This window comes from Silene latifolia, chromosome 2, assembly GCF_048544455.1.
Source record: "Silene latifolia isolate original U9 population chromosome 2, ASM4854445v1, whole genome shotgun sequence".
Classification (NCBI taxonomy): domain Eukaryota; kingdom Viridiplantae; phylum Streptophyta; class Magnoliopsida; order Caryophyllales; family Caryophyllaceae; genus Silene; species Silene latifolia.
In genome coordinates this window covers 195,859,093-195,929,783 of record NC_133527.1, presented here as the reverse complement: position 1 = coordinate 195,929,783, position 70,691 = coordinate 195,859,093, and the positions used below count along the sequence as shown (strand labels likewise).

At 37.1% G+C, this 70,691-nt stretch overlaps 6 protein-coding genes across 12 annotated transcripts in view; 2 read left to right on the top strand and 4 right to left on the bottom strand.

Moving 5' to 3' along the window:
- The window catches only part of LOC141644230 (putative galacturonosyltransferase-like 9), a 1,821-nt gene extending 855 nt beyond the window's left edge, over nucleotides 1-966 (top strand). The window contains exon 1 of the mRNA XM_074453703.1: nucleotides 1-966. This exon is cut by the window's left edge and continues 855 nt beyond it. Within this exon, the coding sequence (XP_074309804.1) occupies nucleotides 1-655 (655 nt within the window). The 3' untranslated portion in view covers nucleotides 656-966.
- Nucleotides 967-10,034: 9,068 nt separating this feature from the next.
- LOC141632508 (germin-like protein subfamily 1 member 1) lies at nucleotides 10,035-10,875 on the bottom strand. The gene has a single exon (XM_074445056.1). It carries the CDS (start codon nucleotides 10,830-10,832, stop codon nucleotides 10,167-10,169), a length of 666 nt encoding a protein of 221 aa, XP_074301157.1. The 5' UTR covers nucleotides 10,833-10,875; the 3' UTR covers nucleotides 10,035-10,166.
- Nucleotides 10,876-20,588: 9,713 nt separating this feature from the next.
- On the bottom strand, nucleotides 20,589-22,114 carry LOC141641923 (uncharacterized). Its single transcript, XM_074450565.1, has 2 exons — nucleotides 21,568-22,114; nucleotides 20,589-20,914 (listed from the first exon to the last, which is right to left on the bottom strand). Exons 1-2 carry the CDS (start codon nucleotides 22,112-22,114, stop codon nucleotides 20,589-20,591), a joined length of 873 nt encoding a protein of 290 aa, XP_074306666.1.
- A 2,764-nt stretch (nucleotides 22,115-24,878) lies between these two features.
- On the top strand, nucleotides 24,879-31,282 carry LOC141644227 (uncharacterized). Of its 6 annotated transcripts, none has more exons than XR_012543958.1 (10): nucleotides 24,879-25,077; nucleotides 25,943-25,994; nucleotides 26,521-27,513; nucleotides 27,680-28,117; nucleotides 28,271-28,335; nucleotides 28,462-28,556; nucleotides 29,206-29,302; nucleotides 29,443-29,514; nucleotides 30,298-30,399; nucleotides 30,960-31,282. XR_012543958.1 is itself a non-coding variant. In XM_074453698.1 (9 exons), the coding sequence occupies exons 2-9, from the start codon at nucleotides 25,953-25,955 to the stop codon at nucleotides 30,993-30,995; spliced, it is 1,845 nt and encodes a 614-aa protein (XP_074309799.1). In that variant the 5' UTR covers nucleotides 24,967-25,077; nucleotides 25,943-25,952; the 3' UTR covers nucleotides 30,996-31,282. The 6 variants fall into 6 exon arrangements, 3 of the variants coding, with proteins under 3 accessions (XP_074309799.1, XP_074309801.1, XP_074309800.1); XR_012543960.1 differs by having other exon boundaries at nucleotides 24,999-25,145; XR_012543959.1 differs by lacking the exon at nucleotides 24,879-25,077 and adding an exon at nucleotides 25,370-25,696.
- Nucleotides 31,283-31,910: 628 nt separating this feature from the next.
- LOC141644226 (formin-like protein 4) lies at nucleotides 31,911-35,206 on the bottom strand. The gene is made up of 2 exons (XM_074453697.1): nucleotides 34,367-35,206; nucleotides 31,911-34,009 (listed from the first exon to the last, which is right to left on the bottom strand). The coding sequence occupies exons 1-2, from the start codon at nucleotides 35,116-35,118 to the stop codon at nucleotides 32,272-32,274; spliced, it is 2,490 nt and encodes an 829-aa protein (XP_074309798.1). The 5' UTR covers nucleotides 35,119-35,206; the 3' UTR covers nucleotides 31,911-32,271.
- A 6,490-nt stretch (nucleotides 35,207-41,696) lies between these two features.
- Nucleotides 41,697-43,797, bottom strand: LOC141644225 (two-component response regulator ARR7-like). Of its 2 annotated transcripts, none has more exons than XM_074453696.1 (5): nucleotides 43,289-43,797; nucleotides 43,097-43,173; nucleotides 42,905-42,982; nucleotides 42,718-42,788; nucleotides 41,697-42,433 (listed from the first exon to the last, which is right to left on the bottom strand). In XM_074453696.1, exons 1-5 carry the CDS (start codon nucleotides 43,464-43,466, stop codon nucleotides 41,995-41,997), a joined length of 843 nt encoding a protein of 280 aa, XP_074309797.1. In that variant the 5' UTR covers nucleotides 43,467-43,797; the 3' UTR covers nucleotides 41,697-41,994. The 2 variants fall into 2 exon arrangements, with proteins under 2 accessions (XP_074309797.1, XP_074309796.1); XM_074453695.1 differs by having other exon boundaries at nucleotides 41,840-42,433; nucleotides 42,718-42,791; nucleotides 43,289-43,667.
- Nucleotides 43,798-70,691: the final 26,894 nt, after the last annotated feature.

Genomic DNA, 70,691 nt, shown 5'->3' with positions numbered 1-70,691 from the left:
GAATTACCTCGGCGATATTCTTGACACGTGCGTAGCGCGTGTCATTTATCTCGATTCCGACCTCATCCTCGTTGACGACATTTACAAGCTGTGGAACACGACATTATCCGGGTCCCACATAATCGGAGCACCCGAATATTGTCACGCGAATTTCACATCATATTTTACTCAATCATTCTGGTCCGACCCGGGACTAAACTCCATATTCGATTCACGGTTGCAAAAGCCGTGTTATTTCAACACAGGAGTAATGGTAATGGATTTACTGCGATGGAGGGAAGGTAATTACCGCAGTAAAATCGAGAATTGGATGGAAATACAAAAGAAAAGACGAATTTACGAGTTAGGTAGTTTACCACCGTTTTTACTAGAGTTTGCTGGAGATATTGAACCGATTAACCATAGGTGGAACCAACACGGGTTAGGTGGAGATAATGTAAGAGGTTCGTGTCGGTCGCTTCATCCCGGTCCGGTTAGTTTATTACATTGGTCTGGAAAAGGAAAACCGTGGGTTCGACTCGATACACAGACGACGTGTCCGTTGGACCGGTTGTGGGAGCCTTATGATCTTTTTAAAGGGAGAAGGGACCGGGATTATATTGGGAATAATCAAGGTTTGGGTTATGCTGCTGCTTCGCTAATTGGTTGGTTATAATAAGATAAAAGAACTTCGGTTTTCTTGATTTTATTTTATCGGTTTGTGAGAGGAGACGGTCTATTAGCGTTGTTCGGGGACGGAGTTGTACATTGTACAGGGGAAGGGGAAATGGGGAGATTGGAGATGGCATTTAATTCATTTTTATTGTTGTGAATTTAATTTGTTTAATTTTTACATTTATTGAATTTGTTTAGGTAGAGAAGAATTACATGGTTTCTCATCTTGAGAGCCAATTTTTTTGAGGATAATTTTTCTGTATCTATGAAAAAAAATGAATAATTAATTATATTGATATTGATTAATTAGAATTCGAATTGATTCTTGATTTCTTGTTATTGAGTACTCAAGTTTGATTGTAATAAGCTGTTGACTTACAGTTGTATGGTCAATGGTTCAGTTTAAAGAGGAAGTTATTGACAAGAAAATGGGAGAGGATTTGATGAATTTGAAATGTTGGTTTGGAATAGTGAAGATTGTTTGACCAATCTTTAATGGCACTCTTGAGCCCTGGCCCCCAGTAACCACCATCAAGACCGCCGTGGGGTCCTTGGCATCCGTTTGTCTCGGTACCATCCATTCCTTGAAGAGGACAGTTAATGTCGATGTTGCATTATGTCGCTTGACTCCTCACCCCATTAGTCGTTAAAAAGAAACACTTGGTCTTGTTTAAGACCGTTTTAACTTAAGACCTCTCACAACCTCGGGTATGAGAGCTGTCTTAAGTTAAGACTGTTTTAAATAAGAGTTAGTGAAAAAAGAAAAAAAAAAATTGGTGTACTGGCCGTCCCATCATGGCCAACATTATGGGCAAATGGTCATATAAGGAACATTGGGGACCTTTCTTGGGAAGGACGGATGCACGCAATAGTAAGGTTTGTCTAGGACGATAGAAGTAAATTCCTCAACCTCATTCGAGTAAATGAATCGCGATCTCTTACTCCCTATGTACGACCTTGATTATTGAGGAGATGATTGTTACTTGTTAGCTATGAGGTGAACAATGAGAATTCGAGATGGTTCAAATTACCGTAAACCGCCGGCTGAATGTGAAATTGGGTGGCATTTAGTCTTTCTTAATTCGCCAGGTCGTGAATGAATTAAAATAAGTGTATTATAATCCGAGATTGAGTTAGTAGATAGATAATACACCAAATAAGAAATGAAAATAGTGTGATTAAAATTGGAAAGGGGCATGTGTTGTATAGTCCATAGTTCGGCGATAATGGAGCAATCATACAAAGATGAATGACACCACATTAAAAAAAGGGTTATTCTACGCGTAGAACTCATGTTTTTTTTTAAGCAGAACCCTTCATTTCTCAACCACCCACATGGAACCCCCGAACTTATCAAAAAAAAGTTCTCCGTGACCCCCAACTTTTATTCCATTAAAAAACTCCGTTAGTTTGCATGTTTATTGGGACTTGAGCTTGTTTTTTAGAGTTCAAATGCTTAAATGGCTAACTAACTATGGTCTTCTCAACTCAATTAAATAAATATACCCCAAATTTTCCTAACAAATAATTATATTCTAGGAGTGGTAAGACTTAAGAGTATAATTCATAATCTTTTTATTATCATTATTATTATTAGCATCATTTTTATTGTTTTACAAAGAATATTAAAGTAGTAAAAATACCGATCCACATCTTACCTTTGTTTTTTTTTATAAAAATAATAATAATATAATATCAATTATAATCTAATATAATTTATAACAAAAACAAAAGTAAGATGTGTTTCAATATATTTACTACTTTAATATTTTTTGCTAAGCAATAAAAATGATGATAATAATAAGAATGATAATAAAAATGTTATGAATTATACTCTTAACACACCTATAATATAATTATTTGTTAGCAAAATTCGTGGTTTATTTATTTTAATTGAGTTGAGAAAACCATAGTTACTTGGTCATTTAAGCATTTGAAGTGTAAAAGACAAGCCCAAGTCTCGATAAACATTCAAACTAACGGAGTTTTTTAACGGAATAAAAGTTGAGGGTCATGGAGAACCTTTTTTCATAAGTTCAGGGTTACCATGTGGGTAGTTGAAAAACGAAGGGTTACCAGCTAGAATTCAGAAAAACACAGGGTTACTACGTAGAATAACCCTTAAAAAAAAGTTTTAAAGCCCGACCCGTATGGACAGTACGAGATGTTGGTGATTTTGATCACAAAGACATTTAAGTGTATTCGGGTTTTCATGTCAAAATCGGTTTGAGCTCGAAATCGATATAATGTGAGTCGGGGAGTACGGAGTGTACACTCATATAATCGGAATTATCGAGTTCATGGTTCAAGTGGATAAGGAAATGATAAATGATTTTATCATGTATAAAAGACGTGTTTTCTAAGTATGAACGAGTTATATTGCGTCCCCTATCGGGGTTATATACTCGGGGATAACACTTAGAAAATTGTGAATTGCCAGGAATTATTTCTCGTAAAAATGGCTACGTCCCCGATCGGGGATGGTAACCCCTACCGGGGTTGGGTTTGTCTTACGCGGAAGCTATATTCAGTGAATTGGTTTTTGGCGGTTGTTCTTTGTTTTCATTGGTTAATATGAAAAGGAACATCCTTATCCTTTTGTTAGATTATGTTGGTGTTTGTTTTCACACACATGGATATATATATATATACTAAGAATGTGTAAAACAACAAACATACACATTTGCAATTTCGTATTTTGACATCTTACAAAGCAAAAGAAAACTCCTATTGTTTATTTGTTCTTTGTTCTTGCCTTAGACAAAGGAATCGTCTTATCCTACAGAGATTTCGTGCAACCCAAAGGCTATAGGGTCGAAATACTCTAAGGAAAGTGCGTTTAGCATGATTCGATTGGGCGTTATAAGCCGTCTTTTGTATCGTTTCATTTCCGTTATTATTTGTGCCTTATTGGTTGTACAATTTGTATTTAAAAATACAACATTCTTAGAGTATTTACCTTTGTGAGAATGACGGTAATGATATGCGGGAGGACGGTAAGATCTGAATTGGTGTTATAGTTCAACTTTCAATGTGGAACGAAAGGCAAATAATGATGAAATTGGGTCATCCAATTTATTACTCACTGAATAATGCTTGTGGCATAATATCAAGACATATTGCGGGCTTTGTGAATTCGATTTGGGAATTTAATGTTCAAATGAAACGTACACAATTGTGGTTTCACGTACTTGTTTGGAAAGGGAGATGATTAGTATATACTGATTGACGAAACCGTTGGTGGAAACTCACGCAAGGTTTTGGTAATTGAATTTTCAAAGGATGATATTATCTTCCAAAGATAAGGGCATAAAAACAGAAAACTTGGCACTGTTATTCAGATAAGTATACGTACATTGGTTTATTGATTCTCGTCATGCATGTATAAATGATCATGTTAGACATGCATTATGATGTTTGGTTTATGGATTTGCAAATGATTGATTAACAACATATTATTAGTAGTTTAACTAATGATGGTTCTCATAAAATGTGGACTTTCTTGAATTAATTTGCTTTGGGAATTCTGATTCACATGGTTTTTTCATTTGGTTTAATGCCTGGCATAATGGGTAATGAATTTGTGGTTTAATCAGATCGTTGCTTAATAATAAGCTTTACAATCATGACATGTTTTTAATTCCATGTTTCTATGCACCAAATTACACTGTATTAATGTGTTGGCATGGATTCGTGCGTTATTTCTAGTAATGTATGTCTATTTGATCATTGTCTATGAAGGCATACATGATACACCATGGAGTTGTTGACATTGTAAAGTGGTTATACTATTGGGTTTGTATTTAATATTCATGTCCATGTCTTCTTAATTGACCTTTATTGATAAATGGATGATAATAATGATACCGGTTAAGGTATGATCTTGATAGTTGTTAATTTTAATTTATAACATGACTATGTAATCTTAATATGGTTTAATATTAAGTGATTTTCTACTTGTGTTTATTTGATTGTGCGACATGAGGAATTCTCTTTATAGTAGCAAAACTAGCAATTCATATTAAGTTAATAGTGGATGTTTTACTATTGATTGTATAAATTGTGTGTGTACTATAACAATAGTGGTGTATTATTGAATGTACAAGGTGGGTATGAATGTCTCTAATGAATCCTCCTTGATATGATACACGGTAATGCAAAATAGAGTGGTATAATACAGTTGCTCGTATGGCTCAATAGCATATATAGTGTATCGGTGTTTGTGTGGTGTATAGTCATGGCTTATTGTGACTTAAGACACACAAGGTCGTTTGAGGAAGGAGTTGAAATATCACCCATGAAATATGACATATTTACGTCAAGTTTTATTGAGAGTAGTTGTTCATTACTCTTGTTTGGTATATATAATTTGAACATGTTTGTTTGATCAATTATTTTATAAAAATGATCATGGTTAATTTTGTTGCGGTTAATATGCAATAATGTTATGCTCACATGAATATCAGAGTGATCAATGTTTATTTATGATGTTTGATCATCAAATGTTTTAATAATCATGTTAAATTTGATTATGAGTTATCATGTGTTTTGGCTATGTTTTAGCCGAGTAACATTTTGTATTTGATGATTGTTAATTTATTCATATGGTTTTTTGTAGTGTTTTCACTATGCTTGTTGCTTGTTTTCTAGTAATTATGCTAGTATTGATTTCATAAGTTTTTATTATATGGTGGTATATTATGTGTGAAAATGAGCTATTGAGTGAGAATGACTGTATTTTGTCTCTTGAATGTAATAAACGGAATTATGGATATTGAGCGGTAACATATGGGTACACATATGTAGCTTGATACAAATCAACTATTGGTGTATTGATTGTTTTAGAGCGGTATTGAGAGCCGGTATTTAATTTGGTTGCTCGATAGCTTGGTTTGTTCTAAGAGAAGTTAAAAACTCACTCTTGTAGTGTCATAAATATTCAAGTTGTCTCACATTGTATACTAATTTGAGAGGAACTTGTAATAGAATATTTATGGGTAATGTTGTTTTGATCAAATGATTTTGTTTGTTTATTTAATAAATGCAGTATTATGATATTTTGATCAATGGATATTTGATCAGTTATTAGTAATATTGTTAGTGTGCTAACTGTTTGGTAATGATTGTTCAACATGTTAATGTCTTGGGTAAAGCATTTAAAGGTTGCTGATGTAATTGATTTTATCATATAATAATCTCGAAAATGATAGTTTGTGATAACCATGGTGAGATTATGGAGTCATGGCGATTTAGCCATGTAAGAGGTAAATCAATAGCATTGAATGTGACAACTATTGACAAGTCTGGTTATGGAATTGTTATTTGTTGCATGGTAAATGACAAGTTGATCTTTGGTAAACCAAAGATGATTTTGCCTTGTAAAGGTGGTTTTGTTATCATGTTTTTCTATGAAGGACATGGGGAAGGAAATATGATCTTTGGTATTAGGATGAAGGGTGAGAGTATAATTAGTATTCTCCAGTTAATACTCTTATGGGTGGAGTATGATGCTTTTATTCAAAGGTAAAAGTGGTGGGTATTTCACAAGAGCTTGATTGTTTTTGTCGTTTAAAGTTGAGTAAGTATACTAGTTAAACTAGTACTCATCTTTGGCAAACTGTTAGGCGGATGAGAAAGTATATAAGAAAATCATGGACTATGGTTTGTCCTATGTCGTTTTTTCCTTTGGTTTAGAAGGACTAGTATATGTAAATTGAATTGCCAATGTAGATGGTTATTTTACATTGGTAATGTATTATTGCTTGGGGAGGTACCATTGGTTATGGACTTCTAAAGAGCGTAGTAATTTGCTATACATGTTTTATTTGACATTATAGTCAGATTTTGTAGGATCAATTACCTATAGCTGAAAAGAGGCTAAGTGGCTAGGTAAAGTGATCTATGAGTTTATTTTAAATTTGTAATCGATGTCACTTGTGTTGATGATAGTGATGGTAATTTGACTAAGTTTATAGTCATGTGTTTACGGTGATCGCGACACCAGGTTATTATAAGAACACGGTTTATTTACTATCTTGGATAAAGTGATTTTGGTTGTTTTATAAGATCTTATTATAACTAGTTGTTCACTTTGCATAAAGGATCAACTAGGGACTTGGTTGATGACAAGTCGGATATCGGGATGAGTTTAAAGTCCGTCTAGATCTTTGTGATGAGATACCCAACTTCCCTCTAACAAATTTTAGAGGCTAAGTTCAATGTGGAAGGCTCATTATGAAAGATTGAAGCACATGTATGATAATCCCGAAAGGTATGTGCATGACCTGCATGACAAGAGGTTGAAGTTTAATACTTCTTAATGAATCTTTGACAAAGTGCATTTTGCGGGTGCACGATGAAAGAATTCACCTATGTGAGTGTGAAGTGTAGCCGCTTCAAGAGGCTTGGACTTGGCCTCCTATACTCTCATGAAAGGATATGGACACAAGGCGGTCAATAGTGTCAAGTTTGTAACTTTAAGAGTTGTTTGAGTCTATGTGTATATTATCTTCATGTATTCAATATGGGTTGAAAGGTTCAATCCGTGGGACACCTTGATTCTCGAATATTTGGAATGTGTATGTACTAATGTGGAAGTTCAATCCTTGGGACACTTTCATTTACGCATAGGTTTGTTGCTTTGTTGTTTTATTTGGGAACAAGGGATACACTTAAATGGGGGAGGAATGTTGGTGATTTTGATCACAAAGACATTTAAGTGTATTCGGGTTTTCATGTCAAAATCGGTTTGAGCTCGAAATCGATATAATGTGAGTCGGGGAGTACGGAGTGTACACTCATATAATCGGAATTATCGAGTTCATGGTTCAAGTGGATAAGGAAATGATAAATGATTTTATCATGTATAAAAGACGTGTTTTCTAAGTATGAACGAGTTATATTGCGTCCCCTATCGGGGTTATATACTCGGGGATAACACTTAGAAAATTGTGAATTGCCAGGAATTATTTCTCGTAAAAATGGCTACGTCCCCGATCGGGGATGGTAACCCCTACCGGGGTTGGGTTTGTCTTACGCGGAAGCTATATTCAGTGAATTGGTTTTTGGCGGTTGTTCTTTGTTTTCATTGGTTAATATGAAAAGGAACATCCTTATCCTTTTGTTAGATTATGTTGGTGTTTGTTTTCACACACATGGATATATATATATATACTAAGAATGTGTAAAACAACAAACATACACATTTGCAATTTCGTATTTTGACATCTTACAAAGCAAAAGAAAACTCCTATTGTTTATTTGTTCTTTGTTCTTGCCTTAGACAAAGGAATCGTCTTATCCTACAGAGATTTCGTGCAACCCAAAGGCTATAGGGTCGAAATACTCTAAGGAAAGTGCGTTTAGCATGATTCGATTGGGCGTTATAAGCCGTCTTTTGTATCGTTTCATTTCCGTTATTATTTGTGCCTTATTGGTTGTACAATTTGTATTTAAAAATACAACACGAGATGTCCTCTTTTTGTTTGGAAGGAGTCACAAGAGCAAATATACAAAGAGAGGGGCATTCGAACTTGAACGTTATAGAATACCGAATAATACTAAGAGCCTAAGACACTTAGACACGTACATTTATCATAACCACTACGTTAAAGACATAGCCGATTAGCATGTACTCTGTATCAAATATAGGCTTACACGGGAGTAAAACTAGTAAAAGGTTTAAATGACTAGTATTTGACCCAATTAAAACGGCTCAAATACAATTCGAGTTAGCTGTATAGGACAAAGTTTTGTTATTACCAAGGTTGTCGGCTTTTGTCCTCTACTATCTAAATGACTAGTATTTGATCGATTGTAACTACTCCCTCCATACCACATCAATGGTAACATTGACTTTTTCACACTTGTCGAGACTCGTTTTGCAACGTGATTATCTTTACTTACACATTATTAAAAATTTGATATTTTTAAAGCATTCATGACGATAAATCAAACAAGATCTCACATGACTATATTTTGTTTTATAGATTAAGAATAATATTGAAAATTCCCTACGACGATAAATAGTGCCAAAAAGAAGTCAATATTACCATTGATCTGGTATGAAAGGAGTATAAAATATAAAAGAGATATTTTTGTCTTAAATAAGAATTTATGCTTTCTTAATAGACGTCACACCTTCAATTTTGTTTTCTCAAGGGATATAAGGAAATTTGATACTATAAACAACCAAATATTGGTGTTTGTTACTCTAAACAATCACAAAAACTGTACTGTACATTGTCATCATATACAAAAATGTTCCTAGAAATAGTGTTAGGAAAGCTTGCAATAATTCCAAATGGAAATTGGTTGGCAATTAACTGTGATTACACTGTCATAAGCTTTCAGCCACATGGCAGGCCACCTCAGTTCTTTTGTAATTTTCCTCCTTGTCTATATTTACACTGCTCAATGCTCATGATTTTCTTCTAAAATGACCCCCATTACACAATATTGCTGTAAATAGCCTGTTACTCTTGGAACAAGGGGGATGGCCGCAAGGCCACGGTTCAGGGATTATATTAGACCGTGAAAGACCATGTCGAGAACGCATATTCTTACTTGTGAGTTGTGACGGTCACGAACTTATAACATCTCACATTCATTTTAAATTAAGTTGAAAGGGAAAAGGATTGTGACACGTGCAAAGACCGTCACAATTCACAAGCAAAAATAGTTATGTTGAGAAAACGTTAACTCCTAACGCGCAGACCAAAACACAATTTATCTTATTATTATGACTTTTTAAATATGTCCAATTGGAGGCCTCATTTAACATGATTTTATTTTAACTACGTATTTAAGTTAGGTAAATTTTAAATGTGTATCTGTTCCGACGTAATACAATGAATATTAGACAATAGGGAGCCTCCATCTCTCTTCCTTTCCTCTCTAAAAAAACCTAGCCTTCATCCGGGGTACCCATTGATAATCATTCGATGGTAAGTCCCAAAACTGCTTCTTTTTTCAATCAATAGTATGCGTGCTTATCATCTACTGTAGTCAATAAAAGTCTCTCTTTTTGGGAGAATTGTTTTTCAGTTCTTTATTTCAGGGGTTTTCCAGTTAATCTTGGGTTCAGTTTCACTCGTAATATAGACAAGATTAATTCGTTGATAGTTCGTCGCACATTACTTCAATGCATACAAGTTATTTGTCAACAATCTTCGAAACCAGTAAGAGGTATTTTTCCTTTTACAATTTATCATACGAGGGATCTCCTCATCAAAAGCTGCATCAAGATAGCGATACGAGGCCGAGCCGAATTGTCAGATCATGGTTTGAGATCTCTAGTTTGCAAGAAAATTATTTTTCTTTGGTTTCTAATAGATTCGTTTTCGATTATAGATATACTTTGTAAGTGCCGTATGACATTCTATTAATGAATTATTTATTTCTCTATTTCAAAATAAAAAAATATTAGATAATAGGATCTAGATCGAGTAGACAAAAGTAAAAGTTTGGATTATTATATTTGAGACCGTCTCACACTATAATTGTAAACGTGGCTATCCTTTAAGGTGATTGCTAATCCGGTTTACCTCTTGGGCATCAATCTTAAAGGCCTTTTCCAACACAAAAGTTGGCATAGTTGGTGTACTAGCAAAGTTAGAAATTGAAGCAATTTGGGTACCAGGATTTTCACTACTTAGCCCAGAAATAGCAACTGCTGGGCTATTCTTATCCACATTATAAAGGAAGTGGATCAGCCCTTTTGGGAACACATACGACTCACCGGGCCTCAACTTTTGTGTATACATCTTGTTGGACGTGTCGATAAAGCCCAATAATATCTCCCCCTTAAGACAAGTGGTCACTTCCGAGGCCCGTGGGTGCGAGTGAGGTGGGACCAGCCCATTTGGAGCGATATCAATCCGAGCCATGCTTAGGCCCTGGGTACGGTGGCCCGGGAGGTTTAGGTTTGTGGTTAGGATGACACTAAATCCAAATTTATTCGCGGTAGTATTACCAGGTTTGGATAAAGCAGAAGTTGTGAAGTGGGATGAGCATGCGGAGTTTGGGCTCAAGCAAGTCGGACCATTTGAAATGTAGTGTGGGCTTGATGTATCGGCAATGCAATAATCTATAATTGAATTTGGATCCGCACTGACTAGGCCCAATAACAAGAAGAGAACCAAAACCAAAAAAATTTGTTTCTTGATTTTTGTTTTCATAGTTTAAGAATTAGGAAAATTAAGAAGGTTAAGTTGTTATAGAATAAGTTGAGAGCATATTTATAAGTGTATAAGAAATAAAGTGAAAATGTAGTGGGTAATTAAAGAAGGAAATTGAGTAGCTTTAAGGGCAATGAAGGATCACCAATAGAGAGCAAAACATAAAGGCAAGTTTTTTGATTAAGATAGCATAACTTGGTCCCAACAATGATGTGCATGAATGAATGCATGATATGATTATATCTTTTGCTAATGCGTCTAAAATCATTGATGTAAATATCTCATATATTTTGAAAACTATTGAAAATTAAAGTGGTTATTTGTAAAGTCGCAATATAAGTACAACGGGGGAGTTTATAACAAACTAGTTAAGATTCCGTCCTAAAGCACGACATTTGAGAGCTAAAGCAAAATATTTGTGAGCTTGGCTTTTATAGTGAGAGTTTAAGATATTTATATAAATGAGTTGTAATGTACTGATTATAATGTTAGTGATATTTTCAAAAAAAGTGTACTATTTAAAGGACTTTTAGATTAAATTATTTTTGTACAAACCTTTTTTTATTATTAAAAATAATGAAAGCCGACTATTATGAAAAAACATAATCTAATATAGGGTCATTACTTATAGGGGGATATGAGTTAAACCGACGATTCATAAACAATTAAGTTGCATATTAACTTTATAACGAAACATATATAAAAATAATATGGCACATGTAAACCGACGATTCATAAACAATTAAGTTGAATAAACTTGTGTAAAAGATATGTCAGTGTAGAAGATTGTATCAATTGAGATGAATAAACTTGTATAGAATATCATGGGACTCACTTTCTTTTATTAGTCAATCAATCGGGCCCACTTTATTTTGCATCCAATTAAGAATGTAGGGTAGAAGATTGTATCAATTGTGTTGAATAACCTTGTATAGAATAATATGGGTCCCACTTTTTTTTGTTAGTCATTCAATAGCAATAATTATAATTTTAGCATGGCCCACCACCATGTCAATTAATTGGGCAGGAACATTGAGAGTTTCAAATAAGTTTAGTGGGGATGATAAGTTATATTTCTGTTTTTTGCATTTAAATCCAAATAGTTTGATAATATCAATATTTTCAAATAATGTTTTCATGTCTATAACTAATAATAAATAGATGCATACTCTGTATTATTTAGAAGGAAATAGACTCATTTATAATAGTTGGACATTATTAAAAAAAATTAGGATGCGATAACTGACGGGTAATGATAAATACAACCCAGTGGGTTATATTTAAGAAATCAAAAGAGGAAATAAATTATTAATATATGCATTAATTGTATTGGTTAATGTGTAATCTATAAAATACTATTAAAAGACATCCTAAAAAATGCCAACTAGACAAAGCCACATAGGATGTGGAAAAGCCACATAGTCATTCACATTGTCACCTTGGAAAAGCCACATAGTCAATAAAATGTTAATTTTATAAGTTAATGTTATGTTGTCTCCACGCAGACATATATACCATTTAATTTTATTCCACATGTCATTTTTAGATTGGTTAATATTAATTAATTTTAATTTATATTGCTTACTTGACTAATGGTAATTGACAACATAACATTAACTTATAAAATTAACATTTTAATTGAATGTTTTGTAATAAACATGTTAATGAATTGATTAAAGTTTTTCATAGTTTTTTTTAATTTATTTTCATATGATGAAATATTGGTTGAAAATGTTGTATATTTTATTTTATTTTTTGGTAAAAAGTTAAACTTAACTTTCCTAAAATCGTACCACTTAAAATTTACACCTACATCTATTTATTTAAGTTCGTTATACAAACCCTTTTAAATAAAAATAAATAATTGTGAAGTTTAATAATATTCTTAAAAGTGAAGGTATGACATTTTATTTCAACCACTATTTAAGATCAATAATAATAATGGTAATTTTCATTAACATTTTTTCCTATTTGTTTTACCTTTTGAGCTCCTCACTAATGAATTATCTTATTTAATAATACTCATAACTCAGAAATAAATGGAAAGACAAATTAAAAGATAGGAATCAATAGTTTATAATGGCTATTAAACCTATAATAGTTTCCATTCACTAATCCTCTATCTAATAACTATTACTCATGAACTTCCAAATTACAAACTATATTTCATGGTTGAATTAAAAAATTCCAAAAAAAAAAAAGATGTAACACCAAAATTTCTTAATTTACAATTAAAATTCTCATTTTACAATAAAACAAATGTTAGTGAATTGATTAACATTTTTCATAGTAATATAGCTCATAAAATTTATACATTTACTTATTTATTTATTTAAAATTATACAAACTTGAAAAGAAAAACAAATGAGTAGCTTAATAATATTCTTAAACGTAAAACTATGGCATTTTATATTCAACCATTATTTAAATTCAACCCACGATAATTTTCACATAAGTTCAATGATTTTCTTAAAGGCATCGTCGAATTTTCTCACAAGTCTCTTCTAATTCTCTGCCCTAGCATAACCGTTACTCCATTTAACTCTCATACTAATTTTGCAATAATTCCTACCACCATAAAGATTATATAAAGCAACCCATTATATACAATCCTTTGAATGCTTTTGTTTTTCCCTAATTAATATTTATGTCATTTAAAGTTTGTGAACACTAATTTTAGTGTACATCATTTAACTTCCAAATTAGCATTATTTAGCCTGTCCTATTTAAGATCGTCTCATTTGTTTTCCTGCAAAACAATCATTTGGAGGTGGTAAAAACTTGCAGTATTTTCTTTAACTTGAATTTGGAATGACGAATTACTAATTTGTGTATTGTTTTTTGTTGTACTTTTGTTTCGTAGGCGGTACGAAAGGAACACCTTATGGTGAAATCGTATGGTTAGCGGTTAACTCTTGATGTCATGCACACTCCACAGGTAAATTCACTTTTTATACAACTAACAACTTCAATATTTCAATTTGGTTTTAAAGTTTTCTAATTCGTACATAATCAAATTCTAAAATTTATGAATTTTTATTAGATGATGATCAAAATTAAAGAATAGGAATATGTATCAATGATGAAATAAATTTCGATTTCATTTGATATTCACAAAAAAAATCAACTATCTAAATTTTTAATTTTCCTAGAGATAACCCGTGATTTTCATGGGTAACAAAACTAGTTTAGTTCTTAATTACTAAATTAATACCCAAATTAAAAGGTATTTAATGCTTAAATGCACCCCACTGGATTGTATTACCATTACTCATAACTGATACTTGATTGTTAATGAATAAGGAAAAACTTTGAAACATTATTACTCATACGTACCTTGTCTAAATGATGAATTCAAGAAAGTTAAAATTGAATTTTGGTAGAAGTCAAAAGGATAAATATTTTAAAAAATATTCCCCTTCTTCAATTATTTATTTATTTATCTTTAATTAGAATATTTCTCATAAAAAAATAAAAAAGTAAATAAATAATTGACATAACCGAAAGAAATGTATGATTAAAGTGTCCTTCGACTTGTAACTTGCTACGTACGGCTCGATGTGCTCTATTTCTTTAGCTAGTCTTACTATAAACGGCTATATTCGGCTTTAACTAAAGACGAGTCAAATAGCTTGAAAGTGGTGTCATTTTTTGGCCCAACCACCCTACTTGTCGTTTGTCCTATTAGGAATGTGATATCGTATTTGGATCGTCTTTAGTTATACACAGATATGTGTCGTCTATAATGAGATTTTGTGCTATTTTTTTTAGTTATACTCTTGGGCTTTGATGTCATAACGTTTGCTTCAGACATTAAGGGCATTAGCAATAGACAAACCCCAAATGAGGTTTATCTAATGTCACATTACTCAACACACAAATCTCTCTAACAACAAACCTCAATACAACAATAGACAAACCTCGTAAAAATAAACAGACCTCATAAAAGTATACTACATGAGGTCCACTATCATTCACAACCAAAAACACAAACCTGTAAACAAAATTGTAACCATTCTCATCTATGAACCTCAACCTTCATTCCCAACAATAGAGAGGTTTGTCAACAAACTTCTAAAAAGTACACAAACCTTTGTTGACAAACCTATATTGTTGATGGCTTAACATCATTAAACCGGCTCAGATTGGATTGAAGATCGAAAAATACACTTAGTGGATCGAAGATCGAACCTAAAAGTTCCAGTCCAGGACTAGGCCCAACCCGAATTTTTGACCGCAATGGACCGAAAATTACGATTTGTCGGTATTGAGTATAGGATTATTGAATTTTAAATTTATTAAATTAAATAAAATAGGTATTTGAACTATTGTTTAATTTAAATAATTGCTATAATTAAGTTTATAATGACATTTTAGCGTAAAAAAATTGATTCATTTACAAAGTTTCAATAAATACACTTGAAAGTCATATATTTCGGCCTATTCGGTCTGAACCTAAAATAACCTGCCTTTGACCGGACCGAACCCAAGACCAAAATTTCAAAAAACAATGACTGAGGACTGGAATTACAAGAATTTGGTCCGAGTTCAGTTCAAATCAAATGATCCGGTCCGGTCTTAAATTTGCTTTATATGTTCGGACCGGTCAACCTCACACGTCATGGCCTCATGGTTAAAAGTCACTCTAAAACAATTCCCCATTTTTGGAGGAAATTTGTGCTTTTTTTTTTAACCATCCCAATCGCAAAAACGACAACTATTGTCCAACACTGTCTTACGGTGTGAGATAGTCATTTAATATTGTACATAAAACACTTATCCCCTATTTACTAAATGAATAGGTGATCTCTATAATTTTCCGCCAAAATGCATATTCTCAAAAAAGGAAACTAATGATAATTATATCATTCACTAAATAAGGAAACTAACAATTACACTTTAATTCATCTATATATTTTATTAAAATTAATCTTTTTATCAAATTATATTATTTTCACTAAACTCTAAGCTATAATATTTTAATTAAAATAAAATAAAATTGATATCAATACTATATATTAAATCCAGAAACCAAGGGATTTCAATGTAATTAAAAAAAGTTATACAAATTAATTATACTATATGGTTTTAAATCACTAGTACCGTGTGATGGACCCGGTTAAGGGATCTCAATGCAAATATTATATAGTATGGGTTAAAATTAAATTATATAGAAGCTTGGTAATTTTCCTAAACATTTGTAAGAGACTAAAACATGGTCAATTTCCTTAAAATAAAATAATTAATAAGATGGTTAATTTCCTTAAAATAAAATAATTAATTAAGATGGTCAATTTCAAAGAGACTAAAAGAAAGAAGATGCTTGATAATTTTCCTAAATATTTATAGAAAACTAGAAGATGATCAATTTCCTTAAAATAAAATAATTTAGTATAAACACGCACACTTATGGTATTATTTATTATCATCATAAAATTATATATTAAACTTAAAATATATGCAATTTTTTTAAACTTTATACTTTATTTGATGTATAGAGATGTTAATTATTAAACATACAAAAATATAATATAAGTAGATTATAAATAATTCAAGTTAGATTCCATAATATATAATATTGCATAATTATTTCGATTTGATTTAATGCATATATGTAATATATTTATATATAATCCTCTTAAAATTGCATGCCTAAGTAGTAAAAAAAAAATTCTTCAGTAAAGAAATGAATTGAAGTAACATTGGATATAGTTATATGATAGTAATCACTCATTTGAACAGTAAAAGTAATAATATTATCAGCGAGATTAATGAAAGTGGTTAAAACAACAACGGGAGTAGTGAAATAATCAATATTAATGCGGCAATAGTGAAAGTAACAATAATTACGGCGGAAGTAGTGAAATTATCAAATATTAATGCGGAAGTAGTGACAGTAACAATAATTACGGCGGGAGTAGTGAAAGTAACAATGATTACGGGCAAGTAGTGAAATGTTATTACTATTGTTTCATTAATAAGAGTAAAATATTAATAGCGGGAGTAGTGAATTTGTCTCAAAATTAATTTCATCGTAATTTTAGGATATGTCATAGAAAAATATATTAATGATAAACTTATGGGTTATGCAACCTTAAGTAATTTTATTTAATGAAAATAAAAATTAATGGTAAGTAGAGGTAGCCCGGGCGAAGCCGGGCACCAACACTAGTAAAACTATAAATTGTTAAACCTTTTACTGATGTTATTATTAGACGATGAATTAACTCATATTCCGTATAAAATCAAAATTAGAAATCGTTATTATTACTTTTGTGACAAAAAAAAATGAAAAAAAAAATTTGAAACTCATTAGCTTTATACTATAAAATTATTTTCATTAAAATATATTTTAACTCATTACTCAAATCTCTTAACTAATTTTCATTTATAGCTTTTATTTATCAAAGAAAAATATAATGATGGGAAATGTAATCAATTATAAGGTATCAATATTATATAAGTAATTTATAAAAAAAATATTAAACTTTAAGTACCGTGCATATAATGCACGGGGTCTAAACTAGTTTACTAATAATATAATATATAATCTTTAATTAGTAAGATACAATTTAATTCATGTATAACTCAAATCCACCCCAAATCACTTATTTGACTTTTCATAGTCTATGAGACGATACTTTGACGACGTTTTTTTTTTTTTTCATTTTTTGTGTGTCGAAATTTCAATTTTCCGGAACCATTTTTTATAACAAATGTAAATATGTTAATTTCACCTAGATTTTTTTTATGTTGACTTATACAACCAAGGCCAGGTAGTCAATATGCACGGTACTTAAAATTTAATATTTTTTTTATAAATTACTTATATAATATTGGTACCTTATAATTGATTACATTTCCCATCATTTACATATGAATATGCTAATCTTGTGGTAGATTGATTTTTTTTTTTTTTTTTTTTTGAGATAATCTTGTGGTAGATTTGTGTCAACTTCATGTAGATCTAAAACCGTGGCTATCATATCACGTAACGAGTATTCATAATATCCTCATTAAAGTTGGGTCCGTTGTTGCCTCGTTGGTCATTATACTATATTTTGAGTTTTCTTGTTTGATCAATTTTTTACACGTTCATACACAAATTATTTTTTTTTTGGTACATATGAGGGGCTAGGCCCCGAAAAACAAGAGAAAACTAGGACAAAACTAGACGAGGAAAGGCGACTCCTAGCACATCTTCACGAAGAATTGTACGGAGTTCAGAGGGCGGTGAATCAAACACTGTAGAGGAGGTCGAAGAGTGAACCCCAGCGTTAGCGAGCCAATCAGCTGCGCGATTGGCTTCTCGAAACACATGCTCGACTTTGACAGTCCAACCCGACAAACTCACCAGCTCCTTGCACCTAAAAACCAGAGGGCGAAGGCTTCCACTGATAAGACCATCTTCATTAATAAGCTTGGTACATGGTAAATTATCCATGTTAACAATGACTTTGGTGAAGCCTAGATTTCGAGCCCTAGTAAGTCCTTCCACTACCGCACGCATTTCGGCCCGCATCGAAGTGCAAATTCCACAAGAAAAGGCAAAGGCAGTAATAAAGTTACCGGTATCGTCACGAATTATACCGCCACAACCAGCCGGGCCTGGATTGCCTTGTGAAGCTCCATCAGTACTAAGTAGAAACCAGCCAAAGGGAGGAGGAGACCACCTAATAAACCGTTCGATTCAAGACGTACCAGGCGATGGTAAGAAAAGTGAATGGGGGTCGAATGCTTTCAATGAAGTTTCGAATTGATGGAGTAGAAATCCCAGCGGGTCTATTGGATTTTCATTAGCTCTCCCAAAAACCAAATTGTTCCTCCAACGCCATAGCCACCAACAGGTAATAGCGAACTTCATTGACCAAGTCGAGGATGAAATTGAAGAGCCATTGCTGGCGTTTTTGGCAACCCATTGATGGAATTGGTCGGTATAAAACTCGCTAGAAGAGGCACCATCTCCGAGTAAATTCCAAATATCAGATGATACCGGACAGTTGCGGAGGAGGTGCTCAATCGTTTCATCTTCTTCATTACACCTTGGGCATATTGGGTCATCAGAAAGTCCTCGACGAACTCGATTATAATTTGTCATAACTCGGTCATGAGCTGATAGCCATATAAAGAATCGAATGCGTTGTTGTACCGGTAATTTCCAAATTAGGTGCCAAGCTGTAAAATTGGAACCCGGAATGTCATCGTGAGACCGTATAATTGCGAGAGCGGACTTTATCGAGAATCGCCCATGAGTGGTTCCATTCCAATGGAGGGTGTCTTCCATATAAGGCTCCGGAGATAGCGTGTATGCTGCAATTTTTTGTAATTCTTCCTGTGGTAAATAATTCGAGAAATCATCCCATTTCCAACCCGACCCTTCTTCCCACATCTCGGCCACAGTGGCCCCGAGGATGGAGTCGGGAATTGGAGCTATTGCCTTATCGGACAAGCAGCCCTTATCGACCCAAGAATGATCCCGAAATAGGGTTCTCCGACCGTTACCAATAGATACCAAGTCCCGCAATTAATAGTCTTCGCTTGAGACGAAATGCCTGCCCAAACATTCGACATGTTTGCTTTAGGGACGAACATATCCACGTCACACCGTCCATTACAGTATTTGCTTCTTAAGACCCGTGCCCATAACCGAGAAGGTTCAGCTAGAAGACGATATCCCAATTTTGTGAGAAAAGCTGCGTTGGATTGACGGGTAGACCGAATTCCAAGACCTCCAATGGATTTTGGTTTTTGAATATTCTCCCATGAAATAAGATGAATCTTTATTTGTTCGTCATTGCCACCCCAGATGAATTTACGCGTCTTTTTGTCTAGAGTATCACAAATAGACTTCGGGATTTTGGCCGTCTGCATACTATAGTTAGCCAAGGTTGAGAGTGTAGATTGAACTAAGGTGCTTCTTCCAGCCAATGATAAGTGCTTTGTTTGCCATCCCGATAGTCTTTTGTTGAATTTTTCCTCGAGATGGGCAAAGGTTTCTTTCGTGACTCGACCATTAATGGAAGGCATGCCCAAATATACACCCAAATCGTGTGTAGTTTCGAACCCCAGAATAGTCGTGATAGCCTCACGGTCGGTTTCTTGAGTATTATCCGAGAAGAAAATTTTTGACTTATTGATGCTTACTTTCTCCCCTGAGGCGAGGCAAAAATTGTCGAGGACATGTTTAATAACATGAGCTTGATCGGGCCTAGCTTCAAAGAAAAGGACCATATCATCAAAAAAAAAGATTAGAAATTTTTGGCCCACCTTTACAAATGGGAATAGGTAACCAGTCCAGATTTCGCACTTTCTCGTCTATAGCTTGTTGGAGCTTTTCTAAGCACATCACGAATAAATAAGAGGATATCGGATCACCTTGTCTTACTCCCCTTGAAGGAGTAAATATTTCGGTTGGCTCTCCATTCCAAAGGACTTGCATCCTTGTAGATGTTACGCAGTTCATGATGGTGTCGACTAAGAGTTGGGGGAAATACATGTCCTTTAATGTGTCTTCGATGAAACTCCACCTGAGTCGATCGTAGGCTTTCTCTAAATCAATTTTAATTGCCATATACGCCTTCTTCCCTTTCTTTCTCCTCATGGTGTGTATTGTTTCTTGGAAAACAATAATGTTGTCGGATATTTGACGGCCGGGGACGAAACCGCTCTGGTTTTCTGAGATGAGGCGTGGCAGCACCTTTTTAATTCTATTCGCTAAGACCTTGCTTACAATCTTGTATGCGACATTACAAAGACTTATGGGTCGAAATTGAGACACACATTCTGGGGCCTTACTTTGGGAATAAGAACAAGATTTGTATCATTCATTCCCTCTGGTAATCCTTTGCCTTCTAGAGCCGTTATTACCATTGCGCAAACATCGTCTTTGACAACGGGCCAATGTTTTTGATAAAATAAAGCTTGAAAGCCGTCCGGACCTGGTGCTTTTAGGGAGCCCATATCAAAGATTGCTCTCTCTATTTCCGCCTGTGAATAACTCTTATTAAGCCAGTCCCAATGCTCATTGCTGAATTCTTGGAAAATATTATAGGGGATATCAGCTAAACTATCATCGACACCCTCTTCAGTATAAAGTTTTTTGTAATATTCTATAATGAGATTCTTCACCTCATTACTTGTCCTCAACCCAATCCCCTTGTTCGTTCTTCAAGGCTGTAATGCGGTTCCTCCATCTTCGGACTAAAGTGCTAACATGGAAGTAAGAAGTGTTGCGGTCCCCGTCCCGAATAAAATCGACTCGAGATTTTTGATACCATAGAAGCTCTTCCCTTTCTAGCACTTCATCTAACTCCCTTCTTAACTTTGCTTCTAATTTGATAATATTGCTAGTTCTTGTAATGGAGAGATGCCTTTGACAACCTTCAATACGAGCGTAGAGTTCGCGCTTTTTTCGAAATATATTGCCGAATACCTCTTTATTCCACCTCTGTAAGTCAGAGGATAGATTGGATAGTTGCTTTACTAGGTCATCTCCTCTAGCCCATTTCTCATTCACGAATTCAGAAAAATTTTCGTGGGTTAACCAAGCAGCTTGGAATCGGAAAGGTTTTTGGACAGAATGTAGGGAGCAAACCCGTTTGGCGAAATCGGGAGGGGACAATGATCGATTGGTATGCCTAAGATGTTTAATCGAGGCGTCACCAAAGAGGGAACTCCATTCACTATTACATAGGGCACGATCTAACCTCGCACTCGTCCGTCTCAATTGAATTACCTCTTGCCCACGTGTGTAGAGGACCAGAGAACTCCAATTCAATCAATTCACAGTCATCGATCCAATTATTAAACGCATTACAACGACGGATCATGTTCTGGTCTCCGCCATGCCGTTCTTGAACTGATCTTGTTTCATTAAAATCCCCCGCTAACATCCAAGGGAGGTTATGAGAATGAGCGTATTTTTCCAATTCAGACCAAAGTTCGAGCCGGTTATGGGGGTTAGGACTAGCATAAACCGCTGAAAAGAACCATGGAGGGCTTCCATGACGAGCAATCTCAACCGTGATGAACTGATTATGGTGAGTAATTGGTGAAACGGATACTACCTCGGGGTGCCAATATAACCAAATACCGCCACTAAAACCAATGGCATCTACTCGAGCATGTCCCGTATATCCCAGAATTTTCCTAACATTCTCAGCATGGACCCCATCCTTATGGGTCTCAAGAAGGGCGAGAACAGTAGGCCTATATGTTCTGACTACTTCTTTAATAGCGCTAATTTTATTCTTATTCCCGGTCCCCTGAACATTCCACACCATACAGGTGATGGGGGTAGTATTATGCATTAACGGTGGGATTCTATCCGACATATAAACTGGTACATAAGATAAATATGATAGATAAGCTCGACTTACTAGCGAGAGAATTTGATTAACATTCCATGGTATCGACATCTCCAGTTGGAGATTCGACAGGTCCTCCGGGATTGATTGAATTTTGATGTTCATGATCGGGCTTTCCCGTACCATCCCCACCATAAAGGGAACGCGCATCTCCTTCAAGAGGCTCGCTGTGCACGTGTGGGATGGCGGTAACATTGTGAACCGAGGGGGCTCTGGGAGGTAAGAGAGTTGGGGTAGTGGTGGGTATAGGACTGATATGTGTGGGTTCAGTATTGGTAGGGTTGTGATGTCTTGAAGCGGCATCATTAGATGACAGGGTGCTGAGAACAGGGGGGTTGGATTTAGAGTTTGCACGAGAAGAAACAGTGTTGGTAATGTCTGCTAGAGTATTAGTTTGAATTGGTGTAGGAATAGGGTTGGTGGTAGATTTGCGTGAAACAAATTTGGTTGATCTTACAGGGGCTCTATTTTGGGGAGTAGATTGACTGGCAATATTTTTATTTTTGAATGAATTAGAAATTGGAATGTGGAGGGAATTTTTGGAAGGAATATTTTTCGATGTTGATGGAATATTTGGTTGCACAATTGATGGAGTAATAATAGGAAAGTTTGCCAAATTTTCCATCCCAATATCAAAATCCTTGCCATGATTATGTCTCTGCAAAAGATTGAATCTTGACCCACTATTCTTTGTGAAATCTTTACCAAATTTGGATGTTGGAATATTGGTATTCAGTTGGTAGGAGTTCTGGTTACTCGCCGGAGATTTCCTTCTCGGAGGCTTTTTCACTAACATCCAGTCCCCGAACTGAGATTCCTTATCTCTGGGAATTGCGCTTGACTCATCTTTGCTCATATCGTGGACTGTTAAATCCTCTGTTTGGACTATGGTTTCAGGGTCGAGCACAGTTTGTGCCATTTTTGCACAATCGTCTTTGAGATGGCCTAGTTTCCCACAATTGAAGCAAATCATTCTTAACCCTTCATATTGAATATGATACACCTTTTTGTTTAAAATGAATTTCGATAACAGTGGTCTTTCGATATTAACTTGAATACTCATTCGTGTAAATTGTCCCCTCTCCGCCATTTCAGTATTCTTGTCTATACGAATGACCGTACCAATTTTCTCACCTATTTTTGTGAGAAAATCTTTGTTGAAATACTCGACAGGCAAATTTGGGATACGCACCCAAGCCGTCAGGAACTTGATTTTGTCCTCGGAGGGGACGAAATTTGGGATCCATTGTCTGATTGTAAGGTAGTGATCATCGATCATCCATGGTCCCTGGGTTAGGACATGTTCATGGTCTTTCCTTGAAGAGAACCGTGCTACATAATACGAGCATCCCAAATCCGTAAGTGTTAGTTTACCTTGTATGGACCACTTGGCTTGAAGCTTTCGCATCAAAGATAGATATCCTATCTGCTTGTCAAACATCTTGATAATGAGGGCATGCCGCCATGGTCTCCTCAGAGCAGCTTTCTCCTCCTTTGAAAGTCTTATTTTAGGGCACATGTCATCTTCATCTTCTGAGTCCGAAGAGAACTCGTCTTCTGAGTCCAGAGCGAGGACCTCTAATGATTCCATATCGTCAATTTCCACAACAGAATCGCTCCCTTGAACCATTTGTTTATAAGATTTTTGTGCAGGTTGCACTTGGTGAGAAGCGGGGATATGCGAATCCGCATTCCTCATTTCCATGTCCTGATCTGTATTAGACAGGTCTTGTGCTTGGAATTCGCTAATGTGCATCTTCTTCCTTTTAGAGTTCTTCACATTTGATACGATAGATGTAGTTTCAGCAGAGAATTCGAAATGTGGGTTGGAGACACTTTTAGCGCCAGTCTCCGGAGGGAGACCAGTGCTTGAATTTTGCATTTGGAGAGAAATTCTAGAGAGAGAAATTCTAGAGAGAGAAAAAGGGAGTTAATATGAGATTTCATACACAAATTATGCTCCTAAGTTCATCAATCAAAATTTAACTATGGCCCTGTTTGGTAAACAGCATATTAGGTAAAATTAGTAGATTCCGACTTAAATAGTAGTTTGACCAATCAATCTACTAATTTTACGTGTTTGGTTAATAAAGATATTCGAGACGATATTGGCTTAATCTATCATTTTTGAATATCTTTGCTAAAAGCGATATTGTAATAAAGATATTGAGTTTATACATGGAAATGATAGATTTGTCATATAATCTGCTAGTTACCAAACACGCTTTCTAAATTCTGCTAATTTCATATGATGGTCAAACCTGCTACTAAAATCTGCTAACCGTATTCTGCTAACGCTATATGCTATCATTAATCTGCTTCTACCGTTTGCCAAACAGGGCCTATATACTATTAACGGCTTAAAATAAGCGTTACATGTTTTACTTATTTTAGAAATTAAATTTGATGTTTGGTGATGTGAATTTCCTAATTAGCCAAATTTTAAAACAATCCAATGTAGATAGAACTTATTTAACACTGTTTAAATTAACACGTCTTATGACCCTCCTTTTATCTTTCTTATCTGTTTTAACTTTTAAAAAAATTTATTGTACCATGAATTTGTCAAAAAAGGATATAAATAAAGATATAAATATCGGTTTTAAGCTTAAGACGGTTTAAAATTTCGTATTACTCCGTTCTAGAAAGCTTGAAGATGAGTAAAGAGATTAGAAGAAGAGACCAGTCACGTGCAATCCGGCCAACATCACTAGCATTTCCCATTTTCCCTTCTTACTAAAGTGGGCCTTTGCCTTAAGAACAACCTCAATTCATCACCCCTTTCAATTCCCACAAATTTGCAATTCCCTTGTTTTGTTGGAAATGCTTATCTCCTCTCATTTTTAAGACTACAAGTCTACAACTACAAGTCTACATGGGTATAATTCATTCCAATCTCTTTTGTTGGTTTTATTATCTCACTTTCTAATTGCCAGCTTTTTGTGGGGTATCATTCTTACCAATCATATAGTCCCAACTCCCGACTCAACTGATCCTTTACGTTTTTATTCTTTTGTGGGAAATATTTTGATCACGCGTAAAGAATCAGTGGAGTGTTATTGTGTAATTCTATTGTATGATTAGATAATATTGTACTTGTAACTACTCCCTCTGTCCCAATCATTTTGATTATAATACCCTGGATATAAAACGTAAACAAATGAATCAGTTAGTCTTTATTAGTCTTTGCTTGTTGAGATTTGGTTTAAGTAGAATTCTCTGTTCACAAATTAGGAGTAATTACACTCTACAACGGTCTTACACAATAATTAGCGTTCTTTATTAAGTCGATGAAAATCGATCTGGGTTCTTTCCCAATGAATGAATGATTGATTATTTATGGGTTGTAGTTCTTCTGGAGAATAATAGTAGCTTCTGAATGCAATGAACTGCCAAAAAAGTCAGACAAGCAATTATTACAAAATTATAAGTAAAAACATTTGGGCATAAAAAGTTGAAATCATTAGTTAAAAAGAAAAACCATTATTATCAAATGGGGTATGTGGCCCTCTATGCATATGGCTTTTATATGTTCATTTTCAATCTTAGACTAATTTGTTGTATCTAGTGTGATATGCCTTTCTTTTTGTCTTCAAGTGTGATCTAGCTTTGATCATTATCCAATTATTATTTTAGATAATTGTTTGTGATCTAGTCACTATATATTAATAATGACGGAGTTATCAATTATCATGAAATTTTATCACTCAGTTAACTGATACTGTACTTGAATTCTTTGATCAGCTTATAATCCATGGGTGAATCAGTAGTGGAGTCTCCAAAAGTTGAGTTTAAGGTATGCCCACTTGTTTTCTTAATTTGATTTAGTAACCCTTTTGTGTTTTATACTTGAATTACTGTATTTTCTTTTGTTTACTCTTGGGGATCTGTTTTCATCTTGGTCATTCGGAAACGGTTTCTTTGTGTTGCTAACATAAGGGAAGGTTGCGTACATACTAGTTACTACCCCTCCTTACCCCTCAATTTGCGGGTGCCATTGAGGCATTGGTGCGTGTCTAAGTGTTGGTGCTCTTTTTATGAAAAATCAACATATTTTGGCCTAAGATAAGGTGTCCAAGTGTCATGCCCATGTCCGAGTGTCCAATATTGAACACGAGTATGCGAGGAAATAAGAAGTATTGGAGTTGAGCTGGTTTTGTTTTGCATTAATATAATAATCTCATCATAGAATATAATTAGATGTTATGAGCTGATTTTGTCAAATTGTAGATTTCGGTGGAGGTAGCATTGTGGTTGTTTTTCTGTTGTTTGTATTGATTTTCTTAGTTAGAGGAGTTTTATTGTTTGTGATGTGAAAACAGATGGGTGAGACTGTTACAAGTGTGCCTACATTTCAACAGTCAGTGTCATTTGGTAGATTTGAGCTTGATTCCCTTTGTTGGGAGAAATGGTCAACTTTCCCAACAAACAAGTATCTCGATGAAGTCGAGAAGTGTTCAACTCCTGGCTCAGTAGCTCAAAAGAAGGCCTATTTTGAGGCTCATTACAAAGGTATTGCAGCTCGAAGAGCTGAATTGTTGTTGGATCAGGAACGGGAGAGGGCAACTGAGTTGGCAAATCCGGATGATTCAGCTGTTATGAGCTCGGGTTGTAATTCTAGTGAGAAAGAGCTAAATAATGGGAACTCTGTTAATAAAATCGATCAAAGGGAGAATGATATAGTCAGATTTAACGGTGAGGTAATTGTTGAGCATGTTTCTGTGAATAGTGATGGTGGCAGTACTGATAGTGAGGTGAGTATTGAGCATGTTCATGTGGATCAGGATACGTTTGGTGTTTCCAATCAAGAGAATGAAGCTTTGGATCTCTCTAGCGACATGAATGAGCATATTGACGGTACTCTTACTGTCAATGATATAAGTGAACCGGGAAATCTCACAGGAGAGAAGTGGGAGGATGTCCATGATTTTGACAATGGTGATAGAATCATTCATATTCATGAAGTAAGTGAAGCGGGGAGGACTGAGGTCGTCACAGAGGATAATGATCAAGTTAAAGATGTTATACTTGATGAAGTAGTGAAAAAAGAGGTGATTGAACATCTTGGTGAACCAAATGACGGACCTGACTTGGTCAAAGGAAGTGATAAGTCGCTGGAGGAAGAAGTTCCTGATGAAGATTTGTGTCTCACATTGAAAATTCCTGAGTTAGGCCAGCGGTCGAAACCGGTTTCTGTGACAGAAGTCGTGACTCCTATAGGTGATGAATTGCCTCAAGAAAAGGTCAAGCGAACAATCACAGAGGAGAAACCCAAAAATCTAATAAAATCAGCCACTCCAAAGAAAATGCAGAAGGTACATATCTGATTCAACTTATTTTGTTTTTGCTAATCTCAGAAATTTGTTATTTGTTTCTTCAAACTTACGTATATCTCTGTTTATGGATGATGCATAATGAAAATTAATTGGAAACACGAAAACTGTTAATAAGTGTTTCATGTTTCTGAAATTTGTTATCTAGGCAACATCGGTAAAGAAGACTACGACTACGACTACGACTACGACAAATGCCAAAGCTAAACCAGCATCACCAATTCCTAAAAGGGCTACTGTACCTATGCCAAAATCACCGATGTTACCCACTCCTAAGTCAGTGAAACCTGAGTTGACTAAAGTGACCAAGTCTGCAAATCGTCTCTTGGATAAGAAGGAAATAGGCGTTACCCCGCTGTCTAGCAAGAAATCAATTGGACCTCGTAGCAAGAGGGTAGTTCCTGCATCCCTGCACATGTCTCTCAATTTGGGACCAATGAATTCTAATCAAGAATCACTCACAAGAAAATCGTTGATCATGGAAAAGATGGGAGATAAAGACATAGTAAAACGAGCATTCAAGTCATTTCAAAATACTCCTCAAACGACTCCCTCCAGTTTGACCAAATCACCTGCAACAAATCAGGTGGGTCTTCTTCTGTGACCTCATGTTGAAAGCTCCGGCCTCCGGGCATTGTTTTTATCGGTTTATTGCTCATATAAGTAATGAAGGTGTGTTGTTGACAACTTGACACTCAGTTTCTTCAATCATTGAACCAGCATGTTTGATGTTTTGCAGTCAGTCTCAAGGAAAGCCGAGTCAAAGGGTTCCCCAGCTAACACCCTTCCAAAGAAAAATGCCGTGTAATGTCTCAAACTTTTCGGTCTTTTGTGCATTCTTTCTTACTAGTTTTTCATGAAATGAGCTTACATGTTGGTTAATAGCTACTACCTACTTGGATTAGAAGTGTATAATTGCTAAGTTGCTAGATACAATTTGGTGTGTATAACTTTATCCTAATTTTCGAATCATTTTTTGCTCGTACTGATCAACAAGGAACAAGAAAGATGTTATTGTCCTCGGGGTATGATTTCCTTTTATATCAACAATCTCTCTGTGACTAAGATAGTGATATCAGCCTGGTCTACTTAAGTATGCATAATCTAGCTTGCTGAGATAACTTGGAAAGAAATAGGTAAATAATTCAAGTAATAGGCAGTTAATTCCTAAATGCAAATCAAAATGGCAGATAAAAAATGTGCACCCGTCGTATGGTGAGGTAGTTGACAATTGATGCACTTTTGTACTAGGTAAGTTTTTCATAAGGGTAAGGTTCTATACATTTGACCCCCTCCTTTCAGCTTTTATCCCGCCTAGCTCACGATGGAAAAGATGCTTGACCCGCCCCACCCCGACTTAATCCATCCGAGTTGGTTTTCCTCCTGAATTATTGATGTAGTGATGATGTTGATTGACCATTAATACCTCGTTTGGCATTATTTTCCTTCAGACCCTCCCCTCAGGGTAGGAAAAGCCTATATGGGCGAGCTTTTTATACCGCCTTATTAGTTATTACCACTTTTTATGAACATGAGGATGAAAAAGTAATGTAGAATTGCCAACTTTTGACTCAATTTTGGACACCAACAAACTTCAGGAAGCCGTTCTTCCTATAAATCCTAGATCTCCTGGAGTTCCAACACGTTTAAAAATTCAATGTGTTTGTGAAACAGTGTAAAAAAGAATGGTGGTGCTGGTCAGAGAAATGTGAACCCCATTTCGGCTTCTTTTGGCCCAAGAATTCAAGTAGAGGGAAACGTTCAGAAAGAGGTATGTAACTATGTATATTACGATTATTTTTATGCCCATAAGAACAAAAAGAAAATTAAAAGTATTTTCCTTCTCTGTGCCTCCTCTCCCTTATTGCTGAAGTGTTTTTTTTTTTTTTTTTTCTGGAATACTTTTGATAGGTTTCCAAAAAGCCGGAGTTCAAACCCAGAAGCATTGCATGTGAGGCAACCAACCTGCAGTCAAAACTAAAGGTAAGCATCTATGATTGGCAGTTGGCGTAACGAGTTTCCTGTCACTTCGAACACTAGTCATACGACTCATACTTCACCCTTAGGAGAACCATAAGTAATTAACTTGAATGCTGTTTTGGAAAAAATTAGTTTTAAATTATCGTCAGAGTAGCGAATATCCGCCGGCCTTCCCCACCGCTATCATCATCATCCCTAATAGTGGAAGAGTCTCTTCAAGCTAGAAGGGAGCACCAAATATTGAGCAGCTGATGTTTTGTGTCCGTGTCCGTTTTGGTGCTACCTAGCCCATAATCTTCTTTAGGTTTTGAGAGGAGACTTTTCACCTCATAGAAATGAACGGCCAGCTTTACCCACTCCCTGCCAGGCCGTGAAGTTATGAATGCCAATCTCGAGCTATTTGGGATTCAACTTTGAAGGCCCCCACGGAGAATCACTTGCGTCTAGAGGCCAGAAACTTGGTGGAACTGGGGATTCAGCATCACACCATTGAAGTTGATAGTTTTTGAACTAATCATTGGGACTCCTTTTGCCTTTTCAGTATAAAAATATGTGCCTACCATTTTGACAAATTTTTATATGCTGCATTTGACTTCTACGAAACATGATTTAAAAGAACTGGGCTCAACGTTGGTAAAGTTAATTGACTCACTCAATAAGGACATGAGAATGAGTGGATTTATTTAGTTAGCATGATGTCTCGTAGAAGAATTTGAGATTGTCCGACTTAATTTAGAGAATTAGAGGTGATACAAACTTAGGCTCATGCTTGGCTGCTTGATGCAGGTGGATAAAGCTTCCCAAGTTAAAAATCCAAGCCAGAGCATTGACTCTAAGCCCAAGCTTTCATCAAGCTATAATCGCAGAATTGCGGGATCTGTACATAAGGTATGTTTCTGAATTTTTCTGTACTCGAGAATCAAGATGGTCGGAAACTATAATTGGAAATCATAGACTGCCCTTATTCTCGTAGGCAATTAGTCAGGTTTAGTGCATGCCATGTTAGCCACTTGATTAGCAGGCAGATAATGCCTATTTATCAGTATTTATATTCTAACAATAGTACAATACCAGATATATTCATTAATATCCATTAATGAATCTCTGTTAGTTATTTACTATTACACGACCTCTACAGATGTCATCTAGCAGGTCAAGGCACGATGGTGGAACTCATGACCTGGGTTTAAAAACCCGTTAGGATTCAACTCACCCTTGTGATTACCTTTGCACCAGGGAGCCTCTCAATGACTTTACCAGCTCTGGTTAAGTCATAAGAGTGGCAGAATAGGGCATTTCTCTACTTCTTGATCGAAAACATGTATGAAGGAGACGTTAGAAATGGATAAAATTCTTCATCATAAGCACTTCCATAATTGATGTTTTCCTTGAATAACCCACTTAGCTTTACCGGGTGTTAATGCTGCCCGCATGTCACCATCATGCAGGATAAAAGTACAAGTAAGATACAAGCGTCTGGCTAAATGGAGCGAACTTACAAGTAGATGAGCAAGTCAGGTATAAGAAAGCTTCCCACTTGATAGTAAAGTGAGGTATGATTTAGAGCCAGTGGTAATCCTATTCACTCAGAGTAAATAGGTCAAGGAATCTAGATGTAGAAATGAGCAATTGCATGGTAAATCTAGTTTATATACCCTGAAACATTATGGTAATAGTTGTATATCCCAATTCTCAATATAGGGGCTCTGAATTCTGTTATTGTTCGGTCGTAAAGAATATAAATGAAGACTAGTTCATATTTGGAATTTCAGTCCCTTTTTAGTTCTGACCACGATGCTTTCAGTTGCTGTGTTATATAGTTGCTCAGTTGATTACCGTTTATATTTATCTTCCGTCGTTCGAGGATTTGTTTGGATACTAGTAGTTCTAGTGGCGGAGCCAGGAATTGACCCTAGCGGGGGCAGAAAATCTCAGTGGGGGCGAACGGTTAATGGTTTAAGGGAAATTCGGGAAAAAGTTGGAAAATTTTAACTAAAAACTTTGAAATTTTCGATCAGATACAACAGCAGTAGGAGGGAGGAAAGGGGAAGGGAAAATAGAGCTTGTAGAAATGTTAGAAACTTGGGTTATAGCAGGAAAACGGATTTCTTCATTTCCTTCCGGCCTAGACCCTACGTTTTATCCAAACAAGAGAAACTGTCTCTTTTCTTTTCTCTATCTTCATGTTGTGTCGAAATCCTTCCATCGCAACAAAGGGTTAGTTTATCGTAATAAGACTACTAGAGCATGCATGTTTCTTCTGATAGTATTAAGTCATTCGAATAGTATCTAATTTGTACAATTTCCGAATTCTTCAAAACTACTTTGTCTAAAATAAAATACTAATTCTATTTATATTATAAAAATTTATAAAATTCCTTGCTATGATACATAAGATGTAGGAAAGCTGTTTTTTGCAACTAAAATCTCTCTGAAACCGAAACAACGGTAACAAATAATCCAAGTACTCCATATTGTTTTGGTGTGTCACTAAGAAATATTTGAGTATGTAAGGTCTTTTTTTTTTTTTTTTTTTTTTTTTTTTTTTTTTTTTCTATTTAGATTGAAGTAATTATAATCTTCATCTGATAACTCTTTCCAGCACCAAAAAAGTTTAAACACAATAAATCCATTCACTATTACCCTGCCTTTTTCCTGTCAAAATGATAGAAACAACTTACCATATGTTCTTCCTCTTCTATGTACATCAATTGATCAATCCATTCTTAAATAATTCCCTGAGATGAGACCTTGCCCGTGTCAGAAATCATCGTCTGAACCACTTCCATTTGATTTTTCGGATATGGAATAATCCGGTAGTCTCAGAAAAGTCCCTTGAGTCGTTAACAGGTCGGGGGTTGAGGTTGATGCTAGAGACGAGGGCGGAGCTAAGGAGTCATTCCCGGCTGAATTAGCATTCTTGTCTTCCAAATCCTTACTAATGTTAATGCATGTAACGTCAGGGGTTGAGGGTAATGCTAGAGACGAGGATGGAGCTAAGGAGTCATTCCCGGCTGAATTAGCTTTCTTGTCTTCCAGATCCTTACCAGTGTCCACACATGTAAAGTCAGGTGTTGAGGGTAATGCTAGAGACGAGGGTGGAGCTAATGAGTCCTTCTCGGCTGAATTAGCTTTCTCGTCTTCCAGATCCTTACTGACGTTAACACATGTAAAGTCAGGTGTCGAGGGTAATGCTAGAGACGAGGGTGGAGCTAAGGAGTCATTCCCAAATGAATCAGCTTTCTTGTCTTCCAGATCCTCACTAATTTTAACGCATGTAACGTCAGGTGTTGAGGGTGGTAATGCTAGAGACGAGGGTGGAGCTAAGGAGCCAGTACCGGCTGAATTAGCTTTCTTTTCTTCCAGTTCCTTACTAATGTTAATGCAAGCTTTATCAACCATGCCTAGAAAATCCCTTACTATGGCAAACAACTCTAGCGGCCGCTTCTCTTTAAATGCTCCTGATTGGTAATACTGTGTTGTCTTCTTTACCAACTCAATCACTCTACTCTCTTCTTCTTGGACCACCTTTATCTCTGCCTCGGCTCCTCGTAAAAACTCTTCCATTTCCTTAATGAACTCTTCCTGGCCACTTTCGGCTCCACAATGGAGTATTAGTTCCCGGGTCTCATCTAACCGAGCTCCCAAAGAACTGATGTCTGATAGGGTGTGGTAGTCAATAATGGCCGATTTCTTGACATTTGAAAATTCCGAGCTTAACCCTCGAACAATTGGCAACCCTACCTTCAAAAACTCCTTTTGTTGATCAGAGTTCAGTTTGAGTTCACACGGATTCGTGACCGGACTTTGATTTTTCGTAAGCCACCGTCTCCCCTCGTTTCTAGCAACCTCATGGACAACAAAATGTAGCAAGGTACTTTTCCCGTCACTGCTTTTATAGTCCGACAGCTTGAGCAAAGCGGTAAGGTTGAACGCCTTAGCCTCCCCTCTGGCGGTCCCAGCATTCACCCTATTTCCGGCTTTCAGAACAGCTTCCAGAAGTTTCAAGAACACTCCTGGGTTACGAAGCTCACCGCAAGCAGTCTCAAGAGTTTGGAGTGTAACCTTCAACTGTTCAATCTCAGAGTCATAGGTGTATCGGAAAAGCATGGCATTAATCCGAGTGAAGGCCAAGGGAACAGCCTTCAGGAGACGGTACAGAAAGGATTCAGCATCACAGAGCCTTTCTACTTCACCGTCAAATGAAAGTATTTTCGTCTTCTCCTCTTCAGGAAGAGCTATTCTTGTTAGTTTCTCAAGGATTTGTACATTAAGTCCTTTTCCTTCTAGTAACCCTTCAATCAATTCCTTCATCTGGATCCCTCCTAAAGACCGAATCACAATGGCAATGTTTTGGGAACGCCGGGAATCAAAAATGGAGATTTTGGCTACCGGGTTTTGGGATGTATTCTTTACATCACTAGAATTGCCATCTTTTGTAGGGTTTTGAGTTGTAGCAGCCTTACCAAAGAGAGCTTCCATCATATCACCATTATATCTATCACAACCAATGATAAAAATCAGGATTCAATTTTTTTTTTTTTTTTTTTTTTTTTTGTGGTGACGAGGGAACCGCAGCCGGGTGACAGGCTCGAAGTCTATTAGTCATGGACTCAGGCCAAGAATGCTCCACAAGATTTTGCTCTTGGGGAAATTTGAACCTGGGTCTCCCGGGAATTTCACCCAAGTTTTAACTACTAGACTTCAACTTTGCGGGCAGGTATGGGTTGACTTTGTTCGTTAAAACACAACTTTTTTACAGATCAGTAATGGTTTTTGTATATGCGCGATTTAGCAGCTGTCGCGAATCTGAAATACCGAAAAACATAAGGAATTAAAGAGATGATGAACTTACTGGAAAGAACCATGCTCAATATTGTCCCAAACCATAGAATGATGCCGATTGACGACATTGACTTTTTCCCAATGTAATGGCTTAAGTTTGACCTGATTACTCTTGTCTTCTGTTCCATCATCTACGACATCATTCCCGCTTGGCGATCTCTTTGGTGGAAGTGGTGGCCTTGGTGACGCTGATGCACCACCTTTTTTGGGAGGCGGCGGGGGTGGAGGTGCCGGACCTTTCTTACACGGGATTGGCGGTGGCAGAGGTGGTGGAGGTGGCAGAGCCACCACAGTAGCAGTTTGTAGACCATCAACCAAGTTGACTTTGTGGTCAACTATCAGTTTTTCGACATTTCCTTCCATCATTCCCGCTTCTGCTGCTGCACCTCCTGTACCGTCATCTGTGACAGCTGTCGCGACAGGGTAAGGATTAACAGCTGCACAACCGCCACCACCACCGTCACTACTTCCGTCCTTCCTGTGCCGTGCAGACTTGTTGCACAGGAAGAAAAGCAGTCCGACTGTAACAAGAGTGCTTGCTGAGGCCACACCGGCTGCTGTTGGTAACGACATTGGATGCTTGGACGGGGGTGGTCGTGGTGGAGAGGCATTATGTGGAGGGAATGACGGTGGCGTAGCCTGTGGGGATGAAGGGTAGAATGTTTCTACATATTGAAGTGAACTTGATTGACAAATTGAGAATGAATTCAGGAAGACGACGAATGTGAGTAAGAGAGAAACTCCCTTAGTTTGAATTGCCATGGTTTTGCAGTCATCTGTAGAAAATGTGCCATAATTCAGGAGAAGAAACAGACATGGGAACAACTAAGTTTGTTACTTCTAAATTTAATTAATTATTATTAGGGAGCTCCGTCGTACCAATTATTTGAAAACCGTCAATTTAAAAAGCACTCGTAGTACAGAGATTCTTTATTTACCCAAGAAAAAAAAATCACTGACATGGTGACTAATTACTAATTTACGGCTTTTTCATGCTCGTAATTTATCGGTCTCGAGATGGTTGGAAAGTCATTGATTTTCTGTAAGGATGCGATAAGTTATTCCGATTCTAGGCTAATAAAACAGGGAAAGGAATGCAATGTGGAATTTTGTGATTGTGGATAGAGAAGCTAGAACATTGCTGAAGATAAATTTTTGAGTATATATATCCATTAATAATCCATCAAAGGTGTAGTAGTTAAAAAGCTGTCCAGAATCTAGCCCACTTCGTAATGGGCCCACTATCTCTGATGGAAAATTTGATTCGTGGCCCATGAATCCTACCTATATGCCCATATCAACCTTGATAGCTGCATCAGTATATCATTGTAGACGGGTATATCGGTCTAAAGTTATAGACGGGTTAAATATGTTATTTGTCTTATTATGAAAATAGTGATATATTTGACTTGTCTACAACTTTAGACGGATAGTGTCCGTCTAAAGTGAGATTTTGTGGTATATCATATATGGGTATATCAGTTTATGGCCTGTAGTGCGAGCTTAATATAGAAATATAGATATAGATAATAATTTATTGATACACCCAAACGGAAATAGATAACAATTAACCCGTACAGAAAGAGTACTATTGTTATTTTTCAAGTACTACATTGCTACATCTAAATTTCCGATTCTGGAAAAGCAAATGCATCGGTGGTAATTGGATTGCGTAACTGATGGCTCCTAGAAAATACAAATTCTCATTTGTAACGAACTCTTTTTGTCTCACAAGCTACAAGTGAGAGAGCAAGTGAGAAAGGAATTGTGGACAAACAAGACCTTCGGGCGAGAAAATGCTTCTCCTAGGAAACTTTCTACTAAAATACAAAGGGAAAGTAGTACGTCTACGCAAAATTTAACTTCCTTTAAACAACACACTACTCTTTTGTACGGCTATGAAGTACTCCTATGACGTAAAGAGCAGTGGTGGAGTTAGGGAGGGCTAACAGAGGCGGCCGCCTCAAATTTTCGAGTTTTTTAGTTAAATTTTTCGAATTTTTTTCAAATGTACCTTAGATCAATACTTGTTCACCTCCCTAAAATTTTTCGTCCCCCTAAGTTTTAATCTTGACTCCGCCACCGCTAAAGAGTGTCCATACAATCAAACATATACTCCACGTAATAGAGAAAACATTGTCAAAAAAAATAGAGCATTTGAGAAAAATTGAACTTTTAAGTAAACAAAACTTGTCCTCGTTGCTCACCTCCAACAAGTTGGATCTTAGTAATAACTTCTGCAAACAACAATAAAAAACAACCTGTCAAAAAAAAAAAAGAAAAAAAAATTCACGTATATATTACGGCCGTATATGTTAACTAAAGATCTCCAAAATCACTTGTTTTAGTTGTACACGTGAAGATTAAGGCAAGTTAAGACAAATAACAACTTAGTGGAGGGTGATACAGATTTGTAGCTTGTCAATATTAAAATCGCCTGACAAACTTCCCTACGAGTTATTTTAGTGAATGACATAATAAAAAAAAGGGTGTTCTGATAATCTGATGGCACAATAAACAGAAATGGATGGAAGGGTGACGGAAGGAAGAGACAGCCAAAGAAGTGAAGAGAAAGCGAAATAGAGTCTGGAGATTTTTCCTCCAAATCTTTCTTATATTAAAGAGATGTCGATTATATCTGAAGGAAGAAAACAAATTCATTCATTTTCTTCTCATCAGTTCATTCATATTTACCATAATTTGATATTCAAACAAGGATAGATATCCTATCACTCCATATGACATCACCGGAACAAAACCAAGATGAACTTACTCCATACTATACAAGTACGACGACCTTATCCAAGTTTCGAAAACTACTAAATACCAATCCAAAGTCCAAAAATCTAAATCTGCTTACAATACAAACGATAAGAGACTAAGGACCCTGTATAAAATTTCGCACAGATTCTCCAAAATGTCAGAGACGAGACTGCATTTGTTATCTAAACTAGGAATCGATATTGTATCCCTCTATTCCATCATCAAACAAATGTCATATAAACTTGTTTCATACCGTACAACGACCTTATCTAAGGCTCTGTTTGAAGTAGTTGAAATCTGAAAAGCTAGCTGAAAAATGAAAAACTAACTAAAACCTGAAAAGGTAACTGATAAGGTAGATGAAAATTATGAGCTGATAAGATAACTGATTATATAAAAATGTGTTTGGCAAACTAGCTGAAAAGGTAGCTGATTTTGGTAAAATGGCGTAAAAGGATATGAAAATTATTTAATATTATAGTATGGAAAATAAGTCATTTCAGGTACCTGATTTCTCAAATGCTACCTGAGGTAGCATTTCATTTTAGGTACCTTATTTTACCAAATAAGCTACTTACCAAACACTTGCAAAAAAATCAAGTAGCTGAAATTTTGGTCAAATAAGCTACCTGAAGTGTTGTGTCAAACGGAGCTTAAGTTTCGAGCCTAAAACAGTTGCTTGCCGACCAAAAGAGAATATTAGGTGCGACAGAACGACCCCGCGTACAAGTTGTGAAGATTGCTTTTTTTTTTTTGCCAAATTTAGGGGTTAGCCTCTTAGCCATACAAGCACAGCTGATTTCAGGAACCACATGGCTCGTGCTACTCAACCTTAACTGGCCTACGTACCTCTTTCTAAAGCCGACACTTTATTAAATCTATTCCTTGACATAAAATCTAATTATTTTATTTGTTTGGTCCACTTTCCCACTTAACTTCTTTATAAGGGAACGTGCCTTCCATAGTTCCATTTCTTATGATCAACGTCTCCTTATAGCCCAACATACTCATCTACACTATGACCATCAATTGTAAATTTACCTACGAATCTACTTAACTCGTGCTCCTTTTGATTCGATTATTTTTTTATCTTTTATATTCATTGTAAAAAAATTAATTAAAAAAATAAGTGACTTAGATATACAGAGAGCGGATACTTTGTATTACAGTATATAATTAGTTAAACTTGTAATACTTTCGTGACTATAATATAACACTTCATTGATTATCGAAAATTTATTAGCCTTCAAAAATATTCTCAATATAGAAAGATAAATAAATAAATGAAACAACTATAAATAAAATAGATAAACAAGTAACCGGAACAGATGGAGTTATGGACACTGGACTCAGGTACGAAGCCCCCTTACCATATTGTAATTATTATGGCTAATTTAACCAAAATGAAGTTACCACAAATTTCAATCTTCAAGAAAGTAATTACCGATCCTATTTATATAATTAAATTAATAATTTACCCCTTAAATTAGAGATAATGGGACAATATTAGTGTAAAATAAGGTAGTTAATGTTAATATACTTAGGGTAGAGGTAGTATTGGATGTCTACTCTTTTCTTACTAAATTTAGAAAGAGACATTTAGCTTAAGAAAATTAAAAAGACAATGGATAATAAAAAGGAGAAAATAACATAGATCTAAATAGATAAATCGATGTATATTTTTATTTTTATTTTATGTAAAGAGATCCATAAAGACAAAGCAGGACAAATATATTGTTGACGGGAATCAAAAACAAGTCATAAGTATCAGTTTATCATCTTTCGTGACTTTATCAGCTAAGCTAGCTCACATTTGCATAGATCAATTGATGTTTATAAAGAGTGTTATAATAGTACTCGAATTAAATATACTAAAAAAATGGAGGTTTTGCTTAAGATAGGAGACAAAGGATATGAATCCCACCTTCCCTATCCGAATCATATCATTTCAAATCTCTCCAAATCATTTTAAGATCATAACAGATAAACAGAAGCCAGCTCCCCTAATTACCCCCCATGTTTCTCTGCTTTTCTTTACTCACCGAACACGGCTATACACCTATTACATCTATTAATTTATTTAATTAAAGTTGATATATGTAATACAGGTAACCAAATTATTTAGGTAAGAATGAAAAATTACTATACATAATACATACCAGTAAATAATCGTATTTTTCCCTATTCTTTAACATGGGTTTGTAGACTTGTCGCACCTAATTGACATGATGTTAGCTAATTTAGCTGATAGCCTAGTAAAGTCATATCTCAAGAATAGGAAGATGATGGTTTTCAACCAGTAAAACCGAGAAGAACCATAAGAGGTAGACCTGCCAAAATTAACTTCACCCAAATGACCCGATCTAACACCCAAACTGAGAACTCAAGTTTGACACAAAATCCAAAATTACCCGCCTAATATGACAATCCGAATATTTGTTATTGCACATATCATTATCTCTAAATACTTAATAATAACTGACCGAAAATGACCCGACCCCGAAGATCCGACTCATTCATGCTACCCAAAATTGTCCTACCCGAATTGCACCCGCCCCCACATGATCCAGTTAACTCATTTGCTAGATCGAATTAAGAGATCGTATTAATAACCTGAGTTTAATCTCGTTGACATTAAAATTGTTAAAACTTTTACGATTACTTTATTCTCCCGTGATCGAGAAAGATAAACTAATGATTGATAAAGGAAGCAAGCTAGCTTTTTCCCTTCACATGGAATGTTGAAGAAAGAATGAAAGGGCACTATTCACATAATCTTGAGTCTTGACTAGGGATGTCAATGGATCGGGTTCGGGTCGGGTGAAGCCTCATCCGTCATCCATCCGTCCTTTTAAAATCTCATCCAACCCGTCCGTCATCCGTGAAACATATCATCCGTCATCCATCCATCCATCATCCATGGATGAAACGGGTGGATCGGGTGATAAACGGGTGTTGTGTATTTATATATTTCAAGTTAAAAAAAATAAAGTTTAACTTTATATATTTTTTTTTCTCTACAAAAATAAAGTTAGATAATTATTTAGTTTAACTTTCTAATGGTTAGGTTCACAAAAATATCTATATTGAGAGTAGACAAATATTAAAATTTAAATATTTTATATCTTAATAATGTGTTATATGTAAAAAAAATAAATAAAACGTAATAAAATCGGGTGATGGATGGATGTCGGGTGGATGGCGGGTGGAATTTCTTCATCCAACCCATCCGTCATCCATCATCCGTTTCATCCGTCATCCATCCATCATCCATTTAAGTCGGGTTTTCATCCATCTTTTAGGATCGGGTGGATCGGGTTTTGATGGATGCGGGTGAAATTGACATCCCTAGTCTTGACCATACAAAAGAATCCCAAATCAATAAACTTAAAAGATCACCTTTGTTTAGAAGCTAGGAGACATTAATATTCGGGTCCAAGAAGATAATCATAAATACACATAACCATGAATAACGTTGACAACTCAAACAAATGAATAGGAAAAAAGATACAAAGAACGAGGGAGAAAAAGAATACTCTTCTGAAAAATGCTATTTTCAATATGATGATTTCCTAGATCGCATTGGACCCTCTTCAAAGATTGTGAATTGACTTCATTTCCAGTCGTGCTTATATGGGCCCTTTTATTATTAATTACTCTATAGTCTATACTTTTTTATCCTACCTTTTGGACCATGAATTTTGCTAATATTAATAACCTTAATTTTGTGTCTTATAAAAGTAAGATCCTCATCTACTATGAAATTGACATTTTAGCCATATAATCAACACAATTCTCATTTCTGTCGGGTATATCGCGATATCCGTAACGGATCAAGTACTACTTATATGGGTAGGTATACAAAAACAGATTGGCAAGAGAATAACAATTTGTTTTATCTTATCTACCCACATGAGTAGTACTTGACCGTCGCAAACTTGTGTCGGATATTGTCCGTCACAAGGAAGTCTTGCTGTATAATCAAACATAAAGAAAGAAATTAATGATACTCTTAATCACCTAGAATATCACAAATTCTGGTTTCATAATTTATACGGACCTAAAAACGGGTCAAATAAATGGATCAGACAAAAAACATAATGGGTAGGAATTAGAGAGTGACAAACTCTTGTCTAATTCACCTATATAAAATAGTATTTAACTCATTTTACACTTAAAGATGAATATAGTAACTACCTCGATTATCCCGTGTGGATTGTTTGTTTTGGGTCTAGTTTGATGTCTTAGGTTCGAGAGACGAGTCATTGTGAACGCAACATTGTCTCGTACCGAATCCCGGATTCAATCAAAATTAATTAGATAGAATTACCAAAAGGTGCACAAATATCTGTGTGAAATTATCTTACATAATTATGCGTGTAAATCTAATTGAAATTAACATTGAAGTATACAAACCAAAATAAGAATATAAAATTAATTTTACATTCCCTCAAAAAAAGTTGTAATTTTACATTATATTCCGTATTAGGTAAAACGATTTCCACGGGACTTTCTACTAAAAGTAATGTACAAACTTGAAGTAATAATAATACAAATGTCATATAGTAACGCTAAAGTTTCTTTTTATAAAACGGATTCCATTAATTATAGCGGAAATTAAGCGATTTCATAATCTAATTCAGTATCGTATCATCCATCATGTAGTAACTTTTTAAAACAGAAATCATAACAACAAAATAAGACCATAAAAAACGCAAAATTAAAAATTAAAAAGAAAAATTAATTAATTAAGAACGTCAGATATACCGCGGAAATGCAAAACGCCAGGCAAAAAAAACCGTTGAAACTATTTAACGAACAGGTTCACTAAATTGCCGGCTTTCTTTCTTCATTTAAACCGGACCGTTCATACGATCACGGATTTATTATAATCGTTGCTTCCTCAACAATTAACTGCTCTTCCTCCTCCTCCTCATCATCATCGACGGTCATCCTAAGCCGTCTAGACGGAGAATCAGACGGTCCAGAAGGCGAGGAAGGCGGAGACGCTGAATCAAACGGTCCACAAGGCGAGGAAGGTGTGGAAGGTGAGGTTGTATTTGAAGTCATTGATATAATTGAAGACGAAGGCGAAATAGACGGAGTTTGAGACGACGGCGGTGAGGACGGGGAAGAAGATCTTGAAGAAATATTCGAGGAATTATCGGAGACTTCCATTTGCTTTCGCTTATTGTTAATCATGGTTTCTTTGTTGTTTGATTTTTCGTCTTTGCTCATGTAGTCTCGTAGACGTTTAACATCGGATAATTTTACTGGTTTTAGTATGAAATCCTCTGCTCCTTCTTCTAAACACCTGATTATTGTGATTTAATTTACTGTTAGTTCATGCTTATCACATTTTAAACAAATTAACTGAATTAAAATCCACTCATAATATGTAAATTAGTTAGATTTAGCTCAAACTAGATCGACTTTTCTATTTCTTAACCGATTCTTTACGTTTTTGATTAAAGTATGTACTCCTATAACAAATGAATACAAATCTAACGAAATCAAAAAAATTAGGGAGCGAACTAGTAATAAAATACAGTAAATAGTAAGAATCAATTAAAATTACGAGTAACGAAGATGTAATACCTATCGATTCGAGCAATGACGTTTTCGGAAGACATGATTACTACAGGAGTTTCCTTGAAGCTTGATGATTCCTGCTAAAAAAAATCATGAATAAATTAGTCATGAATTGCAATAGTTAATTAAAATTTGCGTTTTAAATTATGAAATACGTTAATTAATATCCTAATTAAAACGGAAAAATTCAAACCTTAATTTTCTTGAGGAGTTCATAGCCAGTCATCCCAGGCATGCAGTAATCAGTTATAATTAAATCAATCTTTAATCCCTACACAATTAAACACCTTTGATTAATATACTTCTTGCAGATAATAATAAATAAAAAGGTAAATAAATAACTGAGACGGAGCGAGAATTAATTAGTGAACATTAGAAATCTTACAGCAACAACAGAGGTCCTTTGTTCTGCATCCAATCCAAGAAATTCTAGAGCTCTCATACCACTATCGACCGCAGTTACTATATTAAAATAAAAACCGATATTAAAAAAGTATACAATCAAATGAAACAGACGGAAAAAAAAACGTATACAATCAAATGAAACGGAGAAAAGTGTTATAGTAAGTAAAGCAACCTTTACAAGAAGTAGTTTTAAGCAATCTCTCAATAACTTTCCGATCAATGAGACTATCATCAACGGCTAAAACATGAGCTTCAGAGACCGCATCGGACGGTCCGAGATCAATAGCGGAGTCGGATTTCCACCTCCGACCCGAAACGACACCGGTTCTCGCTGACGCCAAGTTAAACATACTAGCTATAGTAATAATAGACTAATATTGGTATGACACTGTAAAACTGTCTTATTTTATAATTTGTGAAGGAAAGTTTAATGTGGGGGGAGAATAGAGAGAAATGGGAAAGAAGGGTAGAAGTGGGGTTGTTTAAATACTCATATTTATTTTAATTTTGTGTGGGTAATGAAAAGTCATGGTGATTTAGGGTGTGTGTATAAAAGAGGAAATCTGGAAGGGAAATCTTGGGGATTTTAATATTTTAGTGGGGAGAGGAAGAGGAATAGAGGGGGGACTAAATTAAATGGACTGTACCAAGATTCTAAAATCCACTTTGTTGAGATCTCACAATCCCAAAGCTATCTACTTTGCTTTTTAAGGGAGAGGTAATTTCATTCTTCCTATCATTGTGTTTATGTTTTTTAAGTTAAGAAATTGAAAACTTTTAATTGTATGAGTAAGTTTAATATAATACGGTTTTATAGTAAAATATTGTAATTTTTTGTGTAGACTCGTCTTATACAAAACTAAAGTCCTCTTTTTTTGGACTGAAACCTTCTGAACTGAACTCAACTGGACATAATTTAACTTAACTTAATGGAGCTGAACTGAACTGAACTAAATGGATCTGAACTGAACTGAATTGGAGTAAAGAGTTAATTTATGAAAAGAAAAGTTAAACTGAAATAAATGAAGCTAAACTGAACTAAAATGAGATGAAATTAAGTCCAAAAAAATATGGCTTAAATTCATTTTCAGAATATGTAAGAGAATGTTTTGAAAAATATAATGCAAATGATGTATTGAATCAATTTTCTTTTGTAAAGGTTACAGTAAATTATGACACTTTTGTTAGACTATGTCTATCAATAACATTCACCAAAAGAAGACAAAAAAAATCATCATAAAGTAATAATAAAATAAGCCTTGATGGAAAAAAATCGCAACATTGTGTTATGCTGCAACACTAGGTTGTGACATTGTGATTTCTCATTTTTCGACACTTGTCAACTACTTAATGGGTAATATTATTAGAGATATAAAAGATGTGATATAATAATAATAAAAGTGAATGTCATGATAAAATCTATATAATACTTCCTCCATTCAACTCCACTCTACCACTTTCTTTTTTCACGTTTGCCAACGCGTGTTTTACGCGCTAAATATTATTAGCTACGTATTTGCAAAAATTATAAAAGTAAGATATTTTTAATGTACTCGTAAAGACGAATCAAACAAGATCACACATGAATATATTTCCACTTGCGTATCGAGAGAAAATGGAAATTGAATACACAATTGCGAATAGTGTACAAAAGTGAAATAGGTAGAGTGGAGTTGAATGGAGGAAGTACTATTAAAAGGGGAACTTAAAATGCCACGTCATAAATGCCACCTTATACTACCAAAAAGCCACGTCACTTACTACACATGACATGTCAAATTTTAATATGACATGGCGAGTTAATGTGGTATAAATCAACTTATTATTATATGACATTAATTTAAATATATTTTTTTTCCAAAATTTATATATCCCTTTCAAATTTACATCAAAATTTCATAATTTATAATTAAAATTTACACCAAAGTTTACATCATTATTTCTAATTTTAAAAGTAAAAAAAGAAAAAAAGAAAGAAATATTAAATGCAAATAGCATTACAAATATTATACTTTGGACTTTTAAGCTTGTAGATAAATTAAACAACAATTAAAATCAAAACTCATATTAAATTTTAAATTTCGACGTTTATTGTTAGAATATTTTAAGCAACAAATAAATATCACATAATTCTAATTTACTCCGTTTATTAAAAAAATAAATATTTTGTTGATATTAAGAGTAAATAATAACATATTTAACATTAAACAAGGTGGCTTTTGTCAACAAAAAAATAAAAAATAAAATAAAAATTAAAGCAAACCTTTAACATTTCATTTCTCCTTGCTCCATATTTATGTTTATATTAAATTTGCTAATAATGAAAAAGAATGTTCAAAAGTCCTAAAACCTTACTACATAATTATTATATATATATATATATATATTAAATTTGATGATAATAATAAAAAGATACCCAAAAGTCATAACATGCATCCTCAATTGGATATAAATGTTCGATGTAAGACAACATTTGTGAGCCAAATTTCACGCCAATATTTTTTTGCCCTCATCGCCAATAAAATCGTAGTTGTATATGTAAATAGTCTTTTTTAAATCTTATCAGTATATCAACATCAAGGTAAGTGTATTAAGGTAAGGTAAATGTATTAAGGTTTTAAATTAATAATTTAATAATTTATTTTTAAGTTCCATTGGTTATGAAATGCTCATTAAGTTTTAAAACTTTCTTATGTAGGAACTATCAAGATTTGTGGTAGGTAAATGTATTAAGGTTTGGTAAATGTATTAAGGTTTTAAAATAATAATTCATTTATTTGTTTTTAAGTTCAATTGGTTGCTCATCACTTTTTAACACTTTCTTATGTAGGAACTATCAAGATTTGTGGTATTGTGCTATTCGAAGGTAAATAAATATACTTACATCTTTATGGCTCAATGCCCTTTTTCTATTATTATTTAAATAAAAATTTAAATTAATAACGATAAGATTAATATCACGTAAATCAAATTTCACCATTTTATTTCTTATTAATTACTCGGTGGATTTTGTCCTTTTTTTCCCTAGAGATGGTTCATTGGAGAAAAATACTATATGGAGAAAGAAAATATTAGAATTGCTTAAACAACTACTCCCTTCATTCCACTCAATACTATATTATAAACTAACTACAAGATTGACTATAAGTTTTTGACGGAAGACAACATTTGTGAGACAACATTTAAGTAAATATTTTTGTACCGCTATCGCGAAAAGAATTGTATATGTCACTAACTTTTTTTTTTATCATTGTATCAACATCAAGGTAAATGTATTAAGGTTTTAAATTAAGAATTCATTTATTTATTTTATTTTCCATTGGTTATGAAGTACATCACATTTTTAACCTCGCATATTTGTTGTTTATTTCTTATTTAGGGATATTGAGATTTGTGGTGTTGTGATATTCAAAGGTAAATATACTTACATCTTTAGACTCAATGTCATCTTTCTTCCATTATTTAAGAGAAACTTAAATTAATAACAAAAATTAATGACTAAGTGATTTTTTTTTATGTAGGGATGGTTTATTGAAAAAGAAGACTAAGAAGAGAAATATTAGAATTACTTAAACAAATACTCTATTCATTCGACTCAATACTATATTATAAACTAACTATAAGATTGACAACATGAATGTAAATGACTAATTGTTTTTAGGTTCATAAAAAAAATTAGTATTTCAAAAACTTTCAAAAGTATGCTTTATTTTGATATGTGTTGTTTTTTAATCATCATTTTTCCTTAGAAAAATAACACTCATAGAATGAAATTGAATTTGCGAGGATCTCAATCTTATTGACATGGATAATAGGTAGCATAAATAATGGAGTGAAAAGCCCAAAAATTATCATTTAAGAAAGGAGTTAGATGTTAAATTAGTGAGGTGAATTAATTATCAATTATTAATAACTATAAAGATGAGAGAAATCTAAAAAGTTTATTTACATCTACATTATTCTTTTGTACACCTTAAATTTAATTTTCATTTTCTTTAATTATACACATGAGACACATGCCTATTCAAAATGGCTTTTGATAGAAAACATGATTGAGTGGAATGCTTAGTTTATCTATTTTGAAGTATACGGTTGAATCCCCAAGGTGAAAAATTTGGAGAAATGTCAAAGCACATTTTTGCTTAATATTGTTTAATGGATTAAGTATAGGGACTTAATGATCCAATTATTACGAGTTGCTCCTTTCAAATTCTTAGTTCCGCAATTTTTTTTAGTACTAGCTGCAATATTATGGGTGCTGTGAAATGTTAGTTTTTGTCACAACAATTCTAATCGTGTGTTTTATATTAATTTCGGATTTGTTGATAAAATTTTAATATCTAATTAGTGAGGGTGTTGCATGTTTGGCGATCTTTGTTTGATGATATTATGGTTTCATGTAATGTGATTATGCGAATACCTGTATTATGAATTGATTTTAATCAGCTTCCATTGAGTTACTTCAGTTTTCGATTATGCGAATACCTGTATTATTAATTGATTTTAATCAGCTTCTATTTGCGCATATTTGACATATCACAAAGCACGTAAAAGGATTTGAGTAACACCACTTACCATTTAAAACCCTCATAAAAGAACGTCAAATAATGACATGGTTTTGATAAAAGTATTTACTATATAACACTTTAGTTTCTGATTTTACATAAAACTATTGTACAAAAAAACTAATTTCTCTTGATTTTATAGAAGTCTTAAAATATGAAATCATATTGTAGAATGTTATGATTTGATTCTGTTCCGGGTGTAATTCCAGAGCAAGTATCGTTACCACCCGTGGCTTGTAGAATAATGTCTTGAGTTGAACCCTTCTTGCCTCTATCGTTCCTCTCGGCTTCTCCTGCAACAATGAACGAACTGAGGGCTTGGCTTTGTGCCAAGCGTACTCACTCCGACGCTCAAGTCAGTAAACTTAAAGGATTAAGTTGTGTTACTTGGCTAGGTATATATTGTAGAGAGATAAAGAGGATATTACCAGATGAATAGTGTATTTAGGTTAAGTTGTGGGATCCTTTCCTCAATGAAGGTTGAGGAGTATTTATAGACTTTCACCTTTTGTCACGTAGTGGCCAAGTGGCCAAGTGGCTAGCAGGTGGAAAGACCGATCTACCCCTCGGCCGAGGGACCTATGGCAGGCCGGCGGGCCAAGTTGACTCACCGCCGAGGGGTCTTGGATATGAGTACGCGGGTATGTGTCCCGGCTGGCTAGGTGCCAGGCCGATGGATTGCGTCGGCTAGGCTGTCTGGTATGTTGACTTTGCTGTGGATGTCTCTGACCTTGCTCAGTGTGTTGACTTGGTCAACGGTGCAGAATATGCCCCATCAATTTGCCCCCAGCGTAGTCTATGTCGTGGTATGGGCTCCGATGTATGTTGAGCATATATTCTGCACAAGTAATCTTCACAAATTTTTCCGTACCATATACCATATCCCCCCTCCACATGGATGCGTAAAGGGCATCCGATGTGGAAAAGAAAATGACGTTGGCCGAGACCAGGGCTGAGAGTGCCGGTTGATTTTGATTGCCCCCGGCCGGTGCTTCCTAGCTTGGTTGATCAGGTGGCCGGCGGAGACTAGATACCTAGGAATTTGTTGAGGAAGATGAATAGTCGATGAGATGTGAATGGGCGTGTTGAAGACGCTTGGTCACTGTTGCATTGATTGACGTTTAACTGTTGCGACGATTGACATTCCGTGGTTGCATGCTCGACATGTGTCTGCTCGCTGATTGGCTGCCGCTTCATGGGCTGTGCTCTGATTGGTCCTTCTTCATGGGCTTTTTCCCTATAAATAGGGCAGTTTTTCCGTGATTTTGGCCACCAATTTCGTTTTCTCAAATTTTTTCAAAATCTTCATCTTTCTAAACTTTCAAGGGCTTCCTTTTTCTTCCAATCTTCAGAGTCTTTGACCCGGCGAGTGTTTTTTTCTTTTAAGGTAAACAAACGAATTTTTCTTTTATCTTGCTAGTAATTTGTTGTGAACATGTCTTCTGCTGATGCCGGGACTAGCACTTCTGCGCCGGGGGGTTCCCCGTCGCGTCTTGACGAGGAGGGGATACTAGATGCCATCCCGCTAAGGTTTGGGGGCCCTAGGTCTCCTTCTCCCGTAGTTGGCCTGTCCATTCCGGAGGAAGGGGAGGATGAGGATGATGCTGATGATGATGGTGAGAGGGCTCCTGTTGATGGTGAGAGGACGACCATCCCGGATCATGGTGAGGCCTGCAGGACTGGCCTCGACCGTGCCTGGACAAACAAATTCGCAAGCAGTTCCGGAGGGACTCTTTTCGGAGATCATTTCTCCTTCGGTGAGGGGTATAAAATTGTTATCCCTGAGGAGGGTCAGGTGGTCTGTTGCCCTCCCCCGGGCCATATCGGCGTGTACATCAGGCATTTGGAGTATGGGCTCCGGTTTCCTTTGAACGAACACGTCATGGCCATCATCAAAGCTATGAACCTTGCCGTGGCCCAACTGCATCCGTTGGCCATGAGGACGATAATCGGCTTTGTGTGGCTCTGTCTCTTTAAAGGGGAGGCCCTTACGGTCAACTTATTCCGCCGACTTCATAGCCTTCGGCCGTCAATCGCCCGAAAGGTGGGGTGGTACAGCGTGCAGACGGAGCCAGGATATGTCTCCGTAAACAAGCTTACTTCCTGCAAAGACTGGCAAGAGCGATGGGTGTACGTCCAAGTGCCGGAGGACTACCCATTGCCTCGGTCTTTCCAGAGCCCCGTTTACTTGCGGTGTGAGACCCGGGAAGAGTATGAGAAATATTTCTCCCGGGGTAGCAAGGTTAAGATGGACGCTTCGTTGGTCCCTCTTACCGCGGATGAGAGGCAGGAAATGCAGCTGTTTGATGCTGAGAAGGGATGGTTGCCCCCAACTCAGATTATTCTTCAGGACGAGCTGCTATGCCGCGTCGGCCTCATACCGGCCCTCAGCCGTGGTGAGTAGGGTCGGTGTGAGGCCCACCTTTGCTTGTTATGTTCCTGTTTGGAGCTTTCTTACTTCCTTTATGTAACTCTTGTTTGATTCCTTGCAGATCGGTTTGGTCAGGATCTGTCTGAGAAAGACTTGGAGAGGCTGGGGCTTGATAAGGACGGGAAGGTTCTCATCCGTCATCCTACGGCTGAAGCGCGTGATCGCCGACTGTCCCCTAACGAACTCATGGACAAATAGACTCGGGCGTTGGATCAGGAGACGGCTCAAGCACGGGTTCTTGGTGGCGTGCCGAGGAGATCAAGGAAGGCAGCGTCCAAGCCGGCGGCGGCGTCTGTGCCAGCTCCCTCTTCGACCCCCGTGGTTCAAGAGCCTGTGGAGGTCGTCGAAATCGTTGACGGGTCGGTGACTGTTGCTAAGGCCTTTTCTCCGAAGAAGAGAAAAGATCCTCCGTCTGCTTCCATCGCTGCCGGGGAGAAGACTGACTCAGCCGGCCCTCAAACCAAGAGGGTCCAGACTGGTACAGATCTAACTTGTGGTTCGGATTTAGCTGGTTCGTTGGACATCCCGGATGACCGGCTTTCTGATGTGTCAATGCATGGTGACATGGATGCTTTGTGTGAATTTTTTGTAGATCCTCCTTCGGCAGCCGCCGTTCTCACTGAACGGCAATTAGGGAAACAGCCTGAGAAGGTTGTTGAGAAGGCGGGTGACAGAAATGTCGTCGTTGACTCTCGGCTCGAAGATTTCTCCTCCGAGCTTGTGGCAGAGGGTGTGAAATTATATAAGAGGATGGCCAAGTGGACCCAACAAGCCGGCTCCTACATCTTGGAGCAGGAGAAAACCATGGGCCAAGTGCGCCGCCGATCGCAAAGCTTAAACTCGATCTCTCTCGCGCAAAGGGGAAGCCGCGAAGGCTAAACAGATCTCTTTGCTTCCGGTAGGCGTGTGGAGGAGATTGAGAAATGCTAGGGGCCGAGAGGGCCAAGGTTGAGGAAGGCGATGCCGCCACCGCCAGGGATGATGGGGAGCGGGACAAGTACAAGGATGCTTATGACGCCGTGGCGCCAAGGGAGAAAAGTGGAAGGATCTGCGTTCCACAACCAGCCGAGGCGCTCGGGGACGCGCAGTGCCCCCTTGATCAAAAGGAGAAAGATATCGAAATGCTTCAAGATGTTCTTCTCCCTAAAATGTGCGCCCACTCGGGACCGGCCGAGGAGGCGGCCAGGGAGGCAATAAGAAGACTCGTCCCCGAGGGCTCTTTCCGTGGGATAAATTTGAACAGCTTTCGGACGAGATGGTCGATCTTTGAGGAGGCGATGGATCGCAGAGAAGGCGAGAGCGCGAAGGCGGCTCGAGATAATGAGGCCAAGGCGGCCTATGATGCGAAAGTTAAGGAGGGTGAGAGGCTGAAGTTGCTTGAAGATGTTCAGCCTTCCTCAAAGCCGGCCACCGAAGATGTTGTCGCTACTGACGGAGGGCAGCAACAGGCATAGGGAGACGGGCGGTCGTCACCAGACTCACCCGGCGTCTCGGATAGCTTTAGCTGTTCGGGGGCCAATTATTGAGCCTTCTCTCCCTGCCATCCTTTTGGCGCTTCAAATCCCAAGTCTGTAACCTTTTGTTTTTTTGTTTCCTCGCTTTTTGTAAAGCTTTGGTAGGTAGAGTTTAGGCTATCCTTATGGGGACGGCCGTCGTTTGTACTCTCCTTGCAATCATTTTTAATAAAGTTATCTTATCGGCCTTTGGCTTGGCCGGGGCTTCAATCACAATTCCTCGCTTGTCTTCTTGCGTTATTAATTGGGTGCCTTCGTTTTTACGCTCGGCTTGACCGAGGCAGTTTGAATGCATGTCTCAACTGTGTTTAACGTCTTTAGTGTTCGTAACTGTGTAGGCGTATTGACCGCTAGATTGGCGTCTCAATCGCACTGAGTATACGTTTCTTTTTTTAGCGTATCGACCGGCGTGTTCCCCGTCGCTCTCGGCTTTGACCGAGGTAATCGGAGTTGCGGCTTCGATAGCGTTCGTAACTGTGTAGGCATATTGACCGCTTAGATTGGCGTCTCAATTGCGCTGAGTATACGTTTCTTTTTCAGCGTATCGACCGGCGTGTTCCCCGTCGCTCTCGGCTTTGACCGAGATAATCGGGGTTGCGGCTCCGATAGCGTTCGTAACTGTGTAGGCATATTGACCGCTTAGATTGGCGTCTCAATTGCGCTGAGTATACGTTTCCTTTTTTAGCGTATCGACCGGCGTGTTCCCCGTCGCTCTCGGTTTTGACCGAGGTAATCGGGGTTGCGGCTCCGATAGCGTTAAAGAATCGTGTGGCATATTGACCGCTTAGATTGGCGTCTCAATTGCGGCCGAGTATAAGTTTCTTTTTCAGCGTATCGGCCGGCGTGTTCCCCGTCGCTCTCGGCTTTGACCGAGGTAATCGGGGTTGCGGCTCGATAGCGTTAAATAGCTCAGAATCGTAGGCATATTGACCGCTTAGATTGGCGTCTCAATTGCGCTGAGTATACGTTTCCTTTTTTAGCGTATCGACCGGCGTGTTCCCCGTCGCTCTCGGTTTTGACCGAGGTAATCGGGGTTGCGGCTCCGATAGCGATTCTTCTCTTTGAGTTCCTGCCTGGTGGCAATTTGTGGAGGGGACAAACACTTTGAAGGGAAACTTGGGCGATTTATTTGTTCATGATCGTGCGTTGGGGTGTCCACAATGGGTTTGGACACCTCCGCCGCTATACAAAGTATTTTCTCAAGTTATCGGTGTTCCAATGGCTCATCAAAGGCACGCCTCCCATGTCTGTCACCCGGTATGTACCGGCCTCATCTCTTCGACCACTTTGTAGGACCCTCCCGATTGGCCGTCGTTTACCATGAATATTTCCTTTGTTGGTGGCGGCCGACTTCCTTAGGACTAGGTCTCCCACTTTTAAGTCCCTTTTGTGGACCCCTGGTTGTAGGCTCTCTTCATCCGGTTTTGGTACACGGCCAAGTTGAGGCGTGCGGTATTTCGGCTTTCTTCGACCAGGTCTAGGAGGCTCTCGTGCCTTCCTCGTTTTCAACCGGGTTGAAGGTAGCCGTTTCAATGTTGGCACCGCGCCTCAATTGGTAGGGCGCCGGAACCGTAGACTAGGTGGAAAGGGGTGTACCCCGTTGCTTCTTTCTCCGTGGTCCGAAGGGACCACAAGACGCCGGGTAGTTCATCGGCCCACCTTCCCTTAAGGTCTTCAACCTTGTCTTCTTCAAACCGTTGAGGATTGTTTTGTTGGCGCCTCCTCCTTTGCCCGTTGCTCTGTGGGTGGCAGACGGAGGAGTACGCAAACTTGATGCCAAGCTCTTCTAACCGTTCATTATCGTGTCGCTCCAAAACTCTCGCCGTGGTCAAATACCATAACTTGGGGTAATCCGGCGAGTTATAACATTTTCCCGCATCACCTTTCGACGGCCGCCGTGGTCTTCGGCTGGTATCGCTACGGCTTCAACCCATTTGGTGAAGTAATCGACGGCGACGATTAAGAACTTCCTTCCTCCGGAGGCCGTTGGGAACGGCCCTAGCATGTCCATCCCCCACGGTGCGAAAGGAAGGGGACTAAGCACCGGTTGTAGGTCCCCGGAGGGAGCGTGTATCACCGGGGCATGCATCCGACGGTTCGTGCACTTCTTGGTCTTCGTTCGAATCTTGAAACATGGTGGGCCGTAAGTAGCCGGCTCGGAGAGCTTTGTGGGCTAGTGTTCTTGCCCCCATGTGATGTCCACAGATGCCTTCGTGAATCTCTGTCGATGCTCGATTCTGCGTCGGCCGGACCGACACACTTCGGGAGTGGTCTTATTACGGATCTTCCGTACAATTCCCCTTCGAACACCAAGTACCTTGCGGCGATCCTTTTTATTTTGGCCGAGGGATTGCGGCCCTCCCAGTAATTCACCCGTAAGTTTGTATTTCATTATCGGAGTCATCCACGTTGTCTCGGTCTCTATGTTACCCACCATGCCGACGGTCTCAGTGATGCTTTTCGCATTCCTGATATCTACTAGCACGGTTCGGCTGACATTCTTGATGGTTGAGCTGGCCAGTTTGGAGAGAGCGTCGGCTCGGTTGTTCTCGGATCTGGGAACGCAATGGATTTGGAAAGATTTCAACTTTGCTATGTCGGCTTTTACCCTCTCTAGGTACCTTACCATTCCGTCGTCTCGAGCCTCAAACTCCCCTCTGATTTGGTTAGTAACCAACAGTGAGTCTGTCTTCAACACAATGTGTTCTGCTCCGCCAGCCCTAGCTAGCTCGACTCCGGTTATCACCGCCTCGTATTCGGATTCATTGTTCGATGCCGAGAAGGTGAATTTCAAGGCGTACTCGAATTCGTCCCCGTTTGGGCTGATGATAAGGATGCCGGCTCCTGAGCTGTTCGTCGTGGAGGAGCCGTCGGTGTAGACTTCCCATATGCCTGGGTTTGGCTCTTCCTGATACGTGCATTCGGCCAGGAAATCTGCAAGTGCTTGCCCCTTTATCGAAGGCCTTGGTTTGTACTTGAATGCCGAAACCGAGAGTTCCACCGCACATTTGATGAGCCTGCCGGATTGTTCGAATTTTTCCAAAGCTTTCTCCAACGGCTGATCGGTTAGGACCGTCACGGGGTGTGCGTCGAAGTAGGGTTTTAACTTCCTTGTGGCAACGACGACGGCGAAGGCTGCTTTTTCGATTAGTGGGTAATTTCTCTCGGCGGGCAATAGTGTATGGCTGACAAAGTAGATTGGGTGTTCTTTGTTTGTCTTCTTCCCGATGATCACGGCAAGATCGACCGTGGCCGAGGTAATCTTTATGTATAGGTATAGCATCTCCCCGATGATCGGCACAGACAGAGTTGGGAGAGTCGAAGATGAGCTTTCGATTGCTTGAAAGCCGTGCTCTGTTCCTCCCCCACCAAGTCTTTATTTCCTTTCAACACTTTGAAGAATGGGGTGCTCTTGTCGGCTGACCGAGAGATGAAACGGGCGAGCGCCGCCATTCTTCCGGTCAAGATTACATCATAACCTCTTTTCGATTCCTTGGTTCCGGCAGTCTAGGATTGCTTGGACTTTGTCCGGATTTGCATCGATGCCTCCGCACCGACAAGTACGCCGAGAAATTTGCCTGCCGGACACCGGTTGCATTTCATTGGGTTGAGCTTCATCTTGTATTTCCTTAGTGAACAAAACGTTTCGTGTAAATCGGCCAGTGCTCATTGTCGGACTTGCTTTTTACAATAGCATCGTCGACGTAAGCCTCAATGTTTCGTCCTTTTTGATTTTGGAACACTTTGTCCACCAGCCTCGTGTACGTTGCTCCGGCGTTCTTCAAACCAAACGGCATCATTTTGTATATGTATGTGCCGTTGGCGGTGATAAATGCGCATTTAGGCATGTCTTCCTCGGCCATAAACACTTGGTGATACCCCGAGAAGGCGTCCGGCAGGCTCAAGATGGTGTAGCCCGCCGTGGCGTCGATTAAACTATCTATTCGAGGCAAGGGATAACAATCTTTGGGGCATGCTTTATTAAGGTTGGTAAAGTCTACACACATTCTCCATGCCCCGATGACTTCTTCACCATTACAACATTGGCTAACCACTCAGGATAAGTACAAGGCATGATGAAACCCGCCGCTAGTAATTTATCTACTTCGGCTTTGATGGCCTCGTCCTTCTCGGCCGAGGAGTTCCTCATTCTCTCGCTTGATCGGGCGAGCGGTGGAGAGTACGTTCAGCTTGTGAACAATCACCTCCCGATTCACGCCTGGCATCTCGGCCGCTGAGTATGCGAAAACATCTTTGTTCTTACTCAGCAGGTCCAGGAGGTCGGCTCTGAATTTTGGTTCCAGGTTGACACCGACGGTTACGGTGCGGCCTGGATCAATCTCTACCTCCTCGGTCTCTGCTCCTTCGACCATGCCGATGGTCCGGTCGTTCCGGATCCGGGGTGTCTTTGTATCCGGAACGATTTTAGTTCGAAGCGGCGCTCTCACCCTCACTAGATACCTTATCGTCTCGTAGTCCTGGGCTTCGCACTCTCCTCTGATCTGGTTGGTCACGAGGAGCGAATCTGTCTTCACCATGATACGCTCTGCCCCGGCGGTCTTAGCTAGCTCAATTCCGGTTATCACCGCCTCGTATTTGGATTCTTTGTTTGAGGCCAATGAGGTAAGCTTCAAGGCGTGCTCGAATACGTCTCCGTTTGGGCTGATGATAACGATGTCGGCCTTCGAGCTATTCGTCGTGGAGGGGCCGTTAGCATAAACCTCCCATAAACCGGGATCTTCCTCTTTCTTCGAGATGAGCTTATGTGCCTCCCCCCGGTCCGAGACATATATCAATGTCAGGGCCCGGATGGATATTACAAATCGATTTCGCTCAAGGTGACCCGGCCTATGAGAACGTCGTAGGCAGGCGTGCCGTCGATGACTACGAATTTAGACATAACATTCTTGGCTGCACCTCCCTCGCCGAACCTCACCGGCAAACTGACTGACCCCATGGGTGCCAGGCCGGCCCCAGAAAAGCTGTACAACGGGTTGGTGCAGGGGCTCAAATCTTCAATCCTCAGACCGAGGCCGAGAAAGCATTCTCTGTTCATAACATTCGTGTAGGCGCCTGTGTCAATCAGGCACCCCTTCACCAAGTGGTTGGCTATGTCTAGGTGGACCATAAGTGGGTCGCTATGGAGAGCGACGACTCCCTCGTAGTCCTCCTGTCCGATGGTCATATCGGGGATGTTGGAAGCGGGGGTTGCTGTGTTGGGCACAAAGTTGATGGCCTGATAAGGTTCATCCAGGTGCCGTTTGTGCCTAGGAGCGGACCCACCGCTCTCGTTGTCCCTGATGATGACATTGACTACTCCTACTCGCTCAGGAGCGGACTTGCTATTTGATCCGCCGGCATCTGGTTTTTGGCCTCTGGCAACATATTTGCCGAGGCTCCCCATCCGGATCAGCTCTTCAATGGCATCCTTCAGGTGTCGGCAATCGTTGGTTAAGTGTCCGGTGTGGCCGTGGTACTCACAGTACTGGCTCGTGTCACCGTCACTCCTCGGCCTAGGGGGTCTTTCCCATTTCTGGCCCTCGTTCTTGCTCAAAGCGAAGACCTCGGCGGCCGACACGACTAGGGGGGTGTGATCATCGTACCGTTTTTTGTAGTATGTTCCCGAGCTCCCCCCGGCATCCGCCGAGCTTTGTTTCATGGCAGACTTTTCTGACCGTGACCTATTATTCTCACGGCGTCTTTCATCGGACCGTGACCCGTTGTTGTCACGGCGTCTTTCGTTCGGGTTATCCTCCCGGCGGCTCTTCTTTTCTGAGTGTTCGGCCTCGCTGGGGCCTACCCAGGTCTTGTGGTAGTCTTCTACCTTGATGGCTTGGTCAGCCAACTTCCTGGCGGCGTCCAAACCTAGGCCTCCGCACTTGATGAGCTCATTTTTTAAATCTCCCCTTGGGAGGCCCTTCATCAGCGCGAAGGCCGCTAGCTCGGGATTAATTTCTCGAATCTATTGGACCTTTCCATCAAACCTCTTCACATAGCTCCGGAGAGACTCGCCTCCCTCCTGTCTGATAGTCAGGAGGTCAGATGTCTCTACGGCTCTTCTCTTGTTGCAGGAATACTGGGCTAGGAAAGCGTCCTTCAGGTCGGCGTAATAGTACACCGAGCCGTCGGGAAGCCCTTTGTACCAGCTCTTAGCCATCCCATGCAAAGTTGTTGGGAAAATTCGGCACCAGACCTCATCGGGCTGCTCCCAAACCGACATGTAAGACTCGAAAGCCTCAGCGTGGTCGGCTGGATCACTATCTCCCTTGTATGACAGAGGTGGCAACTTGAGCTTAGTCGGCACCGGACTTCTAGGACGTAGGCGTTGAGGGGCTGCCTAACCACGTGTCGAACGACACGCGGCGATCGGCTCCTCGCATCCCTAACCTGGCTCCTCCCCCCGTAGCGGGAGGGGCTCCTTCTTCGACTCGGACTTCTTCTCCAACTCTGCTGAGTCGGACTCCTCTGGCTCCTTTGGGGTAAGCCTCGTTCGTGTGGCGGGGACGCTGTCCTCCCACGAGTGCGGGAAGGACTTAGGTCTACCGCGCCCACTTTGGGCTCCCCCGGCGTCTTGACTGGGTCAGCTTCTCCTAGTGCTCCGTTCAAATTTCTCGAGTCACGTTTAGGGCCCTGGTCTCCTGGACGGTTTCCGCCGCTCTTGTCGGCGTGACAGTGTGAGCAGGCGTATTACTGATTAGGTCCAGGAGCATTTTCAGTTTCGCTACGTCAACCACCTGTCCCATGATGGTGACCTGGTCGGCTGGCAGCGGCGCGTCGGGTATCATTGGCATCCCGAACTCTGGTTGGGTTACTCCGCCGGTGGAGGGCTGCACGACTCCTGAGTCGTTGAAAGCATCATCTTGGTAGAACGCGGATTTGTCGGTCACGACTGCGTCTTGTTGTTTCGACATTTTCTTAGCTTTTTGGGTGGGTTTTTGTTGTTGTTTTTTTTTGTTTGGGAATGAATGTGACTAGCTTCTAGTGTCTTCCCCACAGACGGCGCCAATTGTTCCGGGTGTAATTCCAGAGCAAGTATCGTTACCACCCGTGGCTTGTAGAATAATGTCTTGAGTTGAACCCTTCTTGCCTCTATCGTTCCTCTCGGCTTCTCCTGCAACAATGAACGAACTGAGGGCTTGGCTTTGTGCCAAGCGTACTCACTCCGACGCTCAAGTCAGTAAACTTAAAGGATTAAGTTGTGTTACTTGGCTAGGTATATATTGTAGAGAGATAAAGAGGATATTACCAGATGAATAGTGTATTTAGGTTAAGTTGTGGGATCCTTTCCTCAATGAAGGTTGAGGAGTATTTATAGACTTTCACCTTTTGTCACGTAGTGGCCAAGTGGCCAAGTGGCTAGCAGGTGGAAAGACCGATCTACCCCTCGGCCGAGGGACCTATGGCAGGCCGGCGGGCCAAGTTGACTCACCGCCGAGGGGTCTTGGATATGAGTACGCGGGTATGTGTCCCGGCTGGCTAGGTGCCAGGCCGGGACCCAGGTGACAGGCCGATGGATTGCGTCGGCTAGGCTGTCTGGTATGTTGACTTTGCTGTGGATGTCTCTGACCTTGCTCAGTGTGTTGACTTGGTCAACGGTGCAGAATATGCCCCATCAGATTCACTAAAAATATCATAGTAAAAAACAAAAGATCCCGTGAATTTCACGGGTCACAAAACTAGTTATTGATAAAGTGAATAAATTGAGAGTGAATGTTATTGAGGTAGAAAAGTTATAAAATAGTGAGAATATTAGTTTTATATTCACAACACTCACATTACAAATGTTATTGATGTACATAGTCTTATAAATTGATACCTAAAATAAACAGAGTGGGGATCCTCTGTCCCATTTGGTGTTTCATTGTGTGTGTCACTCCAATCACCTTCTAACACATCAACAAATTGATATAATTATTGCAATATTTTATTTTGTAACAAGTGATGTGTCAAGAGGTGAGTGGAGTGGTATACACAATGAGACACAAAAGTGGGACAGAGGATCCTTACTAAAATAAACAATGGTCAATTTTTTTTTTTTGCACACTTATTTTTTAAGAAAAATGATAAATAAAACCCCAAGAGCTTATTTAAAACACAAAACTTCAGAGAGACGGTCTTTTAATCGTTATTGAAAGACCTCTCACATGATGGGGTGACGGACCCACTGAATTTTTTTTTTACCTATTATGTTTCCCACTAAATTAGTGGAAAACGGTCTCTCATGAGACCTACTGTATTTAAAAAGTATTAATTAGTACTTGTTTTATAACCTTTGATACCATTTTCATTTAAAATTATAAAATGACTACAAAATAAATTTACTCTTGAGACCGTGTCTCAGAAGAGTTATTCAAACCACTATAATTTTACAAATATTCTATATAAGGTCATGTCCGTATTTTTAGAGATTTGCTATATCACGCCCCCTGTTTTACTTGTTACGCCCCCTATTTTTTCATTTATTCCTATTTTGCCCTTAAACTATGTATTTAGTTATGTAAAATATTTCTAGTTTTTTATTTTATGATTTTTTGAGACGGTTTTTTACAAAATTAAATAAAATTAAATCGTACTCATTCATTCAAGACGATATTAAATCGTGTTACAAAAAATCGTCTAGAATGAATGAATGAAAAAATTATATCGTTTCAAGAATAATGATTACAAGATTTAAAAAATAAAATAAATTTAGCGGCACACATAACACGATTTAAAAAAATACGAAAATTGGCTTCGTCATGTAGCTTATAAGACACAACCAAGGACCCGTCTTGTGGATTACAAGACATGACCAAGGACATGTCGTGTGAATTACAAGACACGGCCATGGCACTGTCATGTGGCTTACAAGACATGGCCATGGACCTGTCATGTAAACCACATGACACACCCATGGTTCTGTCGTGTAAACCACACGACATGGCCATGGCACCGTCTTGTAATTCACATGAGACCACCATGGCCACGTCTTGTAATTCACATGACACCACCATGGTCGCGTCTTGTAATTCACAAGACAAGGCCACTTTTTTTTTTTTTTTTTTTTTTTTTTTTTTTAATAGTGAAATTTCAAGTAAATGCAATAGTAAGTGGAAAATACGTCTTTTTAAGACCGGGTACATATTAAATTAATTACTCTAAAAATTGCCCCAAACTCAGTTACGACAAAGCGATAATTAAATCAAAAATGAAAAGTTCAACAAAAATCATTTACTATAATACAATTATTAGTTATTGTAAAAGATATTACCAAAATCAAATAATTATAAAACAATAATTTAAAAAACGTCTCCGATTATAATTTTGTAAAACCCGTCTCCGAAAATCATAAACTAAAAAACGAGAAATATTTTTTTACTTTAATTAGTTACATACTCCAAGGGTAAAATAGAAATAAATGAAAAAGTAAGGGGCGTAACAAGTAAAACAGGGGGCGTGATATAGCAATTTTGTATTTTTACCTTAATTTCAACTCACTTCGATTCAGCTATGTTCGGTTCAGTTCAGCTCAGCATATTTTAACTCTACTAAATTCAAACTTCATTTAGTTTAGTGCGGCTCACTTCAGTTCAATTCAGTTTTATTCAACTCAGTCCAGCCCAAAAAAAAAACATGATCTAACTTATCCAAATGGGTGGAGTTTGGGAAAATTTTCATGTTTTTAAGCTAAAATCTCCTTAAGAGCAATCTCGTGGCCCGTGGGGTTGTCTATGTTCTGAGTCAACAAGGATCCTCTCCATTTTTTTTTCTCTCTATTTTCTCTCACAAACCATTTAATAATATTATCTCATCTATACTCTATTAACCCTTTATTTTTATGCAAAAAATCGTGAACTGTTCGATGTTGACAGGATACAATCTAAGCACAGATAGGATTATCTATCCAGTTGTATATAGAGCATCGTACAACAAAACATTCTTCATGTATACGAGTACATTTATTTGCATATACAACAGTTCGTATTATGTAAAAGTGTAAAATTGATGATACGAAAAGCTAATGACACTTTCTATCCGCCTAACTCAAAAATATTTTTTCTTTTTAATTAGCGATGATTGAAATATAATTTTATGCATGTGGATAAGGATGCAAATTAAAATCACCAAAAGAGTACCAACCAGTCAACCACTACTAAGCGTCTAAGCTATCACTCAAAATCATAACTAAGAGAACTCGTGATGGATATTGTCTATCACAAATGAAAATTTGAAAATTTGTGCTCAATTGATACTGTAGTAAATTTTAGATAGAAATATAGAATACATCATCCAAAATGGACCCTATATTAAACAATAAAATTAATTAAACAATAGCAAAAGTATTCAAAAGTGTCGAATGATTGACCGAAACGTTTCAGTAGAATGACTAACAAGTTTCTTATCCCTTGAAGAGAGTATTATTATAGTCATGTGGATCTGATGTACGCCACTACCGTTTGATTTTCTGCATTACAAAATTCACAAGTTCTGTTGTTTACGCAAGACACAATAATTGGAAAACTACATGGATCGTAGTTCGTTCACAATGGAAAAAGATGTTTACTACGCTTCCCAAGTTATAAGGACTTTCCCGTTTGGATAATTCGGAAATTCGCAATCGCTATCTTTAATACTCCTATATACAACCAATCGTTGGTTGGCGCAATGAAAGCGTGGGGTCATTTCATGACTTGGTAGGGAGGAGTGTCATGGATCGATCCCCACAACTGCGATTGAGAGGGGTTTAAATACCGTAATCCTTGGATACGCCCCGAAATCCGGATTAGTCGGCCCAATGTGGTTCGGATTACCGGATGGTTTAGACCAAAAAAAATACTCCTATATACAATATACGGTAAAATGCTCAAAGTACATTATCAAGTCCATCATAGTTTTATACGGCAAAATGCTCAAAGTATAAAAGATATAGACTCAGAACGAGCTAAAATTTTCTCCATTACCTAAAAGAAATTGAGAGGTCATTACCTATCAACGGCTCAATTGATGGATTATACAACCAACTGTACGGTATAGAATCCGAGCTTTATAATAAAGTATTCGAGCTTTATGTTAAAGAATATGAGCTTTATTAGAAAGTATCTGACATCATCCATTTACACATTAAAAATATGAACTTTGAATTAGCTCAGAAAAAAATACATATAAGCTCGGATTCTTATACCTTAGTTGTATGAAGCTTTATATACAACTGGATGTATAATCCTATTTGTGGTCCAAGTTTGATCAAATTTTCAACTCGGTTACTATAAAAGAATGAAAATTTAAGTAAATGAATTAATTTTAAACTATAGATGACGTGAGAGCCAATAAACCTGGGAATAAATGAAACTATGTACTACTCCCTCCATTCAACTCCACTTTACATGTTTGTTTTATTACGTTTGTCAACGCGACTTTTGCGCGGTAAATATCATTAGTTACGTATTTTCAAAAATTATAAAAGTTAGATATTTTAAATGTAATTTTAAGAACGAATCAAATAAGATCCCACATGAATATATTTTAACTTATGTATCGAGAGAAAATTGTAGTTGAATGTCCGCTTGTGAATAGTGTGCAAAAGAGAAACATGTAAAGTGGAGTTGAATGGAAGGAGTAGTATAATATTTCAACCCACTATACGCATCCATGTACTTTTCAAAATTGCTATATCACGCCCCCTGTTTTACTTGTTACGCCCCCTACTTTTTCATTTATTCCTTTTTTGCCCTTGGACTTGAAAATTAATTAAACTAAAAATAAATATTGTTTTATAGTTATTGATTTTCGGAGACGGTTTTTTACATTAGTGTTGAATTATTGTTGTGTAGAGCTTATTAGGGTTGCGTTTTTGTCGTAAATATGTTGCGTTTTTTGGTAGTGACAATCGAAATAGTTTAGGGAAAAAAAAATAAAAAACGACGGTGGGTGGGTAGTGTCATGTGAAGTACATGACGGAGCCAAGGCCTTGTCGTGTGACTTACATGACGGTGCCTGGGCCTTGTCATGTGACTTACATGACGCTACCATGGCCATGTCATGTCATGTGGTCTCGCACGACAAGTGCTGGGCCATGTCGTGTATTTCACATGACGGAGCCTGGGCCGTGTCTTGTAACCCACATGACATAGAGGATGTTGGTTTTTTTTTTTTTTTTTTTTTTTTTTTTTTTTTTTTTTTTTTTATCGTGTATAATGTATTTGTTTTTTTAATCGATTTTGTTATTTAATACATTAAAATAATTTATGTCGAGTGTTTAAGAGGGACCGTCTACATTACTAAATTAATTATTATAAAAATAGTCGCCAAAATATATTTGCGTAAAACGATATTTAGTTTTTTCTAAAACTAATTTGAAAGTCCAAGGGCAAAATAGGAATAAATGAAAAAATAGGGGGCGTAACAAGTAAAACAGGGGGCGTGATATAGCAAATCTTACTTTTTTTCCTTTTATGATCTACTACGTTTAAATATATACTCCGTAGTTTAAATAATATAAAGTTTATATTGTGTTATATAATTCGTGCTAACATCTACTTATAATTTTGTCATTAGCTCGTATCGATCAAATCCCAAAATCTCACTTTTTTTAATCAAGATCAAGAATTCATAAATACTGCGATTAGATGTAGACGATCATAATGACGACTTAACACATTATTCAAAATGACTAAAAACATAAAATTAGGTCTAAATAGAACAAATATTACTTTTTGTTTTGTTTTTTAGAACAAATATTACTTTAATATACCTTATCACAAGTCCTCGCTTGAGGTAGACGATCCTAATCCCCAATCCCACAACACAAATTAAATTCTTATTTCAGACAGCCATTTTCGTCTAAAGCCTTCAAATGCGCCATACCACCATTTTTAAATAGTCACATCTAACCATTAAATAAGCACATATAACGCGTCTGGTCGTTTCAGACGAAAATAGCCGTCTGAAATGAAACCTACCGATCCCGCAAATAATCACTTATTCATAAATCACACAGTAATTCCTATTCACGACCACGAAAATGGCGAAATGAGGAGGAAAAGGAGGTAGCGTGTTGACCGCGGGTCAAAAGAAGGGACGGAACGGAGGTAAGAAAGGAAGGCGCCGTCAAATCCAGGTGCTTTGGAAAAAGGCTGCCACTTTCTGACTCATTCATCGTCTCTGTTTGCTTAAGTCAAGTCTACCAAATGGTGTTTAATTTTACAGTCTACGTAGGCACAGTACATAGATTAGATTTACTGCTGAATACGTAAAAAAATCTAACACATACGAAGTACTTCAACACACATTTACTGCCACAGTATCTAGGCCACTAGCTAGTCTTCTTCTCTTTTTACTACTTGTAGGAGTTGTAGTACCATTGTCTTTCTCATCCTTTTTCCGTGTATAGTAGTTTTTGCTACATTTTCCTTTGTATTATGTGTAGAATATTCGTCTATTCACACATTTTTATTTCAGACCGTCATATCTGTCTAAAATGGTCAAATAGATACCATTTTCTCTCACAAAAAACTCATTTAGGGTGTGAGTGGGAAAGCACATGTGGGTGTCCCACCACCCATGTGTTTCTCACTTGTGAGGGGTATTATTACGGTCTGAAATCAAGCGGTCTGAAGCAAAACGGACTGTTGTGCATTTTGCAAGTTTTTAGCAATTAATCTTTTTTCATAAATTCTTATTTAAGATGGAAATATTTGTCCTTTATACTTCCTCCATTCAACTCCACTCTACCACTTTGCTTTTTCACGTTCGCCAACGCGTGTTTTACGCGTTAAATATCGTTAGCTACGTATTTGCAAAAATTATAAAAGTTATATGTTTTTAATGCACTCGTAAAAACGAATCAAACAAGATCTCACATGAATATATTTTCACTTATGTATTGAGAGAAAATCGAGATTGAATGTGTACTTGTGAATAGTGTAAAAAATGGAAATAGGTAGAGTGGAGTTGAATGGAGGAAGTATGTAAATAAGAGCATATTTGACTCGGTTTTTTTCTTTTTTTGAAGGGTTAAGATTTAAGAGAGACTTGTTATTTACAGTACATAATTTTCATGCCCAATCCAATTTATTGACCCGTATGACATTGATCAATTCTAGAGAACGATAACAAAGTACAACAATTCTCATTTGTACGAAGTAATTGTCATTGATCATAATTCTAGAGAAAAATAGCTATGTACAACTCTCACTTGTAATTGTCCATAAATCACGTTATTGACAATTCACTACACATGGTACGTGTATATTTTAATCTCGAGAGATTTGAAAAGACGAGCATATCCGTATTAAATCTTAAAGACAGATCAAGTATTTTATTTTATATAAGATAAAAACAAAATGTATCAAAATTGTTAAAAAATTTGGACCATTTATCCAAGTAAAGACTTGTTATTAACCCGTTTCATTCTTAAAACGGATAATATCCATTTTAAGACTTATCGGTAAAAGTATAATTAAATGTTTGGAGAAGTGGTAGGGACAAAATGAGAGAGAGAAAGATTTAGAAAGGTCCCAAAGAGATCTTGAAGTGGGACATATAGATGAAGATGTGTTGTACGATGCGTTTGGACAATAGCAATGAATTCAAAAAGACGTATCAGACAAAAACAAATCAAATCTCGCAGGATTTTTCCCATTTTTCTCCCCAAAATCTCATTTGTGACGGTACATATCCGTCACTTTAGAGTGACGGATAACATTTTGCCTCATAAATGACCTAAATAGAGGAGAGGGGGAAGTAAATGGGGGTGCCCCACCTTGTCCCCCTATTTGTTTTGTAAGTGGTATTATTCGTCACTTGCTCCGATCTGTCTTCAGCAAGACTAATTGATTTTTCTCACATTCAATACGTACAACTCAATTCATTTCTATCCAATTCATTCAATTCAATTTCTTTTGATTTCAATTCGCTTCCCAATGTGGATTCTTTCTGTTTTTGCCCATTGATTCGATTTTATACGCTTGCTATGTTTATTGCTACTAGTCTATTTTTTTTCCCCCTATGAGTAAACTTTTGATTCAACAAGTTTTAACTTAATGTCTAAGTTTTAACAACAAGTCTCCTCTGTGACGGGTATATCCGTCACAAGCTTGCGACGGATCAAGTAATATCACGTGGGGTACGTAAGACAAAAACAAAGTATCTAGGGAGTAGCATTCTGTTTTGTCTTATCTACCCCGCATGGGTTGTATTTGACCCGTCGCAAGTTTGCGACGGATATGTCCGTCACAAATGAGAATTTGTGAAGTTTTAATTATCACAAATCTAGTTAATGTCGATACAAAACGAATCTTGTTAATATCAAACACAAAACAGGTTAGGTATAGATAGACGAAACAGAAAGTAAAATGCCTACAGAATGATAGAAGTAATAAACTTATGACATCTATGTATATGGAAGAGCATATAACCCGTTTTAGAGTACCTAATACGGATATGAAATTTTATACCTAATACGAAGACCAGCTGTTTATGATTTAAATTTTTTTTTCAAATGTTTTTGGTTGTGAACTTTTTTGGTGTAGGTTGCGGTTGAGGCGGTAAAGGACAAAGTAAGCTATTTCGCGTTATAACTAATAAATAAATTTTGTGATCAATTTCTTAGTTTATTTTTGTTTAATGTCAATTCTGGTTAAATTGAGATTTTTTTTATATCAACATTACTACGTTAATTATAAAAAAAAAATGAAATAAAAAAATATACTTTTTAGTTTATAAATGACTCATATTACGCTATATTAATATCAACAAGGCGTCTAGTGACCACATAGAAGATCGACAAATTAAGCATTCCAATTTCTTTGTGGACAAAAAGTCTCTCTCTTATATGGACCCAAAAAAGTGCCAAATAAATCCAATTCATATGCATCAATAAAGTTGCAATAAATTTGTTGATATATGAGAATTCTCAAGCGTATACACTAAGATTTCATAATAACTACGAGTAGCTGTTAAAATTTTGGTATACAAAACGGAGCTAGTAAGTTTTTTTTGGTCTAAGACCATCCCCAAGCAGAAGGTCGAGTTAATCGGGTTACCAATATTTTTCCTTATTATCACACCTTAATTATCTTGACCCACCTTCATCCTCCTGCGAAAGGTCACGACCTGCAGTCACCAACTCAATTATTTTTCACTTTTTAACCAATGAGAGAGTCCACCTACCGGTCATCATACTCAACCAAATGTCACCTTCTCTTTATTTTGACGGTTGTCCTTTTTTTGTTTTTTTTTCACCAATGGGAGTATGCCACCCAATGGGTCACCAACAAAGTCACTAACTTAACTCAACTAAGGTCACCAATCGACCCCCGAGTAGTTAAAGGTCACCAAAATTAACCCCTTAATCCTAATTTAAGGTGTCATTAAGGTGACCCAACAAGGTCACGACCCAGTCGGTGACCTTGCTTGGGGATGGTCTAACGAAGTGCGCACTTAGGTTTGGGTTACGTACATGTATTCGAGACACTCAAGACCAAAGTAAGATATTCACAAGTAGGCCTAAATTTTTCATGTCAATTATCTTAGTTCGTTTTCAGAATATTGGATCTTAATTTTGATTATATTTATACGACTTAATATAAACGGTATAAGTTCACTTAATCTCCCTTAAACTAAAAGAATAAGAGATTCTCAAGTTTTTCCTCCTAAATGAGTTGCTCTATATTGGGATTTGGGCTTCATTATATTTTATCTTTAACTAGGCCATACTGATTTATTTCATATAATAAATAATTCTATGACATTTTAAAAAGGGATAATATTTTTTCAACTTGCATTCCCCTTTATGTAGAGAATAAAAAATTTCAATAGTTTTCCTTCCAAAGGAAGTTGGCTAAATAAGGAAACAAAACTCTATTTTTATTAAATTATTATCTTTTAGTTAAGATATAATCTTTAATCATTATAATTTTTTTAATTAAATTATAATCTTTTAATTTAAAAATAAAACAAAACAGGTATAAATTTAAAATTCGTATATGAAAAACCGAAAAATTTGATATTATTAGTTTCGCATAATTTTTTTTACCAAGTACGAGTATTTAATTCGTATAAAAAAATTATGAACTTATATTATTAATTTCTTGACAAAAAAAAATCTTTAAAATTATTTGAGAAAATTTATAAATTGTAATCATTAGTTTTGTGATGAAAAATTTCATTAAAATGTACATTTCATGAATTTACTTAATTATTTTAATTAATTTTCCATTTCAATTTTTTATCCTCATATTAAAATATGAAAAATTAATAATACGTCAATTTTAAATCTTAAATAATAATAAAGTAAAAGACCTATGAATACCGCGCATGTATGTGCGGGATCCATACTAGTTCATACATAAATGATTTCATATTACTCCTTCAAAAAAAAAATGATTTCACATTAGACTCCCTATTAATATCACAAAAAGGGAATATAATGAGACTATGAAAGTTCAACAAACTTAGGCTCTGTTTGGCAAAACTACCTGAAAAGGTAGAATAAACCGAAAAGATAATTTGAAAACTCAAAAGCTAATCAAACTCGAAAAGGTAATCGATAAGGTAAATTTGAAAATTAGAGGATATAAGGTAATCGATTATATAAAAATGTGTTTGACAAACTAGCTGAAAAGGTAGCTCATTTTGGTAAAATGACGTAAAAGGATATGAAAATATATTATAGAATAAAGGGGTACAAAATGGAAAATAAGTTATTTCAGGTACCTGATTTTCCAAATGCTACCTGAGGTAGCATTTCATTTCAGGTACCTTATTTGCCCAAATAAGTTATTTGCCAAACACTTGCAAACAAATCGGAAATTTGAAATTTTGGTCAAATAAGTTTCTACTTTGTTCAAATAAAAATTTCCCGAAATGTCGTCTTAAACAGAAATTTTTAAAATTCCAATTTCCTTATGGACGAAAAGTCCCTCTCTTATATGGCCCAAAAAAAGGTTGAAATAAATCCAATTCATATGCGTCAATAAAGTTGCAATAAATTTGTTGATATACGAGAACTCTCAAGCATCTACATACAAAAAGATTAATATGTGGTTGATAAATTATTTTGGACTAATGCATTAATAAAGGTAGAAAGTAAAAATGTACTACATTACGTAGGAAAATTGATGTTTCTCGTTCAATTGTATGTTTTCCATCTTCGTTAAATATTTGTAAAAGAAAATATATAAGTTGTGTCAAGTTTAAAATTAGACAGTAATACAATTCCAGTTGTACTTTGTACTGGTTGTATAGAATAGAACCCGAACTTTATAATGTGTTTATTGAGTTTAGACCTACAGATCTCGAACTTTATTTGAAATAATCCGAACTCCGTTATAAAAATACTGAACTCTTAAAAAATTATAATGAAACTCAAAAAGAATATATATAAGCTCAATTACGGAGTATATTTTAATTTTTTGACATAAAAAAATCAAAATATAAATCAAAAATTATAAAAGCTCGAAAAAATACACACAAACTCAGTTAAATAAATTGGTTATGATTGTACAATACTCTTGTACAACCAGTTGTATATTATTATTTGTGAAAATTAGATAAATAATGCATATGCTCACTCATATTTATAGGACTATACCAATGAGACTATTAATTTTCGGACATTCGTTCAGATTTCCAGGTCATTGAACCTCGTATATCATATACAACTTTGGATTTTGAAACCGAATTACGTGAAACCTTGTCTCATTGTAAAAGAGAGTTACTAAAACAATTTCGATATTGACAAGTTTTAAACTCGGATCATCTATCGCTTTCCAATTAGACAACTTAGATTGCATACATCCTTAATTTCACACATAACTTACATTGGTGAGATTACCATAATCTCTTTTGTAGCTTTATCAGACAATCAATCGTTCTCCTTTACTACTTTTCAAAGGATGATCTTTGGCCAAAGATTGAAGGACTGTATTCACGTTCAAGTATATGCTTTCATGCTTCAAAAGTCACTCGATTTATTAACCAATTTTGATCGTGTAAGATTTTGGTGACACGAATCAATCATGGCTTTCAACAGAAGGGTATGTACCTTACAATCAAATAAAAGTCGGTGTGACATTTTTCACTATA

Coding starts and splice junctions, on each gene's coding strand:
- LOC141632508 (XM_074445056.1), bottom strand. CDS start 10,832: ATGAAAACAAAAATCAAGAAACAAATTTTTTTGGTTTTGGTTCTCTTC.
- LOC141641923 (XM_074450565.1), bottom strand. CDS start 22,114: ATGGTGTGGAATGTTCAGGGGACCGGGAATAAGAATAAAATTAGCGCT. Junction 20,915..21,567: donor TCTACACACGTGGGCAAGAG/GTAATTCAATTG, acceptor TTTATACTGAAG/AGGGTGTCGATGATAGTTTA.
- LOC141644227 (XM_074453698.1), top strand. CDS start 25,953: ATGGGTGAATCAGTAGTGGAGTCTCCAAAAGTTGAGTTTAAG. Junction 28,118..28,270: donor AATCACCTGCAACAAATCAG/GTGGGTCTTCTT, acceptor GATGTTTTGCAG/TCAGTCTCAAGGAAAGCCGA. Junction 29,515..30,297: donor ACCTGCAGTCAAAACTAAAG/GTAAGCATCTAT, acceptor TGCTTGATGCAG/GTGGATAAAGCTTCCCAAGT.
- LOC141644226 (XM_074453697.1), bottom strand. CDS start 35,118: ATGGCAATTCAAACTAAGGGAGTTTCTCTCTTACTCACATTCGTCGTC. Junction 34,010..34,366: donor ATTGAGCATGGTTCTTTCCA/GTAAGTTCATCA, acceptor TGGTTGTGATAG/ATATAATGGTGATATGATGG.
- LOC141644225 (XM_074453695.1), bottom strand. CDS start 43,466: ATGTTTAACTTGGCGTCAGCGAGAACCGGTGTCGTTTCGGGTCGGAGG. Junction 42,792..42,904: donor AACTCCTCAAGAAAATTAAG/GTTTGAATTTTT, acceptor GATTTTTTTTAG/CAGGAATCATCAAGCTTCAA. Junction 42,434..42,717: donor GTCATTGCTCGAATCGATAG/GTATTACATCTT, acceptor CACAATAATCAG/GTGTTTAGAAGAAGGAGCAG.